This window comes from Eumetopias jubatus, unplaced genomic scaffold, assembly GCF_037043125.1.
Source record: "Eumetopias jubatus isolate StellerSeaLion01/CBP00866 unplaced genomic scaffold, mEumJub1_p1.0 scaffold_7, whole genome shotgun sequence".
NCBI classification, from domain to species: domain Eukaryota; kingdom Metazoa; phylum Chordata; class Mammalia; order Carnivora; family Otariidae; genus Eumetopias; species Eumetopias jubatus.
In genome coordinates, this window is record NW_028274813.1 from 74,041,972 (window position 1) to 74,104,955 (window position 62,984).

At 47.2% G+C, this 62,984-nt stretch overlaps 5 protein-coding genes and 1 non-coding gene across 13 annotated transcripts in view; 3 read left to right on the forward strand and 3 right to left on the reverse strand.

Annotated features, from left to right (window-relative positions):
• Positions 1–6,734, reverse strand: part of PNP (purine nucleoside phosphorylase) — a 9,388-nt gene extending 2,654 nt beyond the window's left edge. Inside the window, exons 1-2 of the mRNA XM_028119471.2 lie at positions 6,598–6,734; positions 3,314–3,483 (exon numbers count right to left, since the gene is read on the reverse strand). Of these exons, the coding sequence (XP_027975272.1) occupies positions 3,314–3,483; positions 6,598–6,608 (181 nt within the window). The 5' untranslated portion in view covers positions 6,609–6,734. The remainder of the gene's footprint in view (positions 1–3,313; positions 3,484–6,597) is intronic.
• On the reverse strand, positions 2,348–2,497 carry LOC114221488 (U12 minor spliceosomal RNA). The gene has a single exon (XR_003611746.1). It is a non-coding gene; the product is annotated as a U12 minor spliceosomal RNA (small nuclear RNA).
• A 20,068-nt stretch (positions 6,735–26,802) lies between the features above and the next one.
• Positions 26,803–30,613, forward strand: PIP4P1 (phosphatidylinositol-4,5-bisphosphate 4-phosphatase 1). Of its 2 annotated transcripts, none has more exons than XM_028119485.2 (7): positions 26,803–27,306; positions 27,628–27,818; positions 28,189–28,295; positions 28,735–28,840; positions 29,044–29,096; positions 29,198–29,288; positions 29,767–30,613. In XM_028119485.2, the coding sequence occupies exons 1-7, from the start codon at positions 27,144–27,146 to the stop codon at positions 29,908–29,910; spliced, it is 855 nt and encodes a 284-aa protein (XP_027975286.1). In that variant the 5' UTR covers positions 26,803–27,143; the 3' UTR covers positions 29,911–30,613. The 2 variants fall into 2 exon arrangements, with proteins under 2 accessions (XP_027975286.1, XP_027975287.1); XM_028119486.2 differs by having other exon boundaries at positions 26,803–27,285.
• An 88-nt stretch (positions 30,614–30,701) lies between these two features.
• Positions 30,702–33,850, reverse strand: APEX1 (apurinic/apyrimidinic endodeoxyribonuclease 1). Of its 3 annotated transcripts, none has more exons than XM_028119483.2 (5): positions 33,784–33,850; positions 33,325–33,450; positions 32,936–33,120; positions 31,760–31,952; positions 30,702–31,467 (listed from the first exon to the last, which is right to left on the reverse strand). In XM_028119483.2, the coding sequence occupies exons 2-5, from the start codon at positions 33,380–33,382 to the stop codon at positions 30,950–30,952; spliced, it is 954 nt and encodes a 317-aa protein (XP_027975284.1). In that variant the 5' UTR covers positions 33,383–33,450; positions 33,784–33,850; the 3' UTR covers positions 30,702–30,949. The 3 variants fall into 3 exon arrangements, with proteins under 3 accessions (XP_027975284.1, XP_027975283.1, XP_027975285.1); XM_028119482.2 differs by having other exon boundaries at positions 33,753–33,811; XM_028119484.2 differs by lacking the exon at positions 33,784–33,850 and adding an exon at positions 33,595–33,742.
• Positions 33,851–33,968: 118 nt separating this feature from the next.
• OSGEP (O-sialoglycoprotein endopeptidase) lies at positions 33,969–39,547 on the forward strand. Of its 4 annotated transcripts, none has more exons than XM_028119592.2 (12): positions 33,969–34,163; positions 34,368–34,490; positions 36,356–36,475; positions 36,659–36,834; positions 37,345–37,440; positions 37,576–37,625; positions 37,772–37,850; positions 38,416–38,481; positions 38,595–38,685; positions 38,924–38,999; positions 39,099–39,197; positions 39,319–39,547. In XM_028119592.2, exons 2-12 carry the CDS (start codon positions 34,376–34,378, stop codon positions 39,377–39,379), a joined length of 1,029 nt encoding a protein of 342 aa, XP_027975393.1. In that variant the 5' UTR covers positions 33,969–34,163; positions 34,368–34,375; the 3' UTR covers positions 39,380–39,547. The 4 variants fall into 4 exon arrangements, with proteins under 4 accessions (XP_027975393.1, XP_027975389.1, XP_027975391.1 ...); XM_028119588.2 differs by having other exon boundaries at positions 33,969–34,150; XM_028119590.2 differs by having other exon boundaries at positions 33,971–34,150; positions 39,340–39,547.
• A 12,853-nt stretch (positions 39,548–52,400) lies between these two features.
• On the forward strand, positions 52,401–59,110 carry KLHL33 (kelch like family member 33). Of its 2 annotated transcripts, none has more exons than XM_028119396.2 (4): positions 52,401–53,201; positions 57,243–58,167; positions 58,275–58,442; positions 58,548–59,110. In XM_028119396.2, the coding sequence occupies exons 1-4, from the start codon at positions 52,454–52,456 to the stop codon at positions 59,098–59,100; spliced, it is 2,394 nt and encodes a 797-aa protein (XP_027975197.2). In that variant the 5' UTR covers positions 52,401–52,453; the 3' UTR covers positions 59,101–59,110. The 2 variants fall into 2 exon arrangements, with proteins under 2 accessions (XP_027975197.2, XP_027975198.1); XM_028119397.2 differs by lacking the exon at positions 52,401–53,201 and adding an exon at positions 53,764–54,001.
• The last annotated feature ends 3,874 nt before the right edge of the window (positions 59,111–62,984 follow it).

Genomic DNA, 62,984 nt, shown 5'->3' on the forward strand with positions numbered 1-62,984 from the left:
CTCAAAATGTATAATCTTATTTCTTACTCTTAACTAAACCATGTGCCTCCTCACTCTTGAAAGGGAGCTCATGGTATATTCTGGCTTCCTAAAGAGACTACTGAACGGCGGGCAAAGGGGCTGAGTTTGGACCCATCTAAGTCTCCTCCATTATGACCCACAGAAGAGTCCTGTAGGAATACATGCCACTGATGGCGCCTGCATGTAGGAGGGCAAAATAACTCTCCACACAGGACATAAGAACCACTATTACCAGTTCCCTTCTCTAGCATTTCTCCTCTAATGGACCGGACCACCTATCCCGGAGGGAATGTGTGGTGTGAGAGAGGGACCCAAATCAAGAGGAAGAGTTGAGGGATGGTCGGAGACAAAAGAGCTTATTAAAAAAAACTGCCAGTGGGCGCCTGGGTGGCTCAGTTGGTTGAGCGACTGCCTTCGGCTCGGGTCATGATCCTGGAGTCCCGGGATCGAGTCCCACGTCGGGCTCCCTGCTCAGCAGGGAGTCCGCTTCTCCCTCTGACCCTCTTCCCTCTCGTGCTCTCTATCTCTCATTCTCTCTCTCTCAAATAAATAAATAAAATCTTAAAAAAAAAAACTGCCAGTAATAGAGCAGAGATAACAGAGTTAGGAAAATGAAAAGTATAAAAAAATAGGTCGATAAAGTTTAAAAATTAATCCACTAATCACTTAGTGCAGCACCCTTCTTAGGATGGGAGAGGACAGGCGGAGCCAATGTCATTGCTATCTCCCTTAGAAAACTTTTTTTTTTAAAGATTTTATTTATTTATTTGAGAGAGAGAGAATGAGAGATAGAGAGCATGAGAGTGAAGAGGTTCAGAGGGAGAAGCAGACTCCCTGCTCAGCAGGAGGGAGCCCGATGTGGGACTCGATCCCGGGACTCCAGGATCATGACCTGAGCCAAAGGCAGTCGCTTAACCAACTGAGCCACCCAGGCGCCCCTCCCTTAGAAAACTTTGCCCTCACTCTCTGTCTCTCTTTTTTTTTAAAGATTTATTTATTTGAAAGAGAGAGAGAGAGTGTGCGCACAGGGGGAGAGTCAGAGGGAGAGAGTCTTAAGCAGACTCCCTACTGAACACCAACAGGATTCTTGGGCTCCATCTTACAACTCTGAGATCAGACCTGAGCTGAAACCAAGAGTCAAGGGCTCTGAGCCACCCAGATGCCCCACCCTCCCCCTCTTTTTAATACTTCTTTCCCCAACCCCGACTCCCACCTCCCTGCTCTGGTCTCCCAATCTTGCTCCATAGGGTTTGAAAAATATCTGTGCAGGGGCGCCTGGGTGGCTCAGTCGTTAAGCGTCTGCCTTCAGCTCAGGTCATGATCCCAGGGCCCTGGGATTGAGCCCCACATCGGGCTCCCTGCTCCGCGGGAAGCCTGCTTCTCCCTCTCCCACTCCCCCTGCTTGTGTTCCCTCTCTCTGTCAAATAAATAAATAAAATCTTTAAAAAAAAATCTGTGCAAAGTATTAACTCTCTGGAGAAAAGGGGAAGGTAGAAATTTATTTATTTATTTATTTTTAAAAATTTTATTTATTTGACAGAGACACAGCGAGAGAAGGAACACAAGCAGCAGAGGTGGGAGAGGGAGACGCAGACTTCCCGCCAAGCAGGGAGCCCGATGCAGGGCTTGATCCCAATCAGGACCTGAGCCGAAGGCAGACGCTTAACGACTGAGCCACCCAGGCGCCCTGGTAGAAATTTATGACATTAATAAATAAACCAATGGATGTTAGTTATCTGAAAATTAATAAGTAAACCAAATAAACTACCCTTGCCCTTATTTTACCTGGCCTCTCCGCCCTCCCCTCCCTTTTTCCCCAGAGGACTGGCTAAGGCCATTAACCTAAGGTTCATGAACCATAGGTAAAAATACAGTTTCATAGGTGGTAAATAGAAAAATGTCAGTAGGGGCGCCTGGGCGACTCAGATGGTTAAGCGTCTGCCTTCAGCTCAGGTCGTGATCCCAGCTTCCTGGGATTAAGCCCCACATCAGGCTCCTGGCTCAGCGGGGAGTCTGATTCTCCCTCTCCCTCTGCCTCTCCCCCGCCCTGGCTCATGCTCTCTCTCTCTCTGTATCTCTGTGTCTCAAAGGAATAAATAAAATCTTAAAAAAAAAAAAAAAAAAGAAAAATGTCGGTAAATTAAGAGATTCAGCCAACATGGGAGAGTAGTGAAGGGAAGTGCGGGCTGCTCTGGGGGTTGCCCACAGGGGGCCCATAAACCCCGGAGTTAATCCAGTTTATTACTTATAGGAAATAGGCACTTCCCAACCTCTGGGAGTCGCGATCTGCTCCTGCTCACCCCGCTATCACACCGGGGGACGAGCAGGGGCAGATCGTGACTCCCAGGCTTCTCGCAAAGTAGGCAGGTCACCTTAGAGGCAATCCTTACCCGCTCAAAAATTCATCTCACATTAGCAGTGAGGATTCGGGCGTCACCTCAAATCGTTATTTTCCTTATTCATAAATTGAAGGTATGGCTCTCCCCCCCTTTTTAAGTAAACTCTACCCCCAACATGGAATTTGAAGTCCCAACCCTGAGACCAAGAGTTGCATACTCTACCCAGTGAGCCCACCAGGTACTCCCTACCTGCCTCTTTTCTAAGGGGTAGACTTAGAGTCTTCTAGCTGCTATTAGGATACTGGATATGCTATCCTCAGATCCCACAGAGCTCCATGTGCATAGAGGCCATCTGCTACTTTCCCCCTCCAAAGGGTCAGTGTGAATCAGGTCTTGCGCAGCCATGCATTATCTGTGTATTCTGTCTACAAGAACATGGCAGTCTGTGTGTTCATTTATTGCTGTGCACTCGTGTGTGCCTTATCCTGGGACGTGAGCTAGAGCTGGGGAGATTGGGAATGGCTGGAAGACATAGAACAGGGCTCGCCTGACTGTCCCGGGAGGTTACGGGCACTTCTTTTTCCATTTAATCTGCAGACTGAAGAAATGAGAGGGGCTGTGTAGATGTGGTGACTACATGGTGTGTGGCGGGGAACAGCACGGGAGTGAGGTGCTGCAAAGCTTTATGGAGTTCAGAATCATTACAGCACTGGAAATACATCATCATGTGTTACTACTACCGCACACATACCCGTCTATTATGAAATTTCTACTGGGGGGATTTCTAAAGTCATTCTGATTCGTGGTGGTCTTTTTTCCCCCTCTCATAAACAAGCTGTCTTGAGTCAAATGCTGTACAGGCCAAGTGGGTGCAGGCACGAGAGAAGCATGCCTTCTCATCGGCATCCCATCAGTATCCTTTGGTCCAATCCCTCACTGCCCCCCGCCAGTACCTGTACTTCGGGGAAAGTTTGGAATCTCGCTGTAGTCAAAGCTCTGGCTGTCAGTTAATTTATTAACCAGATTTCCTAACCCAGAGCCACAGATGACTGCCACTTGAGGTCGGTGCTTGGTGTGGCACAGAAGCCATTCACTCGTGTTCTGATAATCATCATACGTAAATCTAGGAGAAAAGTAAAATCAAGGTAAGTTTCTCTCCCAACCCAAGGGCATCACAGACTGATGACCTTCAGTGCAGAAAGGCTGGGAGGTGTGCCGGGGTGGTAGGGCACACAGAAGCTAGCCAAAAAGCTGCCCCAGAGAGGAGGATCCTTGCTCTCAGGAGGCACCACACTAAGCTCATCCACCCACCCACTCTTCTTTCTGAATCAGACCCACCGAGAAAAGACTGCTGGGAAACTCCCTCCTCATTCCAGAGCCTGGCAAAAGTTAATGATACCTATGTTTCCACCTCCCAGCCCCAACTTCAGTTTTGCTATCACTGGCAGGTTTATTATCTCTCTTAATGGCAAAGATTTATTTATTTATTTTTTAAGATTTTATTTATTTATTCATGAGAGACAGAAAGAGAGAGAGAGAGAAGCAGAGGGAGAAGCAGGCTCCCCACTGAGCAGGGAGCCTGATGCAGGAGTCGATCCCAGGACCCTGGGATCATAACCTGAGCCGAAGGCAGACGCTTAACCATCTGAGCCACCCAGGCGCCCTTAATGGCAAAGATTTAGAGAGGAAGGGCCTATAGGGTCTACAGAGAAGTACAGTGAAATAATCAAATCAAGGAGGCTAAAAGGGTCGGGTTTCAGGATTAAGACCTTCTTTAGGGCAATGACAAGCCCAATGCAATTCTCCACTCAAAATATAATTAAGACTACCCTGAGAGCAGGAATAAACCCAATTTCCTTTTGGACCCTTACCCTCCACATCCTCCCTCAAATACTTTTTTTGGTTAACCCCCCCCCCAAAAAAAGGCAATGGGAACACTCCTAGTAGAAATCTATGTGCCAGTTAGTACCCCCACATCCATATTTCTGATACACCCAGACCTAATACAGACCCTGTCATATATAACTGCAAAGGGTAATTCAAGACCAGCGACCAGGTAAGCACAAAAAAGCAGAACTGGTTGTCAATGGCTGAAACAGAACTGACTGCCTCAAGTTTCTCGGCAGCAGCTGGTTAAAAATACAAATTCTAGAGCCCACCCCTAGAGATCCAGAATTCTGGGGAGAGTCCCGAGGACCTGTATTTTTTACAGAAGTGTTAGGTAATTCTGATTCAAAAACCAGGTTTAGTTATTTTTGGTCTAGAGGAAAGTTGTCTTTTTAAGCAAATAACCTGTGTTTCAAAGTCTTTCCTCAAGTATAAAGCAAAGGAACGTCATCAGCCCCACCTACCTTATAGGTGCAGTTTGAAAATGAATTAGAAACTTACCTGTAAGTTCCAAAGACCTTAAGCTCCACAAATCAGTGTTCAGGTCCACAGTACTTGAACCTTTTTCCCACCTTCGCCCCTGCCAGTGTTCTCCAACCCTGCTCTCTCCTATCTCCCTTCTCCTTCAAGGTTCTTTGCTCTTTAGAGACCTAACCACCGATGCTTACCCAGAACCCATACGTCCCCAAGAACCAACTCAGAATTTTTCTCACAATTCCAATCCAATTCTCAAACACCCATCTGGAAAAACCAAAGACTGGGGGAGAGAGAGCGGGACTGAGATGTGACAAGAGCTGAAGACAGCTAACCAAACCTCCAAAGGAAATCCTTTCCTTCAAAAGCAGAGGCTTTGAAACCAGATGACTCTACAGTACAACAGGCTACCCTCAGGGAAGTAGTTGGGTAAAGGGACGGGGGTGGCGACAATGGAGCTGGGGCCACAGGATGATGCAGAGAAGCAACGAAATGGTAAAAAGTTAATCAAATAGCATCCCCAAGAGATGCAAAGGAAATGAAAGAAGTGAGAAGCCCTGGATACCTAGCATATCTAGCAACAGCTTATTCAACTTCTTCATGGGCCATCAGTCTCCCAAGAACACCCTGGATCCTGGTGCATCCAAGAGCTACCTACCATGATCCCTAAAGCCAGTGACTTGGAATGGGATTTCTGGAACCAAAGCAGACAGAAGAGTTTTCAAAGGTGTGAAGTGAGAGGAATGCGCAATCTTTTGCTCAGTTCAATAAATAAGGATTTCCTTCTCTCCTTGGAGACTCCATCCCCAACTTATTTAAAAAAAAACAAAACAAAACTGGGGCGCCTGGGTGGCTCAGTCGTTAAGCGGCTGCCTTCGGCTCAGGTCATGGGGATCGAGTCCCACATCAGGCTCCCTGCTCGGTGGGAAGCCTCCTTCTCCCTCTCCCACTCCTCCTGCTTGTGTTCCTGCTCTCGCTGTCTCTGTCAAATAAATAAATAAAATCTTAAAAAAAAAAAGAATATGGAATGCCAATTCACAAACATGTTAAAAAAAAAAACTGGGGGGGGGGGGTGGGCGCCTGGGTGGGTCAGTCGGTTAAGCGGCTCTCTTCGGATCATGAGGCTCAGGTCATGATCTCCGGGTCCTCTAATCGAGTCCCTCCTTGAGCTCCTTACTCAGCAGGAAGTCAACTTCTCCCTGTCCCTCTCCCCTCCGCCCTGCTCCTGCGCGCATTCTCTCTCAAATAAATAAATAAAATCGTTAAAAAAAAATTTTTTTTTTAATTTTAAGTAGGCTCCACGCCCAAGGTGGGGCTTGAACGCACGACTCTGAGGTCAAGAGTCACATACTCTACGGACTGAGCCAGCCAGACGCCCCGACTCCAACTTATTTTAATTGAATCTCCAATTCGGAAGGAAGGGAAGGTGTTGTGTGAGACTTCAGCTATCTCTCCTCTGAATGAAATCTGAAATCTCGCCGCTTTACCTAGACTCTACATCCGGAATCTGTGACAAGCACACGGGGTGGGAAGACCTCTTCCCTGTATGCGTGTCGGGGTGGCTGGGGGATATAGGGAGTAAGCCTACCCCCCGACACCTGAACCTCAGTGCGCGCGCACACACACAAATACACCAGCTCCTACACCATACTACACGGGTCCCCTTCCTGCTCCCATGACGCCAGCCCTGCTCGATTCCTGCCGCCCCACTACTCTGCCGCCCTGCCCCGACACCTGGCTCCCCGCCAGGCCTCTCTGCCTCTCCCGGACACTCGTTCCCCCTCTTGGCCCCTTGGGGGCCCGGTACCGGCCTTCCAGGTCTCGGTGACAACCATCCCCCCGCCCCCAGGTTCCCCGAGCCGGGTGCCCGCCTCACCGGTTTTCCATGGTGCCGCCGCCGCCGCCCTCTCGAGGAGCCCGCCCTTGGCCTCTAGGATCCGGTCCGCTCAGCCGCGCTGCACAGAGCCGTACTGGAGGCCGGGAGCGCTGTGCACAGTGTATGCACAGTTACTCGCGGCTGGCTTCTAGCCCAGCCCCGAGTCCCCAGCCAATGGCAAACGAACACGCAAGCCGGCCCCCATCTCCATGGTGACACACCCAGATTCAACTGCCCGAGGCTGGGCTAACAACTTAATCTGAGTTCTTTCTGACGCTGGAACCCGACTCGGACCCCACCCCACCCCCTGGAGGCTTCTAGCACTGCATCCCTGCCCTCACTTCCGTTTGCAAGGCCGGGGTTTCCCTGAAGGAAGCCTCTGCGAGAAGAGGGCTAGAAGCCGGAGGAGAGCCCCGAAACCTTTTCTCTGTAACCCCATTCCCGGTTGTGTCTAGAGCAAACCGCGAGATTTGAAAATACAAAAATTTAAACCTTATATCTTGCAACTGCAGAATAAAATTAAGTGAGCCCGTGTCTGAGTTGTGTCAAACAAAATTTGCAATGAGGCTGCAAGGCAAACACAAATTTATTTGGGGTCTTAGGAACTGCAATTTGGAAGACTTGGATTCCGGAGGAAAACCAAATTGTTTTCCCCTCCGCTGAGGCGAAAAGGGTAAAAAAAAGGCGGGCGGGGGGGCGGGAGATTCCAAGAAGACTTACATAAGTTGTTTTGCAAAATTATGATTGGCCAAAAGAGTGTAATTTCCGTTGAATTTCCAGTTTGCCTTCCGGGACTACAAGAAGCCAAGATGTTGCAGTTTGGTAATGAACTATAAAGTTTAGGCTCTGTGCAGAGCCCCATTTCCCTAATAGCTTCCTGGCTCCGTTTTTCCTGATAGGAGTGATTCCGTTTCAGATTTTTCGCTTCATATTTTTCCCTTTTGATCAAGATCTTTCCTTGGAAAGCATTGATGATCAACCATAGGATCATCTGTTGTCCACCTAGCTCAGAAGGTTCATTCCTAAAAGGTCATGTCCCACAGAGGAGGGAAAGTGAAATGTTATGGATGATGAATGTCAGGGAGAGCATATAGTCACAGCAACAAAGAGGTTTTCAGGAAGCAAGTCTTAGACATTGTCCTCATCTTAAAAGCCCATGGAGTTGACTTGTCTTCAGGGATTGCCAATGGATAGCTGTGGTTGATCATTTTAAGCCTTTGTGTGACCATAATTTCGACATCTTGGATGGCCAAACAACAGCGAGAAATACAAAGCATCAGTAATTTAATTATAATTAAAAAGGAGCACACAAGTATAATAATAAATATGATTATTTGTAATCCAGATCTTAGAAGGGCTTCAAGTCCTATGGGAAGTCCACTGAAAAGGTCTGAAAACTTAAAATTAAACTGACTTAGAGGGCTGAAAGAAACTCCTTTTAACGATGGCAAATTTAAGTATTTTGGTGGTTTTCAACTGAGCCTGTTTGTGAGGTGCAGCAGGAAGTCTTAGGGATGGCACAGACTCCTTGAGCAGCCCCAAGTAATCCAAAGCTCTTCTGTTGTCTAGTACAAATCAAGCAAGGGAATCTAGAGACCTTTGCACTTTAATGGCCCTAGCAATGGATCTGGCTATTCTATTAACAGTCCAGGACAGATTCCATATCATGACCTCATTTGCAGCAGATCCTGCCAGAAAAAAGGATCCCAAAATTCCAAGGAGATCCATTCCTTCATTAGGACTGTATCCTGTGGGAGGTCACAGTCCTGAGATTGTCTACAGCGATTGTCTTCCTATTTGGAGGAGTCATCGTCTGGGTGGTCATTTATAATGGATAGAGCTCTCTTGTTTCTTTCTTTTTTAAAGATTTTATTTATTTATTTGACAGAGAGAGAGAGAGAAAGAGATCACAAGTAGGCAGACAGGCAGGCAGGCAGGCAGAGGGAGAGGGAGAAGCAGGCTCCCTGCTGAGCACAGAGCCTGATGCGGGTCTGGATCCCGGGAGCTGGGAATCATGACCTGAGCTGAAGGCAGACACTTAACAGACTGAACCACCCAGGTGCCCTGAGCTCTCTTGTTTCTTTGGTGAGTGTCTTTAGGGCAGGAGAGATCCCTGTGACCAACTGAAATACAGTGAAGGGAGAAACTGCATATTCTAGGAGACACTGTCCTGTCATTCTCTGACTATCTATGATGAGGGAGCAGAAGGCAAGCTGAGGACAAAGCACATGCTGACACCCCACAATGCAACCGCCCTTCCCCCAGGTGGGATCTGTGTGACGTTCCTCAGGCACTCCTGGCTGCCCTAAAACTAGGGGGAAAGGGAAAAACAAATGGCTAACTAATAGAGAATACAGTCCTGCAAGACATGAGTCTCCATCAGTTTACCAATGTCTTAGTGATTTACAAGATAAAAGCATTCTTATCAATAGCCTAACTCCCAGGGACCCATAACTCAATTTCCTGGAGCCCTAACATCACCCTCCCTTCCTTGAGTGATGTGGGAAACCGAGGCAGGAGGGAAAGTAAACTAAATTTCTTCATGACCTGAAGCCCATTGACAAGGACCTGAGAAGGGCAGAGTATGACATTCCTCCAGGAAGATCCCGTCTTAAGGTTGATGCCTTACTAGAAGGAAAAACAACCCTAGCTTGACAGTAGCAAGGCCTGTAGCATCCTGAGAGTCTTCTTTAGCATATCAAAGTCCTTTTGGACACCTCCCTTTTTCCTTACCTCCCCCAACTGCCAAATATATAATCAACCATTCCTCACAACCCCGGGGCAGTAGATCTTTCTGCCATGGATCCTGTTCCATTGCTTTCATAAAATCACCTTTTTTTGCACCATAGACATCTCAAGAATTCTTTCCTGGCCATTGGCTCCAGACCTCACCAACATTCAAAGACTACATCATCTAGGCAGTCAGATGTCCAAGGTTGCCCCTTGTAGGCATGGACAAAAAATATATCCTGTGGGAGCGCAAAATATTTCTTTTCAAGTCTGATTATAGACTCATCTGTAGGTATGGAAGGTAAGACAGGAGAAAACCAGGGGTCTATTTTGTTCAAGCAGCCAGATAACTGCTTCTTTTTTTTTTTTAAGATTTTATTTATTTTTTTTTAAAGATTTTATTTATTTATTTATTTGACAGAGAGAGACACAGCCAGAGAGGGAACACAAGCAAGGGGAGTGGGAGAGGGAGAAGCAGACTTCCTGCTGAACAGGGAGCCCGATGCGGGGCTTGATTCCAGGACCCTGAGATCATGACCTGAGCCAAAGGCAGACACTTAACGACTGAGCCACCCAGGCGCCCCTTAAGATTTTATTTATTTATTTATTTGAGAGAGCGAGAGAGAGCACATGAGAGGGGGGAGGGTCAGAGGGAGAAGCAGACTCCCCGCTGAGCAGGGAGCCCGAAGCCGGACTCGATTCCGGGACTCCAGGATCATGACCAGAGCCAAAGGCAGTCGCTCAACCAACTGAGCCACCCAGGTGCCCCGATAATTGCTTCTTTTGATATCAAAGCTTAGTTGACTCTTTTGCAAAGGAGGGTCTTACAGCCGGAAATGTCTATTGGAAAACCAGTTGGGCTCCCATGTGTTTTTATGAGCCAAGTATAAGTGGCAGGTAATTCTTGAAGAAATTTAGAACAGGGATGGAGGGTGACTTTATCAGTGAGTTAGGCCAGTAAAATGAGATCCCCAGTCACTATGAAGTTCAGAGGGGACTCCCCAGGCAGGAATAGTCTTTTCTAACAATATCTTGCTTACTGCTCTAGTGGTGGCTCTCCAACATGGAAATGACTCAGCCTACTGAGAAAACATACAAATCATTACTTATATCCTTGGGAGGGAGGCAACTGGCCTAAGTCGATTTGCTATACCTTGAAAGGTCCAGAAGGCAAAGGAAAATATCCCACATAAGTATGAATAGGCTTTCCAGGTTATGCTTTGGGCAAATCTGACAACTCAGGTATACCTGTGAGGTAATTTTTTTAAAGATTTTATTTAAGGGCGCCTGGGTGGCTCAGTTGGTTAAGCGACTGCCTTCGGCTCAGGTCATGATCCTGGAGTCCCAGGATCGAGTCCCAGGATAGAGTCCCGCATCGGGCTCCCTGGTCAACCGGGGGGGGGGGGTCGGCTTCTCCCTCTGACCCTCTTCCGTCTCGTGCTCTCTATCTCTCATTCTCTCTCTCTCAAATAAATAAATAAATCTTTAAAATAAAGATTTTATTTATTTATTTATTTGACAGAGAAAGAGCGAGAATGGCAGGCAGAGAGAGAGGGAGAAGCAGGCTCCCCGCTGAGCACAGAGCCAGACGTGGCTCAATCCCAGGACCCTGGGATCATGACCTGAGTCGAAGGGATGCTTAACCGACTGAGCCACACAGGCACCCCTGATAATTTTTGGTGATGACTTCTAGTAGTATTGTTTACCCCATGAGACCACCTAATCAGTTTTCTAATGTGTCAAATCATACACATGATTTGACATATACAGGACCTATCTCTATAGGCAATCAGTGAGAATGAGCTGATTGTTAGGACCTATCCATAGATTTCATCTGGGTCAAATTTACAACATTGTTCTGCCTATTTCTTTCTAGTTTGCCAGTTAACTGTGGGGCTTCTTTTTTTAATTTTTTTTTAAAGATTTTATTTATTTATTTGAGAGAGCGAGAATGAGAGAGAGAGAGCACATGAGAGGGGGGAGGGTCAGAGGGAGAAGCAGACTCCCTGCTGAGCAGGGAGCCTGATGCAGGACCCGATCCCGGGACTCCAGGATCATGACCCGAGCCGAAGGCAGTCGCTTAACCACCTGAGCCACCCAGGCGCCCACTGTGGGGCTTCTGTTATTTTATCTTTTTGATAGCAAATTCAGGAGACATGGAAGTTGCAGGTGATAAGTAATAAGGTAGGGACTGACTTAAAGCAGCTGGGTTAGTAGCTGCATCAGCCAAATGATTTCCTTTGCTTTTCTCCATGTTTGCCATAGAGTGTCCTGGAATTTTAATGACCGCCAAAGATTTGGGCAGTTGGATAGCATTTAAAAGATCTAATACATAAGAACAATTTTTTATTTTCTGTTCAGAAGCCAAGAACCCTCCTTTATTTCCAGAGCATACCAAAACCATGAGCAACACCAGAGGCCTATCTACTACTGGTATAGATGTTAGCAGCCTTATCTTTACCTAGAAAATAGGCTGTAGTTAGTGCCAGAAAGTTCTGCCTGCTGAGCAGAAGTGGCCTCTGGTATGGGTTTAGTCTCGATGGTTTCAGTTAAGGATATTATAACATCGGGGCGCCTGGGTGGCTCAGTCGTTAAGCGTCTGCCTTCGGCTCAGGTCATGATCCCAGGGTCCTGGGATCCAGCCCCACATCGGGCTCCCTGCTCGGCAGGAAGCCTGCTTCTCCCTCTCCCACTCCCCCTGCTTGTGTTCCCTCTCTCGCTGTGTCTCTGTCAAATAAATAAATAAAATCTTTAAAAAAAAAAAGGATATTATAATATCATTGGCTCAGTAGTGACTGGTTTCATCCTTTAAGTAGGATCTGTCAGTAAACCAGATTAATTCAGCATTCTTTTTTTTTTCTTTTTAAGGATTTTTTTTATTTATTTATTTGAGAGGGAGGGAGAGAAAATGAGGGAGGGAGGAGCAGAGGGAGAGGAACAAGCAGACTCCAGCGCTGAGTGTGGAGCCCACTCCGGGCTCAGTCTCACGACCCTGAGATCACGCCCTGAGCTGAAATCAAGAGTCAGACACTTCACCGACTGAGCCACCCAGGCGCCCCTAATTCAGCACTCTTGAGAGGCATTTCCTGTTTATCAATTCAAGGGGTTAAAAGTTGGTCAGTCAGCGTTAAATGGTTTTCATCAATTGGCAAAGGAAGAGTGGCAGGGTGTAAAGTGCTACAGGAAGCAATGGTCATACTGGGTGGCAGGGGAGAGAAAGAATTGTTTAGGTTAGCCTGCCAGTAGATAAGAGCTGAGTGTGTGGAAAGTAAAGCAAAGCTTCCAGTGAGCTGGGCACACAGATGGTAAGTGGAGAGCCTATCACTGTTTCTGTTATGCGTTGTAGCAAGTTGGCTAGGCAGGAGTGGCAGTTGCCCTTACTCAAAGAGGGAAGCTCCTAGCTACTGGATCTAATTGTTGGCTCTAATATCCTATGGACCTGTGTTGATCCCCATGGCATTAAGTGCACCATTTCCCTTTATTTTGTGGACAAAAAGGAAAAAAGGCAACTTGTAGTTTAGGTGACCCAATGCAAGTAAGTCATGAAGGCTGTCTTTGATAAGGCTTCTTGGGTCTCTTTTGACCAGATGAGAGATTTGGTCTGATTAGCTATTAGAAGAAAGTATAACCACTGGGCTATGGGAAAAAAAAATTTAGAATCCAGTCCCCGAAATCATCTGAGCTGTCTTTTTGTATTGGGGCAAGGAAAGGTTAAAAATGCCCTCACTGCCGTCTGGATCTAGAAGGAGGCCATGATCAGTAATTAGATGCCCAAGTATTTAACTTCAGGTTTGCAAATTGGAGCTTTTCTTTTAATACTTTATGTCTCTCTTTTGCTAATTCTCAGAGGAGGTGGAGACTATCCTCCAAGGATGCTTCCTTTGAGGGGGAACAGAGGAGGAAATCATCCACATATTGCCAAAGGGAGAATTCTGAAGAAAAAAAAAAAAAAGGACATCAGCACTATCAGCCTTCAGAATCTGAGAAAAATAGGTGGGGCTTTTGGTATAGCCCTGAGGCATAACAGTCCAGCTAAATTGTTGATTTTTTTTTTATAATAGAGCTTTACTTAGATTTTATTTATTTATTTGACACAGAGAGAGAGAGAGAGAGTGAGAGTGCGTGCACAAGCAGGGGGAGCGGCAGGCAGAGGGAGAGGGAGAAGCAGGCTCCCTGCAGAGCAGGGACCACAATGAAATGCGATGTGGGGCTCCATCCCAAATGAAGGGCTCAATCCCAGCATTGACTGAGCCACCCAGGCACCCCCAAATTGTTGATTTTCCCATGTAAAGGCAAACAGGTATTGGCTTTCAGGGTCACTACAAAGGTCCATTACAGTGAAGGTTGTACTTTCTGGAGATATGGCTGAAAGTAGGGTATGAGGATTTGGCACAACTGGGTGCTAGGGAATAACTATATATTTGATAACTCTTAAGTCCTGAACAAACCTCCAACCTCCTCCATGGGGTTTTTGTACAGGAAGGATGGGGGTATTACAAGGGCTTGTACATAGAACAATTAGGCCTTGTTTCTTTGTTTGTTTGTTTTGGCATTGTTTAATATATTCCTCAGTTATGGGCTTGATTCTTTGAATAGCCTCTGTATTTAATGGATATTGGTAAATATTTGGCAGAGGCTTTCTTTTATCCACTAGAATTTTTGTAGGTGGTGCTGAGTGGATGTGGCCTTGGTCGGTGGCATTTTTTTGCCCAAAGTTCCTGAGGGATAGAATCTGGGAGCCTGTTAGGTATATGAGCTATGTTATTAAAGAACACATGGACAGGGGGCGCCTAGCTGGCTCAGTCGGTGGAGGTGGAGCATGTGACTCTTGATCTCAGGTTTTTTTTTTTTAAGATTTTTTTTTTAAATTTATTCATGAGAGACAGAGAGAGAGAGAGAGAGAGAGAGAGGCAGAGGGAGAAGCGGGCTCCCAAGGAGCAGGGAGCCCGATGCGGAACTCGATCCCAGGACTCCAGGATCATGACCTGAGCCGAAGGCAGACGCTCAACTATCTGACCCACCCAGGCGCCCTTGATCTCAGGGTTTTAAGTTCAAGCCCCACTCTGGGTGTAGAGATTACTTAAACGTAAAAAGAATCTTAAAAAAAAAAAAAAAGGGTAAAGAACACAGGGACAGTAACCAAGATATCTTCTTGAGGTTTTTTCATCAGGTTCAAATGTAAAAATATTTCCCTCTTTTGGGAAAAAATATATGTGCCTCATGGGCCTCAAGGAAATCTCATCTTAAAGGATGAATAGCTGCTGAGGGACTAAAAGGAATTGGCGAGTCCCTTGGATGAGTCCCATCTGAAAAGGGACTGGTAATGATTTTAAAACAGTTATAGGTATATTAGAAACTCCCACCATTTGAGTAGTTCCAGTACTCTGGGGAAGAGGGTAGGGGAGGCGGGTGGGGTTAAGGACAGACAGTGTTGCCCAGTGTCTACAAGCTCTGGTCTCCTCATCTCCCACAGTGAAATCTATCTCCTCCAAAGGACTGATCTGGAGAGTGGAAGAATAAACAAACCAAAACCCTGTGGGGCTCCAGAGCAGCCCTAATATTGAAATTTGGCTTGTTTTCCTGGGAAAGTTGCAGTGAAATTTGAGGACTAATCATCTTGTCATAGCCTCTCAAGTTTGAGACAGGCTTTTTGCAGTAGTGGCAATCCCTTAGGGGTGATTTGCCTGGAGGGTTTTGGTAAGAAGGTTTAGTCAATTGCTGTTAATTGCAGGCTCATAACCTGGGTTGCTTATATTTGAGTATTTAGGGCTTGGGTGGGTTTCCTTTTTGTAACGTTTTGAATAGCCTGCCAGAGCTTGCCAGTGGTAATTAACTGGATCATGGGGTTGGTTGCCTAACAGCCCAGTTAAGTTGCAGTTTTTTTGATTTGAGTTGCAAGTTCCTCTTACAAACCTTCAGTAAAAGCAGAATTTAACAGAGTGGAAGTATGATGGTCAACTTTTTAAATGCCAGATGGCTGTTCAAAAATTTTCTCAAATCTTTCAAAATAATAAAGAGCCCATTCATTAGATCTTTGGACACATTTTTGAATTTTTTTTTCAGTCAGTAGTATGGGGGAAACCATTAGGAATCTTTTTGTGGAGTCTTTTGGCTAATTTTGAGGCTTCTTTCATGCCTAAGGCCTTTGTGTGGGGAAGTCCAATAAAGACTCCTTCAATCCCCTTTTTGCATCCATTCTCTGGCAAGTTTTTCGCCTACTAATATGTGAAAGAGCTGATAAGAGAAAAAGAATCCTGGCTTGTAAATTTGGACTACAATCAAGAATTCTCTAGCAAACCCAACAGGGTTTTCTTTAGGGTTGGGGAACTGCTTGGTAATAGCTCAGCGTTCAGCTTTAGTCCAAGGAGAATGAGACCTGGGGCCCTAAAATGTCATCTCCTGGCTTAATTTTAAAAGGGGTACATCGTGGGACACCTCTGTGGCTCAGTTGGTTAAGCGTCTGCCTTTGGCTCAGGTCCTCAGGTCATGATCCTGGGATCGAGTCCTGCCTTGGGCGCCCAGCTCAGCAGGGAGCCTGCTGCTCCTTCTGCTTATGCTCTCTCTCTCTCTCTGACAGATAAGTAAAATCTTTTTTTTTTTTTAAGATTTTATTTATTTGACAGAGAGAGACACAGCAAGAGAGGGAACACAAGCAGGGGGAGTGGGAGAGGGAGAAGCAGGCTCCCTGCGGAGTAGGGAGACTGATGCGGGGCTCGATCCCAGGACCCTGGGATCATGACCTGAGCCCAAGGCAAACGCCCAACGACTGAGCCACCCAGGGGCCCAAATAAGTAAAATCTTAAAAAAAAAAAAAAAAGTGTACCTCCTGAGGAGCCTCCAGATAATCATTATAGAAAGGAAGTTCAGCAAGCAAGGGAGATGGATGGTGGGTAGATAAGCAGGGGTGGAGCTGATGGAGGGAGGGATGGAGCCGCAGAGGATTCTTCTAGTTTAGTAGGTCTCTGAGACATTCAGAATTTGCCTTAGTTTGGAATTAGTATCATGGAAAGAAGCAATTTTTGAGTCATTAACACATTTTGAGGCCTTGAAATACTAATTAAAATAAGCTTCCTATTCGGGTTGTTGTTGCCTTATATCCTTTCTCTAATTGATTGCACAGATAAACTAACTTAGGAATCTTGAAAGAGCCCCAAGTTGGCCAATTAAATTTTAAATCATTCCGGGTAATCATTGTCCAGACAGACAGGAATTTGCAGGATGAGGGCCCATAATTCTCATACATAAAACCAGCAGGATTTCCAGAAGGCTGCCCAGCAGCCTATGCCTCAGAAAGCCAACTTCCCATTTTCAGGAGAAACTGAGTACTCACTCGGGCCGCAGAAATGAGGTCCTGAAAACAACGGCTGGCCACAGAGGACACTCCAATAAAGCAGAACCTCAAACTGGGAAGTTCAGATTACAACACAACTCAGCAGATTCTGACTGGGACCACTGGGGAGATGACGGGGCACAATGGACCATATAAGTACCTTATTCGAATCCATGGTAGAGCCAGAGGAGGGAGTGAGATACTGCAGGCCCACTTCTGACACCATGTAATATCAAACAAAATTTGCAATGAAGCTGCAAGGTAAACAAAAAATTTCTTTGGTAACATCCCAGTATGATGCGAAAAGGATATTCAATCATTCTCTTGCTTTGTTTCCAAGTTTGGGATAATTTTTCTTAAGAGCTCTCTTTCATTCTCCCAACATGTCCCAGTTCTGACAGTAAATTACATGGCTACCAAACGTATAGCACATCACAACATATTCTTCACCTTCCTGGCTTCCCTTCTCTTGACATATTCTTATCCAGGTTTATCCTTTACGATGTGGCACCCAGAACCAAAAACTAAAAGTCTCCACATATGCCTTGAACCATGCAGGCTACAGAGTAATTCGGACATCCCATCATTTCAATACTATCTCAGCATCACACATGGAATGAACAAAGATCACCTTAGTAGCCACATGGTATCATTGGCTTATGTTGAGCAACTGAAATCTTCAAAGTCTTCTTTATCTAGAATGCTCCTTTTGTAAATATATTTTCCAAAATGCTGAATTTACTCTTCCTGACACATAAAATTGTTCCTCTCTTTTGCATTTTCTTCCACCTATGCGTCTCCTTCTATTAGAACTCAATTAATATTGGAACTCACCAGACTTCTAATATGCATTACTTCTGTTTGGCAAATATTGCTTATATGTTTTATAAAACAAATTGATGGGGGATGCCTGTGTGGCTCAGTTGGTTAAGTGTCTGCCTTCGGCTCAGGTCATGATCCCAGGGTCCAGGGATTGAGTCCCGCATCAGGAAGGAGGCTGCTTCTCTCTGCCTGCCGCTCCCCCTGCTTGTGTGCTCTCTCCCTCTGACAAATAAATAAGATCTTAAAAAAAAATAAATCAAACTGATGAACCCATCCCTCTGTAACATAGAGTATGGATCCTAAATTTGTAAACTCTTTGAACCATGGCAATTATCACAACCTACCTACCCCACAACCCAGGCAAACTGTACCACAGCCACCTAAAGAGTAGCCTCATCGGGTGCTCAGCACCTGGGCCATGAGTCTCCAGTTGCCCCATAGCCCTCTGTTTCGGGCACACTTTTGTTGGTTTTGCCTCCTAATGGCCACCCTAGCTCTGATGCTCAGTTATTTGCTCCTTGTTCCTGGCTTCTGATCCACTTCTCCTCTCCTGAATAATATTCCAGCCCTCTTACAGATCCATGGATAATGAGCCCTTCTTCCATCGGACCCCAGGTACTTCTGACTCCTGCCCTTTCAGGCCTGCAGACAAGCTTGGTGTGTCCCCTGCTGTGCTCTCCTCTTGATAATCCAGGAATAGTTGAGGCAGGCAGAGGATTGCCAGAACCTGTATCAGTTGAAATTCAAGGTCATGAAAACTACTCCCACCTTCTGCCGATTTCCTTTGTGAGAACTTCGCCATCACATTCTGAAACAACTTCATCCCACCCCTATCTCCCAACCTCTGTATCCTTTAGTTCATCCTCCAGGCCAGAGCCACTGCCTGATTTTGTTAATAAAGTTTTGTTGAGGGTTGCCTGGGTGGCTCACTCAGTTAAGCATCTGCCTTTGGCTCAGGTCATGATCTCAAGGTCCTGGGATCAAGCCAAACCCCACATCAGGCTCCTTGTTCAGTGGGAAGTCTGTGTCTCCCTTTCCCTCTGCCCCTCCCCCCTCCTTGTACACACACACACACACACACACACACACACACACACTCTCTCTCTCTCTCTCTCTCTCTCTCTCTCTCTCTCTCTCTCTCTCCCCCTCTCTCTCTGTCTGTCTTAAATAAATAAAATCTTTTTAAAAAAGTTTGATTGGACTATGCCAACACCCCCCAAAAATTTATTTGGGGTCTTAGGAATTGCAATTTGGGAGACACAGATTGGGAGAAAATCCAAACAGTGCTCTGCTGATGGGTGAAAGCAGAGGGTATCTAAAGGCAAAAAAAGGAATTCCAAGAAGGCTTACATAGTGGTTTTGAAAAATTATGATTGGTTAGAGTCTGATTTCTGTTGAATTTGCCGCTTGCCATCTGGGGCTATAAGAAGCAGAACACTGCAGTTTGGCAGTGAACTATATTTAAAAGTTCATGTTCTGTGCAGGGGTAGACCTGCATAAGCCCCAATTTCCTGGTGGCCTCATGACTCCAGAGGTGCTTTCTTGACAGGATTGATTTCATTTCAGGTTTTTCCCTTCCGAGTTGCTTCCTGGACAAAGAAACGGTCAACCCTAGAAACAGTGCTGACCTGGAGGTTACAAAATTTGGGAGAACATCAGATCTAAACCCAGGCCCATATGGGGAGAAGAAAGAGTCTCAGGGAGAGAATTCCTGGATCCTTAAAACAAACAGAGAAAGGATGGGGATGAGGTGGAGATGCGGTAGGGATGGGAGGGGGAAACGCAGACAATCTGTTCATTGACAGCATGATTTTTTTTTTAAAGATTTTATTTATTTATTTGAGAGAGAGAGAATGAGAGATAGAGAGCACGGGAGGGAAGAGGGTCAGAGGGAGAAGCAGACTCCCTGCTGAGCAGGGAGCCCGATGTGGGACTCGATCCCGAGACTCCAGGATCATGACCTGAGCTGAAGGCAGTCGCTTAACCAACTGAGCCACCCAGGCGCCCTGACAGCATGATTTTAAATGATGGATAAGATTAGTCCTAAGTAAAAATCAGCCCAAGGAAATATTTATCTATATTTGATTACTGAAAGTGTTTTTAAACCATTCCAATTTACAGAAAAGACAAGATTATAACATGATCATATTTAAGAAAGTACAAACTGAGTCGATCAATTTTAGGGACTCTGTCTAAAGTAAGTGTATGTAAACCAAAAGAAGATGGTCTGCAATAAATCTACAAAAAGGCAATCGGGGACAAGGCTCAATCTTCTGTAGCATTTCTTCAGTGTCATGTGGGGAAGAGTCTGCAGTATACATATATAAATAAACATCTTGGGCACCAAAGAAATGTACTGTTATATGACAGGCAAGGAGAGTTTACCAGACTGCTCCTTGGCCAGGGTGACATAACCTTTAGAACTTCACAAAATACTTTATTCTGAATTCAAGTTCAGCAACCAACCCCCAGTATAATCACTTAGACCTCCAATCTCATTGGATTCACCAGTGGCCCAGAGAGGAGTTTACCCTATGAGATTCAGCACTCCTCCTCAGACCAATCTTTATCTTGTGGTCTATCCAACAAGAGGGCCCAGGCTCCGGGTTTGCATCAAACCCTACCTTGAATCCCAACCTGCTCCTAACCTTGGTTGGTTTACATCCCTTACTGCTTTCCTCACAGGTTTTTGACCTTTAAAGGGTATAGACTAGACTCAGGCATTTTGAGTGTGTATATCTGCTGCACTGTGAATATTGTTGTACAGTAGATACTTAACGGTTGAATATATGAAATGTCTGGTGTTTCTCTTTAAGCCGTCTCAAGCCAACTCCCCACACTCTTCCTTTATACCATTTTGATCTGCTTTCAACATCCCAGGCCAGACATTCCCAGTTTCTCTGTTTATAGTGCACTTAGTATCTCAGCAATTTTTTACAGTACCTGTAGGTCAAAATAAATACCTAACACATCTACTTTTTAAGTATCTCATTCCTAACAACTTAGCAACCATTTGGAAAAAATAATACACACCAGTTGAAAGAAAAAAATATATAAACAAGTACTTGTTTATATATTTTTTCTTTAATAACCACAAATAATGATTAAGGGGATGTGTGTGCCTGTTGGGCACTGCACAACTTCTCAAACCTTGGAATCCAACACTGCTACCCTCATTACCTCTTCGGGGCTGATTTTCACACAGTACTTACTTTTTCATCAGAGGGACCTCCTAAAACCCAGCTTCACAAAGATATTTTGTCATCAAAAGGACTGTTGCAACAATCTAATGTTCATATTATGAATTAGTTTGAGCCAGTAGTTTGCATAGTATATAAGAGATACTGAATGCGGCTGTGTTTTCCTTAAAAATTTAAGACATCCCAGGGCGCCTGGGTGTCTCAGTCAGTTGAACATCCCACTCTTGGTTTTGGCTCTGGTCAGGATCCTGGGGTTGGGATCCTGGGGACCTGGGATCGAGCCCCATGTCTGGGCTCAGCGCAGAGTCTGCTTCTCCCTCCCCCTTTCCTCCTCCACGTGCTCTCTCTCTCCCCCTCAAATTATAAAATCTTAAAAAAAAATTTTTTTTTAAATATCCCATGGTATCCCTGAGAATTTGCACCTTGGCACAGTTTGGGAACTATGGCCCCAGTCACTCCATGCCCACCTCTATTCCTGAGTCTATGTAGTGTAGATGAGTAGACTGTGTAATCAAAAAAAAAAAAAAAAAAAGGTGTAGTAGGAATGAAGTTGTGCTAGTGCTGGAGCCTAGGCCTAAAGATGTCTTACAACTTCTCCTTTCACCCTCTTGGACCATTGCCCTAAGTAACACCATGCTATAAAGAAGCCCCATCATTGGTACACCTGGGTGGCTCAATCAGTTAAGCATCTGCTTTTGGCTCAGGCCATGATTCCAGGGTCCTGGGATCGAGCCCCGTGTTGGGCTTAGCAGGGAGCCTGCTTCTCCCTCTACCCCCTGCTCATGCCCTCTCTCACTATCTCTCTCTCAAACAAATAAATTAAATCTTAAAAAAAAAAGAAGCCCCATCAAGCCAGCACATACTGTTGCTAGACATGTGAGTAAGGCCATCTTGGACCATTCAGTTATTTCCAGTCACCCACTGCGTATTCATGAATGAACCCAGGTGAGACCAGTGAAAGAACCATCAAGCCAACATGCAAAAACGCAGGAAAAAACACATATCACTTTGTTTGGGGGTTATTCATTATGTAGTAATAGACAACTGAAGAGCAGAAGACATATTCCTCTCCTCCATGCTGGTAGGGTTTTTTCCTACCTCTTTTATGGCCCTTCTCACAAATTACTACCTTGATTTCTGGGTATGTATTTTCTGACCACTACCAGACTGTAATATCACTGAGGGTGAAACAATTTATTGGCCTTAGAGTTCTCCTAAAGTACTATACTCAGAACTGTAGGTAGTAGATGATGAGTCCATTTGCAGAATAAGTAATGGCTCCTTGGAATTCAAGTCCCAAAGGAATTTATTATAAGGCAGTTTTCATTGTGAGAGCACTTAGAGAGCCACTGTCCTTCCTTAGTTCTGTCCCACATGTATATGGGTGGAGGTGAGTCTAGCATTGAAAGGGATCTCTAACAGGACATATTCAGGGATTATTCCATCATACCTTTCGTCAGTGCCTCACATTCCTGTCCAACAGAACATGCTTCTCATTGGTTAATATTTATGTCTCCTTTTGCTTCTCCAGGCACACATCCCTATATATAACCTAAAATGAAAACATCACCAAGAAAGCCCAAACTACTAAAAACATGAGCCATTCTACTCATCCATCCCTTTAGGATCCTTAGTACTCCATCCCCCTCTCCTTCTCTCACACATTTTTATAAAGATAAAACTAGATTTATTTTTTATTTTTATTTTTTTATTTCTTAAAGATTTTATTTATTTATTTGTCAGAGAGAGAGAGACAGAAAGAGCACAAGCAGGGGGAGCAGCAGGCAGAGGGAGAAGTAGGCTCCCCGCTGAGCAAGGAGCCCGATGTGGGACTCGATCCCAGGACCCTGGGATCATGACCCGAGCCTAAAGCAGATGCCTAACCGACTGAGCCACCCAGACGTCCCAAGATAAAACTAGATTTAAATAACACCAAAGGAGGTCCATATGCACCCCAATGTTCACAGCAGCAACGTCCGCAATAGCCAAACTGTGGAAAGAGCCGAGATGCCCTTCAACAGAAGATTGGATAAAGAAGATGCGGTCCATATATACAATGGAATATTGCTCAGGCATCAGAAAGGATGAATACCCACCATTTGCATCAACATAAATGGAACTGGAGGGGATTATGCTAAGTGAATTAAGTCAATCAGAGAACGACAATTATCATATGGTTTCACTCTTATGTGGAACATAAGGAATAGCACAGAGGAGCACAGGGGAAGGGAGGGGAAACTGAATGGGAAGAAATCAGAGAGGGAGACAAACCATGAGAGACTCTGGACTCCAGGAAACAAACTGAGGGTTACAGAAGGGAGGGGGGTGGGTGGATGGGGTAACTGGGTGATGGGCACGTGTTGTGATGAGCACTGGGTGTCATACGCAACTAATGAATCATTGAACATTCCATCAAAAACTAATGATGTATTATATGTTGGCTAATTGAACATGATAGAAAAATAAAATAGACACCAAATATGGCTTTGGTGAAGGTGGAGAGAGTCATAAAAGGACAGGTTTTGGAATGTAAGTGTAACCAAGGTACAAATAATGAGTGCTGCTCCACTCTAGAGTGAACATTTGCATTTGTGTGCCAGGAATACTAGAAAGAGCTGCAGAGTGGCCTGTCCCCCTGTAGAGCTACAAACCCTTCCCCATTTTGTATCCAGAGGTTCCTTAGTTCATTAGGTGTCTGTGGGACCTAGCTGGTGGAGGGATACCAGCATCTAAGTAGAAGCTGCCCTGGGAAAGTTGTCTAACAATCAGAACCCAGGGGAAGTCTCCAGCCCCTGTAGCAGCCACAAGTGCTAGACAGCAGCAATTCCTTTATCATTATATATTTGGGGTGGGTTGTACTTCCTTCAATATTAGGCTCAGTGGAGAGGCTTCTGGCTAAACTGGCCATGGTCCTTGGAGTTGTCTTTTCAGTTCCTTGTTGCCTCCCAGATGGAAGGCAGTTACAGTTTGAGCTATGACCTGGGGAAACCCCAGGTGTGGTTTAGACTCCCATAGAGACCACATGAGATTGGAAAAGGAGGCTGGTGGGGACACTGTCTGCAAAGGTTGGGTTCGGAGGTTACTAGTAGACATCAGAGTTCTCCTTTGGTTTCTGGGAAGGGGGTAAGGTAGAACCCTCATCTGAAGGGTTCTTCAGAAAAAGGCAGCCATTCCAGCATTATTTCCAGTCAAGGAGCCTCTACATTTAATAGACCTGAGCTAAAATGGCCTGTCTGGGGGCGCCTGGGTGGCTCAGTCGTTAAGCGTCAGCCTTCAGCTCGGGTCATGATCCCAAGGTCCTGGGATTGAGCCCCGCATCGGGATCCCTACTCGTCAGGAAGCCTGCTTCTCCCTCTCCCACTCCCCCTGCTTGTGTTCCCTCTATCGCTCTGTCTCTCTCTGTCAAATACATAAATAAAATCTTAAAAAAAAAAAAAATAAAATAAAATGGCCCATCTGTCTCAATCAGATTTTTACAACGACCATGAGCTGGAACCATCTCCTTGTACCTCCCAGTAGTTCTTTTTCCTATGACAGTGGGGTCCTTCCCAACTGTACTTGCTTAATTAGAGGAAATTACTTCAGTAACATCTAAAACAAAGACAATCTCTTTAAGGTGACTCACTTTTATTCTATCATCCATCATTAATCCCAGAATAATAGTCTACTCATCCTACACACACATAATTAAGGAAATCCTCCTAATTATTCTTTACATAACAAGGGGTCATTCACCTTGACTACTGACCCTGCCCAACTTGAAACACCTAACAAAGTTGAAAGAACAAAGTTCCCTAAGTGTGTGGGGGGGGATCCTACACATTTTATCTCTGTCTAGGTACCCATTTAGTCGAGTACTTTGGTAGACTTGAAAATTGCAGGTATCCCCTACTTTTTGCAAGTTCAAGATATGCCACTTTGGTTTTATGAAAGACCTACATTAGTACAGGTATACGTCAAAAATATTGTGGGTTCAGCTCCAGACCACTGAAACAATGACAGTATCACAATAAAGTGATGCAAGTGAATTTTTTGGTTTCCCAATGCGTATAAAAGTTATGTTTACACAATACTGTAGTCTTTTAAGTGTGCAATAGCATTATATCTGAAAAAAGTACTTACCTTAAATACTGCTAAAAAATGCTAACCATTAATAAAAAATTAAAAAAACCCCAAAGATACATACCTTGTCATCACTGTCTACAAAAGAAGATACAGATGGACATAAAAATTTAAATGTAATATATTTTTGGAACAACATGGCCTAGTTGGAGATAGAAAGATATAATCCAAAGGAGGTGAAGCCAACTCAAACGTGCATTCAAGGAGCATAAAGAAGTAATTTAATATTCCTAGGATCTGTTTCCACCTAACAAGCAGCTGAGAAGGGAAAAGCCCTTGGTATACTGACCCAAAATATTTCTGTAATGAGGCTTACTCATTTGTTAACAAGTAACTCATGTTTTTGAAAATTTCAAAATGTCATAATTTATTAGTGTTGCTTTTGGAAGGATTTCATGAGGCATCCAATTATGAAATAAAATTTCCCACCTGGTTGAGAAAAAGGCTAACCCATCATCTGCGCTTTCAGCAAGTTGTAATCACTGATCACAGATCCCCACAACCAACATAATAATAATGGAAAATTTTGAAATATTGAAGAATTACCAAAAGGTGACTCAGACACGAAGTGAACAAATGCTGTTGGAAAAATGGCGCTGATAAAGTTGCTTGACACAGGATTGCCACACCTCCAATTTGTAAAAACCGCAATACCTGCAAGGAGCAATAAGGCCAAGCGCACTAAAACAAGATATGCCTGTAAATGTTTCCCTAAGAAATCTGAAGAGGATTTTCACTTTAAAAAAAAAAAAAGCAAAATAGCTTTCACTGTTTTGCCCCGAGCTCCGGTGGAGGCAGTACGCCTTGGAGAAGGGAAAGTGGCACCACCCAGCTCCTTCCCTGGGAACTACACTCAGCATGAAGCCGCCATAGATTTGAATTGTGTCTTTGAACGTCTGTGCTTTCTTTCTCCATGTATTTTGTTCATCTCTTAACAAAATGTGTCCTAAGGTATCAGAAAAGCCTAAGAGAGATTATTTTTCGGGTTTGGGACCACTCAAAAAATTTTCCATAATAACGGTAATTGTTTCTTCCCTTTATTCACTTCAGCTGAGGAAAGACTTCATGGGACTCTCTCCTTTTCGGATATGGGTGTATGCGGGGAACTTGTAGTCTTATCAGCTATGCAAGTTGAGTATGGAGGAATAGGGATGAACAGGAGGGTGAGTAGGATTGGCTCTATGTTTAAACGCCCGAGCTGCTCGTGAGCTTTTCCAGTACTTGTCAGAATAATCTCCATTAGCAGTATCCTGGTTGGGGCGAAGTTGTGACTAGTCTAAAAATTGTCTCATCTTGTCAAAGTAATTAAAAATATTCTTATACTTAATTGGTTAACTCATTCAAAAAGCACTTATGCATACGTATTTAGGATTGGGAGGAGCCAAGAAATTAAGTTAAACATGAGATATCCTTGTAGTGGTAGATCCAGACTCATTAAAAAGGTAATTTCATAACCAGGGATGGGAGTGGGAAGGTGGAGTCTGCAGGGCAGGTTCCTGGAGAAGCCAGGCTTGGGTTCTGTTCCAGAAGTGACTCCAGCGAGAAAGGTTGGGTGATAACCTTAACGTTTCAATCCATTTCCTACTGGTACACCTTTACTCCAACTTTTTACAGGTTCTTTTTTTTTTACAGGTATTTTTACAGGTTGGTTACACGCCGTCAACCTATCTCCTTTCGCTACTCCGCCCAAGCTCCGGCACTTTCACTGCCCGCTCTTTCAGCCACGCCCCCTGCTTCTGGACCTAAGTTCGGACCAATACAGTTGCACCCCACGGGTCACGGGACCAGAGAGGCCAGCCAATTGGAGACCAACTATAACCGCAAAGAGGAGATGTCTTTTAGTGGTACCTTTGGACCAATAAGGAGCAATGATTATGCACCCGCCCCGGGCGCGTAACGTAGGACGCGCGGCTTCCTGAAACACGTGACCAGTGAGCTGAAGCAGCCTAGCCCCACCTCCTGGTCTGGAGGTAACGCGATGGGCCACGCTTCCAATGGCTCGCAGAACCTCTCGTCACGTGCAGTGTTTGCAGGCCCAGCGGCCTCCGGGAGGCCATGTGACAGTTGACGTTACCGCGGCGCTCCCCAATGGAAAAAAAGAGCTGCCTTGGCAGGACCAAGAATTGATTTGTCGCCACTAATAACAGCACGGCCGGGGCGGGGATAGCCTATCACGTGCTTGCGGGACGGAATCGGGCGGGGTAGGCCACTGGTTGCGGGGCAAGCTGGGCGCGAGGCGCGCAGGCGCCCTGGGCACCCGGTAGCGGCCGCGGTGGCTGCGGAGACGGCAGCGGCGAAGAGAGCCGGATCCTTGGCCGAAGCAGGAGGCGGTGGTGGCGGCCATGGCGGCAGACGGAGAGCGATCCCCGCTGCTCTCCGAGCCCATCGACGGTGGTGCCGGCGGCAACGGATTAGTGGGGCCAGGCGGGAGTGGGGCTGGGCCCGGGGGAGGCCTGACCCCCTCCGCACCACCGTACGGAGCCGGTAAACATGCCCCGCCCCAGGGTAAGCCGGGGTGGGTCCGAGGTGTTCCCGGGGGTACTCTTGAGACGCGGGAGGGGGCGGGGCCCAGGGCGGAGGCGGGGCTTAAGCGCCAGGTGCGGAGCAGTTGCACCTGTGACTGGGTGAAGCTTTCTTCCTTTCGCAATTGCTACGGAGCTTGGGAAAGGAAGGGGCTTCTGAGGAAGCTGATCGAAGCACAGATTATAAGAAGCCCGCCGAGCTAGGTCAGAAGGGTTGAGGACCAAAAAGAGTTCCCTGACCCTTTGGAGCATCAGTGGGGGTGTCTGCAAGTGATGCCACCCTCCTTTATACTTTCCTCTCCAGCATTTCCCCCGTTCCCTGAGGGACACCCAGCCGTGTTGCCTGGGGAGGACCCGCCCCCCTACTCACCCCTGACCAGCCCGGACAGTGGGAGTGCCCCCATGATCACCTGCCGAGTCTGCCAGTCTCTCATCAACGTGGAAGGCAAGATGCATCAGCATGTAGTCAAATGTGGCGTCTGCAATGAAGCCACTGTGAGTTACACAAATCTATGAAATGGGCCCTTTTTCCTAGATCCTCTTTCTGATCCCTCAATTCTAGACCCTTGACCTTCAGATGTTAGCCCAGTGGTAGTCATGAAACCCCGGTTTCAGTTTCAGGAGTCTCACACCGCCATTTCCCCAGAAGCCATGCACCAAAGCTAATGTTTACCGTCCTGCACCTTCACACCTGGATACTTAAGTCTAGTCTTTATTTGCAAATCTCATGCTGTATGCTTTTGTTTCATCTCTCTGTCCTGGCTAAGACCTTATCTCTCTGATCTCTCCTCAGAAGATGTTTTTGGAGGAATTGGAAGGGATTGGAATTAGAGGTTTGCTTACAAATGTCCTCATTATTCTCTAGCCAATCAAGAATGCACCTCCAGGGAAGAAATATGTTCGGTGCCCCTGTAACTGTCTTCTTATCTGCAAAGTGACTTCCCAACGGATTGCCTGTCCTCGGCCCTACTGGTAAGAGGCATAAGGTGGGGAAGGGCGTCAGTGGGAAAAATTGGAAAGCCCTAAAAAAGTTGAATATTTGCAGAGATGTAAAGGTGAGAGAGCTGGGTGTTTATTTAGAAGGAGAAAAGACTGCAGACCATTGTACCTTTAGAATGCTATAGCCATCTTTCTCATCTCACAATAAAAAGATTGGGATGAAATGGTGTCTTATAGGAAATAGAGAGTCTAAGGGGCTGGGTGAATTATCGTGAGATAAAAGGGAAATTAGATACCTGAAGTTTAAGCAGTGTTATTCCTCAATTCCCTGGAGGTAGTGTTGGGGTGGGGCGGGCTACATTACATGGACAGAGAAGTAGAGGAATTTAGGAGTGGGGGGTGTGAAGGAGGGATAGTGTGGGAACCTTTAGGATTAAAAATTATTTAAACATAGTCATTTTCTCCTTTACAGCAAAAGAATCATCAACCTGGGGCCCGTGCATCCAGGACCTCTGAGTCCAGAACCACAACCTATGGGTGTCAGGGTCATCTGTGGACATTGCAAGAATACTTTCCTGGTGAGGAGTATTGGGAAGCCTTGGGAAGGAGGGGGAGAAACAGAAGTAATCATAAATGTATTTCTGAGTTATGATAATGAATCCTAAGAAGGCTTGTTCTAATTTCCCTTATGTTCCGTTTCCTACCCTCCCCTGCCCCAGGGCCTTCACTGGACATGACCCTGCTTCTATTAATTGGTTTCTCCCTTTTTTGTTCTCCATAGTGGACGGAGTTCACAGACCGAACTTTGGCCCGTTGCCCTCACTGCAGAAAAGTGTAAGTGATTGGAGAGTGGCATTGTTGAGCTAGTAATTGTTAACATGTTCAGCAAAACCTATAGGGCCATTGCAAACATCCGTTCATTTGCCGCCCCACAGGTCATCTATTGGGCGCAGATACCCACGAAAGAGATGTATCTGCTGCTTCTTGCTTGGCTTACTTTTGGCCGTCACTGCCACTGGCCTTGCTGTGAGTAACCTTGATCCAACCCCTCTCATTCTTCAGCCTCATCTCCACAGCCTAAGATTTGGGAAATGGCTACCCTAAAAACAGTGAAAGAAACTGAGGGGTTTTTGTTTGTTTTGTCTTGTTTTAATGTCTAGGTGAGCCGAAGTCAAAGGTAATGGATAATTTTCATTGTTACTATGGGAGTAAACAGCCGTCTTCTTCATGCAGAAGATAGGGCAATGGAGAAGTGGGTTAAATTAAGAGTTGCTGTTAGGAAATCTGGCTCACCTGTCAGACACTAAGAAAAACTGACAGATGTGTGGGATTGTATGACTTATGTACTTGCCTAGGGGAAGGGAGCAGAACTGGGCCTTTAAGAAGGTCCCTGAAAATGGATACGCATGGATAGGGGACCAGGGATTGAAGCTTCCATTCTGTACTGGGGTTTCTGGAAAGTGGTCAGAAATCAACAGTAACCCCATCTTTCTTCCCTCGTCAGTTTGGCACCTGGAAGCATGCACGGCGATATGGAGGCATCTATGCAGCCTGGGCACTTGTCATCCTATTGGCTGTGCTGTGTTTGGGCCGGGCCCTCTATTGGGCCTGTATGAAGGTCAGCCACCCTGTCCAGAACTTCTCCTGAGCTCCACAACGACCCACAGACTGTGCCTGGCCCCTCCCTGGTGGGGACAGTGACACTACAAAGGGAACTGTGGTAAAAGGCTCCCTCGGCTTCTGTAAGGAGAGCCAAGCAGCTGCCTTCCTTTTCCCTGGGGAGAGGTAGGAAGGAACCAGGCCCTCACGTAGGTTTGGAGGGGTAGAGAAGACCACTGCTGGCCATCTGCTTTCCTCCAAGGGCTGCTGTGTTTAGGGTGAAATAGGCACAATGTTGCCCCTAAACCTGGGTCCTAAAAGAGGGTTCTAGCCTTGTCCTTCCTAATATGCTCCCTGAGAGCCATTCCTGTCCCTTAAACATTCCAGGGCAGGGTGGCTGTGGGTAGCCCTGGGGGTTCCCTCCCTCTTGTGCACCATTAGGACCTTGCTGCTGCTATTGCACTTCACCAGGGGCAGGCTCTGGCCTCAGTACCCTCAGTCTCCTCTCCCCCCATTCCGTGTCCTGGGGGGGTGGGGTCAGCCGCTGCTCTGTACAGAACCACAGGAACTTATGTGTATATAACTATTTAATGTGGGGTATGTTCCCTTAGTCCTGTATTTCCCTTAATTCCTCCTTCCAACCTTACCCCCTAGTTGCAGTGTTTAACTGGGCTGGGTAGGGTTGCTCTGTCTTGGGGGAGGGAGGCTAGGGATTCATCCTGTGCTTGTAAATAAATAAGGTCATGACTATCCTTTTCCAGTTGTTTATCTTTGTATGTGAAAAAACAAGGAGGGGAATTTGTAGCCCCACAAAGGGGTAGAATACAAAGACAGCAAGGCTGGAACTATGGCTCTTTATTTTCATGTGGACAATTCAAAGTCATCAGTAGCTTTTGTTTAATGTAAAAAAAAAAAATTGGGGTTTAAAGAAAAGCATCAGTAGGAGCCTGGTTGAAGGATTTTTAGAAGGGAAATACAGTGCAGACATCTCTAGAGAGCATTTTTAAAGAAGTTTAGGGAGGTTAAGTTTTAAAGCTAGCTCGGGGCCAAGGCTTATTTCCCAGGTTTAAAGTAATTTGGGGGCGGTGTCACAGTGCTAAGTATAGGGTGATAGGACAGTGGTCACTGCCCAGGGCCTTGGAACGGATCTTGCTGTCACACAATGCAGGTAACAGCGAGTGAGACAACAAAAAGTAATCAAGGCGCCAACCAACATTTTTGGATCGAGCATTCATCATGTAGGTCCAAAAGGTATAGGCATAAGCTGTGTTGGGGTAGAGGTGCCGGAAACTGTCAGCCAGTGGCACGGCCTGTAGTAATTCCCCAAAGCCTTGACGCTCTTGTGGAGTGAAGCCAGCATTCTTTTTGTTTCCCTTGGGGTTGCGAAGGTCAATTTCTTCATGAGCCACATTGAGGTCCCCACATAGCACAAGGGGCTTGCGGGAAGCCAAACCCTTCAGGAACTTGCGAAAGGCTTCATCCCAGCGCTGCCGGTACTCCAAGCGTACCAGACCTCGGCCTGCATTAGGTACATAGGCTGTTACTAGCACAAACGTGTCAAATTCAGCCACGATCACTCGGCCTTCCTGATCATGTTCCTCCTCACCTACAGAAACGATGAAACAAAATCAGCATAAAAAAGTGTAAGGGGTGCCTGGATGGCTCAGTTGTTAAGTGTCTGCCTTCAGCTCAGGTCATGATCCCGGGGGGGGGGGGGGGGGGGGGAGGGGAGGTCCTGGGATGGAGCAACACGGGAGGCCTGCTTCTCACTATCTCTCTCTCAAATAAAATCTTTTAAAGTACAAGAAAATGGACAGTAAAGAAACATTAGGGGCTGGAGTTGGGTATTAGCAATTGGTTTGGAAGAGTTCAGGGATTAGGAATCAATAGCGTCTCACCAATGCCATAGGAGACTTTGAGGGGGCACTGGCGGGAGAGCAGGCCCACACCACTGTACCCTTCCTTGTCTGAAGGAGCTGACCAGTACTGATGGGATAGTCCAGGTAACTCTTGAAGTTCAGCTGGTAGTTTGTTCTCCGAACATTTGGTCTCTTGGAGGCAGAGGATATCTGGGGCTTCTTCCTTTACCCACTGTGAGTGAAATGAGAAGTAGAAAAAGTACTGTCAATTCAGACATTTACTGAAGACTCTGTGCCAAGTACTAGAGCTACACTGCTTAGACAAAGTCACTGCTTAAGTTTAAGAGTCTAGTAAGCATGGGGTGCCTGGGTGGCTCAGTCGGTTAAACGTCTGCCTTCAGCTCAGGTCATGATTTCAGGGTCCTGGGATGAGCCCTGGGTTGGGCTCCTTGCTCAGTGGGGAGTCTGCTTCTCCTCTGTTTGCCCCTACCCCGCCTTGTGCACTCACTCTCTCATAAAGTATTAAGAAAAAAATCTGGTAAGCACAACATCTAAACAACTGGAAAAAGATAAAATGTTACATTCAATACTGAAGAGATTGTATTTTTTCATAGGCAATAGATGACACGTTAAGATTTTTAAGCAGTATTTTTACAATTTTAAGTAAACTTCGGGCCACATGTGGGGCTCCAACTCACGATGCCCCAACTGAACCAGCCAGGTACCCCTAAACAGTAGTTATTTAAATGAGAAATATACTGGAGATGAAATGAAACAAGTCCAATAATAAGGTTTTTGTAATATGCTGGGGAAGAGATGAAGCCATTAATTAAAACAATGGAAATGGAGTTGAAAAAATGGACCCTTCAGAAATACAGTAGTTCTGGGGCGCCTGGGCGGCTCCGTCGTTAAGCGTCTGCCTTCGGCCCAGGGTCCTGGGATCGGGCTCCCTGCTCTGCAGGAAGCCTGCTTCTCCCTCTCCCACTCCCCCTGCTTGTGTTCCCTCTCTCTCTGTGTCGCTATCAAATAAAATCTTAAAGAAAGAAATACAGTAGTTATAACTTGGTGAAGCCCCCTCCTTTTAACTCTTACACAAAAAAACTACAAAGGAAAAATAAAACCTACATGGGACTAAAATGGGAAAAAAAGGTGGTTAAATCACAAGATCATGCAATACTAAAGAATGTCCCTTCCCACTCCCTGTATTCCACTTACATCTAAACCTTTCTTCTTAATCCAGGCCCGAAGCCCATCCACATTCCAGGAGCAGATCTTGAGGGTGGCCGATTTACCATTGGGCGAGGTTTTCTGATCTGGGGGGTCCTCATATAGGACTGGCCCCTCTCCTGCCTCTTTTTCGTTTTTCTTTGTTCCCACCTTACTCTTCTTGGCTTCTGGCTCTATAAGATAATATACATTGATAAAAAGTTGACAAAAAGCAACTTTGATCCCATTTACTATAGACCCACTGAGAGCCTAAAGTTGCTGCGACTTTACAAACTGCAAGAACACAAAGTAGGTTCCCACTTCCCGTTCACCGAAGGAATCGGAAACACCCCCCTCCCGGCAGTCTCTAGGGAGAGGGGCTCATTTCGTTCTCTTACCAATCTTGGGTTCTTCCCTGTCTTCTGCCACAGCTCCCTTTTTCCCACGCTTCGGCATCACTGTAACGAATGCCCTCCTGAACCTGTACCACGTCGCCCACCGAAGCAGTATTTTTACCGCGTTACCTGCAGACGAGAGGCCGTGAAACCAACTAAGGCTGGAGAAAGACTCCTCCCTCGGGCGCCCCGAACTAGGTACCACCTTTCAAACCATATTATCTCTGAATCCTTTCCCCGCCTCCAGGCACCACAGGCCCTCCAGCCCCTCACCCACAAGACTAGATCATTTCAGGGTGCCTTGAGCCGTCCTCGCGAGATCTGCCCTCCGGCCAATCGAGGGCCTTAATTTAGGGTTCTGATTTAGGCTTGCGAATCAGACGTCCAAGAAGCCCCTCTGCTGGGCAAACAAGAGCAACCCTGTATCTGACCTGCTCGGGACTCAACCTGGCTCCTCCTTACCCGAGCACAAAGAGTCGTGCACGCTGTGCCCCACGTGGGTAACTGGAGTGGTCACGTGACACGAGGCGCTCCGCCTCAGGTGGAGGAATGCGTGTGATTGGCCTGTCTGTGACCACGTGACTGAGAGGCTTGGCCTTCCCTGCTCCCCTCCTCCAAGTCTCCAAGGGACTGAAGGCCCCAGCCTTTCATTCTTGGGCTGTTTATCGGTGTGCCAGATGAACGACTCATTCTGCCACCCCGACCGAAGATTCCCAGTGCTGGGCAAGAGGGAAAAAAATCAGTGGAGATGTCTGGGCTGAACCACTGGAGAGAAGTAAAGGAATGGATAGGAATATAAGGAGCAGATGCTGGCTCAGCGTCCCTGGCGGTTAGGAGGACAGGTTCTTGAAGGGGCCTTGACGGGGGCGGGGCTGGCGCGGGCGCGCGACCCGCGGGAGTTCTCTGGGGGTTAGTCTGGGGCGCGCTGGTGCCCGGCACCTGGGGCTTGTAGTCTTCCTGTGCGTTCCGGAATCTGCGGCCCGGCGCGGCCTGGTGAGGGCTCCCCGGCTCCGGTGGTACCTAGCGCTGCGGTTGTTTTCTCCCAGGCTGGGCCATGCCGGTGGTGCTGGGGTTTGAAGGCAGCGCTAACAAGATTGGTGTGGGAGTGGTCCGGGATGGCACGGTGCTGGCGAACCCGCGGCGGACTTACGTCACGCCTCCGGGCACAGGTGCGTGTGTGGGCAGCTTAGAGTTCACCGCGCGCTTCTCCGCACGGCAGCACCTTCCATCTGCCTAAACGCTAGCAAAGTAGGGCGTGGAGCGCATTGTCCCCTCGTAGAATTTTTGATCCGAGTCTCTAAGATTTATGTGACAGTATTAACATCACAAGGCTGATGATTAGAAGAGTCGCAGGCACTTGGACCTGTATCTTCTGGGTTTGTTTTGCTTTTATTGAGCGCCTTTTATATGCTAATCGGCTGCTGGATACAAAAGTAGATGTTACGAACTGCTATAGAGTCGGACATACAAGCAAAACTTTACAGTAGGAACAGTTTAACGTAGATGCAATCAGAATTATTTAGAATGAGAAGTGTAAAGACTTCCACCTTGGGGGTTAGGAACAGCAATATTTGTATTCAGTATTTGGTTTTGGATTTACGTTCCTTACTCTTTAAATGTAAATAATAATACCTGCATTATTGGGTCTTGAGAGATAAATGAAATTACCAAACATATTACGGCTTTTAACAAATGTTATTTCTAAGTTATTAGGTTGTATTTTGTCTACCCTCCCTTAAAATCCCTGCATATGAAGGAGAAGACAACTGACTAGCTTATACCTGAAAAGCCTCCCTGAACAGGTGGTGTTGTGACAGGTTACTCGTTAGAAAAAATATGTATCTTATGTTTAGCACTCACTCTTCTAGGCATTTTGGCACCAGGAATACAAAGATAAATAAAATAGCCAGTGTTTTATGATGCTCATGGTAACTGGGAAGCTACAAATAATTTTCTAATTGTTATATATCTAATACAATGTTTAAAGTATAATCATGTGAACATGCATGGGGTTTGTAGGGTCACAGAGATCACTAAAGGGTATTAGGCAGGTATCACTCGAATTGAGTCCTGAAGGCTGAGTAGGAGTTGGGTATGAAGAAGGGCATTTCTTTCTTTCTTTCTTTTTTTTTTTTAAAGATTTTATTTATTTATTTGACAGAGAGAGACAAAGCGAGAGAAGGAATACAAGCAGGGGGGAGTGGGAGAGGGAGAAGCAGGCTTCCCGTTGAGCAGGGAGCCCAATGCGGGGCTCAATCCCAGGACTCTGGGATCATGACCTGAGCCGAAGGCAGAGCCACCCGGGCACCCCAAGAAGGGCATTTCTGAGAGCCGATAAGCCTAGCCGAACAGGCTAGAAAGAGTGTGTCTGAAAACTTGAAAGACAAGATGCTTGAGGAGGGTGAGAGGGACTCTTCTACACTGTGTAAATGTTAAAAACAAAATAGCCAGTTGTTTTACCAGGAAAATGGGTTTATTCAGGAATAGTAGAGAATTGCAGTTTGGATCAGGGAATCTATGGCAAAACCATGGACGAGTCTGGAGAACGAGCAAAAGGGGTAGTTGGGAGGGGCTCTAATTTTAAAAAAGTCCATTGATGGGGTGCCAGGCTGGCTTAGTCAGAAGAACATGTGACTCTTGATCTTGGGGGTTGTGAGTTTAAGCCCTATGTTGGATGTGGAAATGACTTAAATAAGACTTTAAAAAAAAAGAAAATCTTAAAAAGTCCATTAAAGTAAACTCAGAATTCCAAGTGTAGTGGCTTTTTATTGGCTGGAAAATCTCTTCCTCTTGCTGGGGTGGTAAGTTATAGGCTTCTTCCTGTTGGGAATGCAAGGTGTGTTTTCTTCCCATTGGGGTCTGCAATTGAGAAGGAGTGGTAGGGTGTGAAAGCTTCCCCTTCTGGCCTCCTGACTCCATTTTAGATGAGATTTCTTTTACTCTGTTTCACAACTACTTAAACAGCTGCTTTTGACTTCTACCTACCTTTGCTATAGAAAAACCCTATGATCTCTGACCTGTGTCCATCTCCTAGGATTCCTTCCAGGTGATACTGCTAGGCATCACCGAGGTGTTATCCTGGACCTGCTACAGGAGGCACTGACAGAGGCTGGATTAACCTCCCAGGATATTGATTGCATTGCCTACACCAAAGGTATAACTGGGAGAGTGGTTGACAATGGAAGACTATACCTGGAGCTTGGCTAGGTTAGAATAGCCCGCTGCTCTCCTCTCCTACCACCAGTACCCCTACTTCACCTCTCACATCCCTTACTTTCCCCAGCTCTGGTTTTCCCATTGTCCATAGGATTCTGACTCCCATTTCTGTCCCCCCTAGGCCCCGGCATGGGTGCCCCACTGGTTTCTGTGGCTGTTGTGGCCCGCACTGTGGCCCAGCTGTGGAATAAACCATTGCTGGGCGTGAACCACTGTATAGGCCACATTGAGATGGGCCGCCTTATCACTGGAGCCACCAGCCCAACTGTGCTGTATGTCAGCGGAGGAAATACACAGGTATTTGGAGTACTCCATCATTCCCTCTTAATTTCTAAGGCACTGTACCAGCAACTTTCATGTGGTACCTCAGTGGTGGTAACTGCAAGAACAAAACTGGGCTCATCTGAACCTAAAATGTTATACGCTAGAAAACTCACAAGAAGTTTGTAGTATTGTACAACTCACAAGTTGTAGTATTGTAGATTTGGGCAGGATGATCACAATGTTGGATGGCATTCGTTCATTCATTTATTTATTTATAAGATGGTATTTATTTATTTGAGAGAGAGCATGAGCGGGGGAGAGAGGCAGAGGGAGGGGAATCTGCTCTGGGAATCCTCAAGGTACATATAGGCTTCTGAGATAAGAGCTATGAGAAAGTACCTATTCGGGGTTTGGGTGAGTTCTTTTGTTCCATTTTTTATTGGAAGCTGCAGCGGCATATTGATCCTCTGCTGTGTTCTTCCCCAAAGCCAAATACTCCTCTTTACAGACTTGAGGTTTCATGGACATCCTCATTACCCTTAGGTGATTGCATATTCAGAACATCGTTACCGCATCTTTGGGGAAACCATCGATATTGCTGTGGGTAATTGTCTGGATCGTTTTGCTCGAGTGCTGAAGGTAAGCCACGGGGGCTAGAGAAAACATAAGGTGTGGTTAAATTCTGGGGAGCCATGGAAATGGAAGTAGAAAGTAGTAAATTAGCTTCTTTTGCTTCCTGGATATCTGACTCCTTCCCCTTTTTCCTTCTGCTAGATTTCCAATGACCCAAGTCCAGGCTACAATATTGAACAGATGGCAAAGCGGTAAGGGGTTATAAAGTGGAAGGAGACCGACTGGTGGGGCTTCCGGGGTTTCCCTGTATATACAGTAAGGAGGTTTGGGAGGACTTTGGAAGGTGAGCAGCCAGCTGACTAGAGGCTTAGTGCCTTATACACTCACTCCCACATAGAGGCAAGAAGCTAGTTGAGCTGCCATATACAGTAAAAGGGATGGACGTCTCATTCTCGGGGATCCTGTCTTTCATTGAGGTGAGTGTGGGACAGGTGAAGAGAGAGCACTGTCATGCTTTTCAATGAGGCATATCTGTTTTGTTCACCATTGTATTTCCTGCCTATAGTTTAGTTCTGGTCTAGGTTGGATGCTGAATAAATTCATTTAGCAAATATTTATTAAACATTTTCTGTGTGCCAGGCACTGTCCTAGGCAATAGCAGTACAGGATAGAGCAAAATAAAAATCCCTGTGTACTTGGAGCTTACGTTCTAATGAGGGAGGGGGGTGACAAATAAAGAAACAAGCCGGGGGAAATAATAGAAAGGGTCAGCTAGTGATAAGCGTTATGGAGAAAGTTAAGCCGAGTAAGGGGTTGGGGGATTGTGGGTGCCAGGGCAGGCATTTGTAATTATTGAATCCCGAATGAATGTTGCCCGTTCTATAGCTCAGTGCCAGTGAAGAGCAAAGTGTGATGTAGACACACCGGTAAGTTGAATTGTGGTGAGACACGGTGATCCTCCAGGTGCACTAATTTTTGCTCTCATGTCATCCCCAAACCACAGCTCACTGTTTTATTTATTTTTTTCATCTTTAATTATAGGATGTAGCCCAGCGGATGCTGGCCACAGACGAATGTACTCCTGAGGATTTATGTTTCTCTCTGCAGGTAATGGGATAAAAAGCTGGGAGAGAAAGTTGGGACTGGAGGAGCTTTTATATAGTAGAGCAGAACTAAGCTGGCCTCTCCTCTGGTGTTCTCATTTTATCTGTCGCCCACAGGAAACTGTGTTTGCAATGCTGGTAGAGATCACAGAGCGAGCCATGGCACATTGTGGCTCCCAGGAGGCCCTCATCGTGGGAGGTGTGGGGTGTACGTATCATTGAACTGTGTCCCTCTTTTCCTGTTCTTGGACATTAGCGTCTCCCTCCTGCTAGTCTAAATCTCTTAAGGGTTTGGGGAAATTAGAAGTTTCTGCTTCCCAACCCTTGCTCCCTAAACCCCTACTTCATCTTTGTAAGTAGACACACATGAGGTGTGTTTGAGGTGTACAGCTGAATCATGCAGAAAGGGTTAAACCAAGCCAACCCAATCCCCTCCCTCTTCATAGGTAATTTGAGGCTACAGGAAATGATGGAGACAATGTGCCAGGAACGTGGAGCCCGGCTTTTTGCCACAGATGAGAGGTAAAGGTCCTTTCCCTTTCTTGATTTCTTCTTTTTTTTCTCCACTGACTATGATTCTCCACCCGCGAATTCCAAATTTCTTATCTTTTTTCTTCCCAGATTCTGCATTGACAATGGAGCCATGATAGCTCAGGCTGGCTGGGAGATGTTTCGGGCAGGGCACAGGACCCCACTCAGTGATTCTGGGATCACACAGAGGTGTGTACCCTTCTGGAGGGGGTAGATAGGATTATATGGGAGGTAGGCAAAAATCAGCAGGGAAGAGGGTCCAGAATCATGAGGGTAGAGAGGAAGAAACTAAGGGGTAACTGTCCACCAGGTTTTCTGTGTTTTTTCACAGGTATCGGACAGATGAAGTAGAAGTGACCTGGAGGGACTAATGAGGTTAACAGGATCAGAGTAGATAGTGCCCTAAGTGGAGCCTCCAGGAACTTGGGCCTTAATCTCTATCCTGAGCTGGGTGTCCTGGCAAGGCTGTGGACTCCTGTCTCCCATCCTTTGAACCTCAAGTTGACTCAGCAATAAAATAAAATATTTTTGGTTTTTTATGTTGGTAATTGGCTTGTGTTACTCAAGAATGATACAGAGTTGGCCCTGGATAAATTCCTGTTGATGGGGTGAGTGGATGAGGAGGCAGGGGTCAGAGCAGGGCCTTGGCTGACCAGGGCTGCTGCTCTGAGCTAAGACGGACAGGACATCTTAGATGCTCACCTAACATCCCCATAATAATGGTGTTAGCATTACTAGTACTATTTTAGTGTCCTGCTTTGTGCCAACTGCGTTGTGTTTGTCATCTCATTTACTTTCTCTGAAGTAGGTTCTCAGGACTTGCCTCAAAATAGCCTGGAGCCAGGTCTCATTCTGTACTAATTTATAACTGAAGAGCAAAACTATTCCTCCTCCATGCACTTACTCCTGCATACTCCTCCATACACTTCCAGGGGCAGGCTCGTGAGGGTGCCCTGAATCCTCCTGCCCTGTCACAGCTGCCGGAACTAATGTCATCATGGCCTTTATCTTGTTTGTCAGTCACCACCAGAAGTCCCAAACTACCACGTCACCTCCCAGCTTTGCACTCTAATAACCATTACTCTCCACCCCTTTTCTGTTCCTCCTGAAATTCTTCTGTGCTCTCTGGAACTAATAGCTGCTTATTAGTAAAATTACCTGTATCCTCAACCTCTCTTCTGAATGTTCTCTTTACGTTCCTGCTCAGAGCCCCGGTGTCTCCTGAGGACTCTGCTTCTCCTACCGCCTCTAGTGGTGCTGTTTTCTCTCCCCCACATTCTCTGTACCCCTGGCCCTGGAGGTGGTGGTGTGGGTGTCCTCATTTTTAGTCATACTATATTCAGTCCATTCCCTCTCATCCCTGTCACATCTTAGCTTTGAAACGTATCACTCTTTTTTTTTTAAGATTTTATTTATTTATTTGACAGAGCACAAGCAGGGGGAGTGGCAGGCAGAGGCAGAGGGAGAAGCAGGCTCCCTACAGAGCAGGGGGAGCCCGATGTGGGACTTGACCCCAGGACCCCAGGATCATGACCTGAGCTGAAGGCAGTAGCTTAACCAACTGAGCCACTCAGGTGCCCTGAAACACGTATCATTCTTAAGACTATACCATGCCACAACTGCTCCTGTCAGATCTCAATTTTAGGGGCGTCTGGGTGGCTCAGTTGGTTAAGCATCTGCCTTCGGCTCAGGTCATGATCCCAGGGTCTTGGGATTGAGTCCCTTGTTAGGCTCCTTGCTCAGTGGGGAGTCTGTTTCTCCCTCTCCCTCTGTCCCTCCCCCTCGCTTGTGTTCTCCCTCTCTCTTAAATAAATAAATAAAATCTTTTTTTTTTTTTTTTAAGATTTTATTTATTTATTTGAGAGAGAGAGAATGAGAGACAGAGAGCACAAGAGGGAAGAGGGTCAGAGGGAGAAGCAGACTCCCTGCCGAGCAGGGAGCCCGATGCGGGACTCGATCCCGGGACTCCAGGATCATGACCTGAGCCGAAGGCAGTCGCTTAACCAACTGAGCCACCCAGGCACCCATAAATAAAATCTTAAAAAAAAAAAACCCAAATCTCAATTTTAGTACCTGTATGGATCATCCTTCTAATACTCTGGTCTCAGCTGTGTGCTCCTCCGGTGATCTTGTCCTCCGCCCCCACTGCAGCTACTCATTCCGTTGGTCCTAGTCTCGACCTGCAGCTCCTCCATATCTCGATCTCAGACATCCCTCCTATCCTTTCAGCTCATTCCCTTTAGTGCACTGAATCTAACAATTCTCTTTATCAGGCCCTGCCATCTGTTGATCTTCCTTTCCACTGACCTCATCCCCTACGTGTCTTCATTTCCCTCCAGCTAAACTCCAGTCATGAGCACTTCACTACAAACGCCTCACCTCCTTTGTCTTTCTTTTTTTTTTTTTTAAGATTTTATTTATTTAGGGCACCTGGGTGGCTCAAGACGGTTAAGCGTCTGCCTTCAGCTCAGGTCATGATCCTGCGGTCCTGGGATCGAACCCCACATCGCTTCTCCTTCTCCCTCTGCTGCTCCCCCTGCTTGTACCTGTCTCTGTCTAATAAAAAAATTAAAAAAAAAAAGATTTTATTTATTTATTTGACAGAGACACAGCGAGAAAGGGAACACAAGTAGGGGGAGCGGGAGAGGGAGAAGCAGGCTCCCCGCGGAGCAGGGAGCCTGATGTGGGACTTGATCCCAGGACCCTGGGATCATGACCTGAGCCGAAGGCAGTCGCTTAACCGACTGAGCCAGCCTTTCTTGTTTTTGTCATGCTTCAGCTCTTCACATACTTGATTCCTAGAGCCACGCAGCTGAAAGGGCTAGCGAAAAACAGGCTGACTCGTCTTAGTTAAATCCGTCATCCTAAAACTTAGGCCACCTTGCAATATTCCCTAGTCCTTTCAGTTGCTCTCTTTCCAATAACCGTTTTATACTCTCTGTCCCCTCAAATCTATATCTTTCCTGATTCTCACTCTTTGGCTCCTATTTTAGTGAGAAAGAAGCAATCAGAGAACATTCACGAGCTCCCACCAGTATATCTAGCTTTTTATATTCCTGCTCAGAGAATGTACTTATTTATTCCAGTATTTATTCCAACGTACTCTGCTTTCCCTTCTGTTCCTGTATTAACAGTATGCTGTTAATACCTGTTACTGTATACTCAGTTGGGATTGATTTTGCTCCCCTGAGGACATTTGGTTGTCACAACTGGGAGACAGGGCTGCTGGGTAGAGGCCAGTGATGCTGCAAAATACCCTGCAGTGTACGGAACAGCTCCCCACACAAAGAATTCCTTAGGCTAAAATGTCATTGGTGTCAAGGTTGAGAAACCATGCCATAAACAAACTGTCCATGCTCCTGTCCGACTACTTTTTTTTTTAAGATTTTATTTATTTATTTGAGAGAGAATGAGAGCCAGAGAGCACGAGAGGGAAGAGGGTCAGAGGGAGAAGCAGACTCCCTGCTGAGCAGAGAGCCCGATGTGGGACTTGATCCCGGGACTCCAGGATCATGACCTGAGCCGAAGGCAGTTGCTTAACCAACTGAACCACCCAGGCGCCCCTGTCCAACTACTTCTAAGGTCCATCGCATCCTCTAGCCTTTCAGGACATCTCTCAACAGTTCTCTCTCCTCTTCTGTAGAGTCCATATTTCCCTTTCTTTCCTACATCTTCTCAGCACACAGTTACGCTTTCATTTTCCTCATCTTAAAACACACGATTACCTCTTGAGCCCATTTTCCCCTTTCAGTTGCTTCCCATTTTTCTGCTCCATTTTATAGCAAAACATCTTAAGTTGTTCCCAGTTCCTCTCAGCCAACTCCCTATGAAGTCCACTCCACCAAGGCTGTTCTTTTTTTTTTTTTTTAAAGATTGTATTTATTTATTTGAGAGGGAGGGAGAAAGAGCACACGTGTACATGAGCAGGGGGAGGGGCAGAGGGAGAGGGAGAAGCAAACTCCCCGCTGAGCAGGGGCTAGATCCCAGGACCCGGATATCATGACCTGAGCCACCCACCAAGGCTGTTCTTGTCACGGTCACCAATGACTTCACATAGCTAACTCTAATGGCATATTCAGCTTCATCCCGTGTAGGCGATCAGCAGCGTTTGACACTCCCTCTTTGAAACATTTTCTTTACTTGGCTTTAGGACACATTCTCTGGTTTGCCTCCTTGCTTACTGACTGCTCTTTGTCTCCTTTGCTGCTTTCTCCTCATTTCCACAAGCTAGTAACTCTAGGGTTCAATCCTTGGACCACTTCCTTATTTACACACACCTTCAGTGATTTCGTCCAGTCTTATACATTAAAAACCATTTCTTTTTTTTTTTTTTTTTTTTAAGATTTTATTTATTTGACAGAGACACAGCGAGAGAGGGAACACAAGCAGGGGGCGTGGGAGAGGGAGAAGCAGGCTTCCCGCAGAGCAGGGAGCCTGATGCAGGGCTCGATTCTAGGACCCTGGGATCATGACCTGAGCCGAAGGCAGGCGCTTAACCAACTGAGCCACCCAGGTGCCCCACATTAAAATCATTTCGATGTGGATGACTCCTAATATTTTAGCCCCAACCTGGACTTCTGTTCTGAATATTTAGCTGCCGATTGGCATCTCGACTTGGATGCCTGATAGGCATCTCAAATTTGGCATACACAAAACTGAGCTTTTTTTCTCCCCATCTTCATGCTGCAGACTTCCCTATTTCAGTGAATGACAACCCCATTTTTCTAGTTGTTCATGTCATTGTTCATGTCAAAGCATGCTGGTGTTATCTGGCACCTCTTTTTCATCTCATCCAATTCATCAGATCACACCGACTTTACCTTCAGAATATATCCAGAATCCTGTTTCTTAACTTCCACTTCTGCCACCTTGGACCAAGCCAGAATTCTCTGTCTCTGAGATATTGCAGTAGCTGGTGTATCTGCTTCTCCCACTGTCCACTTAAGGTCTGTTTTCAACACGGCAGCCAGAGTGAATAGTGTTACTGTAGAAGCCAGATTATGTCACACTGCTGCTCAAAACCCTCTGTGTCTTTCTATATTGGAGTAAAAACTAGAGTCCTTCAAAGGCCTGTGAGACCCTCCATGATCTGCCCTGCCTCTCTCCACTTACTGTTTTGATCTCATTTCCTGCCACTCACCTTGTTCACTCTGCTCCAGCAACAGTGGCCTTTTTGTTTTTCCTTAAACACTGAAGATGTGCCAACCCCTCACGGTCTTCGTACTTGTTGCTTCCTCTGCCTTGAAAGCTCTTCAGCTAGAGCTTGTTCCATCAGTCTCATAATCTTTGTCTTTGCTCAGTGTTTTTTCTGTTTCTAGTGAGGCCTTCCTGACAACCCTACTTCAAATTACACTCCTCCAGCACTTTCGAGCCCCCTTCCCTGTTTTATTTCACTTCATAGCACTTACCACCTTTTTTTTTTTTTTTAAGATTTTATTATTTGACAGAGAGAGATCACAAGTAGGCAGACAGGCAGGCAGAGGGAGAAGCAGGCTTCCCACCGAGCAGGGAGCCCGATGCGGGACTTGATCCCAGGACCCTGGCTTCATGACCTGAGCTGAAGGCAGACGCTCAGCCGACTGAGCCACCCAGGCACCCCTACGCTTACCACCTTCTAATCTAATAGTTTTTTTTTAATCTTAAGTTTTATTTGTGTTTGTTGTTTGACTCCTCCCATTAGAATACAAACTCCATGAGACAAGGGATTTTTTTTTGTTTTATTCATTGCTGTGTAATTTCCCAGTACTTAGAATAGGGTGGATATTCAGTTACCATTCGCTGAACGAACAGATAAATTGATGTGGAGGTAAACCAGAGATAAAGACTGTTAAGTAAGAGTTGGGCCAAAAGATAAAAAGAATTGGGGTTATATGCACTTGGGAAAAGAGTAAGTTTCTGGTTACTTACTCTTTTTGGTTAAGTAGAAAATGCTGATAAACACTTTCTTCAAAAACAAAACAAACCCACACTTTTTTCATTGACAAAGGATAGACCCATAAATGGGTTGAAAATACACTAAGACATGGACGTTTACAATCAAATTTTGGGGTGGAAGATAGAGTGTTTGGGATACAGGTAAAAAGATAAATTCTTCTTGAATATATTTGAGAACAAGAATGATCTCTGCCTCTCTAGGCTTGGGGAGTTAATTTTGTAAATGGGAATCAAGCATGTTATTATGTAAAAGCCTTGGGCATTTATTTGTAAGTTTTTTTTAATATTATGGGATGGAATGGATCTTGGAGGGAGGACCTTCTTTAGCACCGTAGACCCAGCTGGTACTGCTTAGTAGGAGACTTCTTTCTTTAGGGAGCTTTGGGCTCTTGGCTGAGGCTTCTCAAGATAGTCTCACAGTTTTATAAAACCAAGAGACTAAAAGCATGGCTCCTTGAGTCCTAAATGGTGGACTTCTCCCCCTAGCTCAGTCTCTCCCGAGTCTCTTATTGGCAGTACAGGGTCAGTGTGTCCTGCTGATTTCCACGAGTGAAGGCACTGGGGGATTGTCAGGCCCCTGGACAGCATCCAACTGAATCATATATAGGGCCCCAGGGCAGGCTGATTAAAGGATCTGAGAGGCTCCTGTTACAGAAGGCAGTGTGAGGAAGGGAGCCTGTTCTTCAGTTTGCCTAGCCATTGGACTAGCTGTACCCCTGGGATCTTTGCTCTGTGGTTTGGAATTTCCTCCAACTCATGACTATGAGGGCAGCATCTTGGGATTATTGCCGTAGGACTTCATGAAGATACATGCCACTCAGACTACACGATTAGGAAGAATGAGCAGAGGAGAGGTGAGTATCATGGTCAGTTCCTACTCTGGGATATTTTCCCCACTTGCTGGCCTTGTTCCTGAATACCTGCTTTTGATTTGCCTGTAAGTCCTGCTCAGGGATGTAGCCTGAAGGAACAAGAATGTTGAAAGAAGTACATTTAGGGTTTCCCCTTTGGTGGTTCTTCTGCTCCTCTGGTATAAGGCCACCGTATCTTCAAAAGCCTTTCGGCTGCAGAAAAAAACCCCAGATTCAACAAGGAACAGAGATCAGCTCCTCCCCACCCATTGGGGGATTTTAGAGAGGATTTTAGGGAGAAACCAAGAATACTAGGCTTTTCCATCTCACAGCACAACGAGGGAGGCTGGGAACCTTGATTCCTGTGGCATCTGCTCTGCCATGGAGCATCCTTCCCCAGGGAGGCCTACTTTGTCTACCCTGCCCCTCCTGGATTTGGGGGAGCTAGTTTCCTTTTATGGCTAGAGCAGGGATTGAAAACTCAAAAGCCTGTAAGAACCAGACATATAATATCAAAGACTGAAGTGGACCAGGTGGGAACCCTGTGGCAAACGGAAGAATACGTGCCCTGTCCCATGGGACAGCAACTTACTTGGCTCCAGCTGAGTGTGTCCTTTGGGATGGAGGCCCCAAACTACCAGATGCATGTTAAATATTGGTAATCAATGTTAAAAATTGTAAATTCTGTACAATCTGAACTAGTGCAGGTAAGATCCAGTCCAGAGGCCACCAGTATTCAATCTCTGGTCTAGAGACTGCCTCACCAGAAGTTCTTGACATGGTTCTGCACATTGATCAAGCTTACTGAATAGGATAGTGCCATGTGATAGATGCCCACCTGGACCGAAGAGCTCCAGTTCACATCTGCTGAGGAAGAGGGTGCAGGATGACTAGAGGTGGGGCCTCATTTCTCAGGCAGGAGAGGAAATGAGTTACTGTTGGTAGTGCTGGGTTTCTTGTGGGCGTCGGCCTTGTGCTGTATCTCACGTCCTCATTCCCTCACCTGCCTGCCCACTTACCAGGTTTCTTGTAGAATGTGTAGAGCAGTGACAGAAGGATAACAACATAGCAATGAGTGCTGCCCACCAAGTGAGAAGGAACATGGTGAGCAGGCAGAGCGGAGAGCCCAGGAGGGAGAGCCAGGGGCTGTACCAGTGGAAGAAAGGGCACCAGAGTGCAGGGGATGGTGAATGCAGCCTATCTCTTGTCCAAGCCTCTTGCACCATCCACTCTTGCACCCCAAGGGTGCTCCTCCAACTCTCCCACGTCCTCCCAAACCAGGGCCTGACCCCATGCTAACACATGCCCACACTAACCAGGCAACCATGTAAGGGAGGCATGGAAACAACCAAAGTTGACAAGGGCATAGGAGCAGAGGAAAAAGTTGGAGATGATGGGGCTGGTGTTCACATCAGCTTTGGGAGAGATGAAAGGTCAGGGGGTCGGTCTTCAAATGAGTCATGGGTTTGAGGTCTAGAGAGATAAGGACAGCAGATTCTGGCTTCCTTCCCCCATACTCTAAAGCCCTAAAAGTCAGAGGTAGGGCAGTGAGGGGCACGAGGGGAAAGGTGATTCATGAAGGCCCGTGTAGGGGTGGAGGAGGAGCACTCACTGATAAGGATGAAGGGGCAATTAAGGAATGTGAGCAGAGGGCCTCACAGGTTCATGTTTCCTGCCTTAGCCTTTCCCAAAAAAGCCCATAACTGGGTACAGTTTGTTCTGGCGCAGCAACTTTTTTTTTTTTTTAATTTTTATTTATTTATTTGAGAGAGAGAGAATGAGAGATAGAAAGCACGAGAGGGAAGAGGGTCAGAGGGAGAAGCAGACTCCCTGCTGAGCAGGAAGCCCGATGTGGGACTCAATCCCGGGACTCCAGGATCGTGACCTGAGCTGAAAGCAGTCGCTTAACCAACTGAGCCACCCAGGCGCCCATCTTTTTTTTTTTTTTTAAAGATTTTTTTATTTTATTTATTGACAGAAAGAAAGAGAGTACAAGCAGGGGGAGCTGCAGGCAGAGGGAGAGGGAGAAGCAGGCTTCCCACTGAGCAGGGAGCTCGATGTGGGGCTTGATCCCACGACCCTGGGATCACGACCTGAGCCGAAGGCAGACGCTTAACGACTGAGCCACCCAGGCCCCCTGGCGCAGCAACTCTTAAGAGGGCATGGCAATTACTGGGGAACAGTCCCTGGAAGAGGGAGAATGATTGCCTCCTCCTCCTCTCGAGAGGCAGGAGGGAGTGAGGAGCACAGAGGAAAGAGCTGAGGGAGCTTAGGGGTCTTAACGGGCAGAACAGATGACAGTAGAGTGCAGTGGGGCGCCTGGTAATATGGGATGGGAAAACGGGAGGCAGGTGGAAGAGAGATCCCCTCCCCAAGCTTTGCTTGATGTACAGGCGGACTTTGAATTTTGCTATGTGAGCTTGGACTGTCTCTTACATCGGCCAGCCAGTCATCTCCACCTCCCTACATCATCATCTACCTCCTGGTTGCGGAGAACGGAGCCCTCTTGTACTCCTCCTCCTCCAAAAATTATACTCTTAGGATGGCCCTAGACTCTACCTACATTTTCTCCTTTTCCCCCCAAGCCTCTTGGTAAGATACCAACTAACTTGGAAGACTTTGGGTGTTGAAACAAAGCAGGAAAGGGCAGAGGACAGAATGGCACTGAAGATTCTGGGCAGACATCAGGGGGCTAGAGGCAGACACCGTGCTCAGTGCATTCCACTCATGTTTTTACCTAGCTTTCCCACAAGTTGTTAGACATTAAATTTTATCCTGTCTTTGCAGGTTTTACCCCGCCCACATGAATCCCCTTAGGTCATTTTTGTTTTTTGAGCATCTACTCTGTGCCAGGCAATGGGCTAGGTAGGATTTACCTCTCTCATCTTCCCCTTTGGTTCACTCACCTGGTGGTGATCAGAGAGGGCATATAGGCAGGGCCCTTGTTTTGGACAACTGTGGAAATCCTAGCCGTACTGATACTCTGGCCCCAGGCAGCTCCCATTCTGCACGCCCATGTTAGTCCTATTTCCTGGATCTTCTCCAATCATACAGGAGCCATGGGAATGAGATTGGGAACACATATTCCTTCGTGGGGAGAGAACCACATCGCAGAGCAGTAGGACTATCTAGGTACCATCAGTGCTGAAGGGCAGAATGGAAGTTTGTATGTAAGATGGGAGGGGGGGAATGCCAATTTTTTTTCCTTTTTTAAAAAAGATTTTTATGTATTTGAGAGGGAGAGAGCCTACGAGGAGGGGGGAGGGGCAGAGGGAGAAGCAGGCTGCTGAGCAGGGAGCCCCACGCAGGGCTTGATCCCAGAAGCCTGGGACCATGACCCAAGCTGAACGCAGATGCTCAACCCACTGAGCCACCCAGATGCCCTGGGAATACCAAATTTGATAATCAAAGAACACCACACAATTTTTTAATGAAATGAGGTATGGGGAGAAATGGTGAAAGGAGGTGAGGGGCTACCTGCATGTAAACTACTTCTAATGTGATTGATGAAGTCTCTTGCTCATTTCATCACCTATATCCTCAGGCCTCAGAGAGGCAGAAAGCAGGGTTCCAGGTCATTCTGCACAGAAGGCTGGAGTGGAGGGCCTTACCGCTTGTGGCAGAGATCCTCAGGTAGGAAAGTGTGTCCACGTGATGGCAAGGATATAGCTGTAGCAGGGTCCTGGAAACAAAAGTGGAATCATTAGTAGTAAGAGAAGGGGGCAGATGACGAGTATACTCCATATACCAAGGGGAGGTGACATTCTGAGGCATGCATCCCTTTAATACATTTCTCAGCCAGCTTCCCTGGTCTCACCTGGGTACTCAAAGAAGCAAGGGGCTTGTCAGCTGGGGTTTGTGAGGAGGAATATTCTAGCAGATAGTTGATAAAAGAGAGGATTGGGGGTTGCCTAGGTGGCTCAGTCAGTTAAGCATCTGCCTTACATTCAGGTCATGATCCCAGAGTCCTGGGACCCAGCAGGAGAATCTGCTTCTCCCCCTGCTCCACCCCCGCCCCTGCTTGTGCTTGCACGCTCTTTCAATCTCAAATAAATAAATAAAATCTTAAAAAAAAAAAAGGAGGGGATCAGGAAGATCATTTGGAGAAATACCATGAGTGACAAAAAAAAAAAAAGTGGAAGAGGAGAAAGAACTCCTCCTCCTCACTCTCCTCTCCATCCTCTTAAGTTCCCTTTCCCATCAGCCTCTTCCCAGAAAGGAGTCTGGCTAAATGGGTCTTTTTCCTTCTTGCCTCAAATTGTAAAATTTCCCTTCCCTTGCCAGAGGGGTGGATCTCAAGATTGTAAATATCTGAGATTTCCATTTTCTGGAAATGCCATTTCCTGGAAATGGCATTTCTCATCTGATAGCCTTGTCTAGTGCTCATCCCAGCAGATCCCTAGAATGAGTCCTTATTTTTCCCTTAAAGAGTTGACATATGGGGTCTGTTCCGGCAAATCTGTCCATTTTCAGGTTGGATCTCTGAGAACCTGCTCTGCCAGCTACACGTGCGCGCGCGCGCGCGCGCACACACACACACACACACACACACACACACACACACGCACTTCCACATCTCCCCACATTTGGCCCTTTCCAGATCTGTCCAGCTCTCAACGGCCATCCCCTCAGTTACTCTTACCCCCCACCTTGACTCCCTGGCCACTGCCTTAGACATCCACTCCACACTGCCCATTGCCAAGCACAGAAGAACGGTCATGGTCACCATGCCCACCAACCCTAACTTATTTTCCAGATCTATGTTAGGTAGGTGCACCCATGCTCCCGGAAGGGCAGCACACAGAGGTAGTGGGTTACAGAGACTTTAGTGACTGATTTGATGCCTCCACCTGATTCTTAAAATGACTTGTCCAGGCCGGAGTCACAAAAAGTACAGGCTGGTGGTCATCGGACTTGGGAAAAGAGCGTATCAAAGGAGGGAATGAATATTACTGGGAGCAGGTTTGAAAAACACCTCTGTGTGGGGCGCCTGGGTGGCTCAGTCGCTGGGCGTCTGCCTTGGGCTCAGGTCGTGATCCCAGCATCCTGGGATCGAGCCCGCATCGGCCTCCTGCTCAGTGGGAAGCCTGCTTCTCCCTCCCCACTCCCCCTGCCTGTGTTCCCTCTCTCACTGTCTCTCTCTCTCTGCCAAATAAATAAAACTTTAAAAAAACAAACAAACAAAACATCTCTGTGAAGCCTGCCTTGTGCCTAGCCAGGGCTCATTAGCCAAAGCGAAGATGATCCAGGTGGAACTGCCAAGTGCTGGACCCAGGCTTCTTGAAACAGGAAATAGTGCCACTGAGAGGAGAGGAAAAAGGAACCCATCTGGTCTCACCCCTCCCCCACGTGAACACCACCCTCTCACCCAAGTGTAAGGAACAATCGTGCTTAGATCCCCGGTTAAGTCAGCCTGTCGGGTCAATCTATCCAGCCTGGACCAATCTTTTTATTGGCCAGGGAATCCACCCCAGCAGCCCCCAGCCTGTCCTGCTTTCCAGGGAGACGGGAGAAAAGAGGCATTGCTGTCTCAGTCCCTAAATTCCTTCCTCGTGAAGGTACCTAGAACTGCAGCAAAACCCCCAGATTTAGGGAGTCTCAGAGTAAGAAAGAGGTGTTATCCTGGGTAGAGGGAGCAACTGTTGGTGTCCTGCCTCAGTGAAAATGTTCATGGCCCCCTAGGACTTTGGTCCCCCCAGCAGTGGAGATCACCCCACCTTCTACAGTCCTCATCCCACAGACCTGGGTGAGGGTTAGACTCACCCCGACTCTCTGAACACACAGGGTTTGGCTTCTCTTTCTCACCACTGACCCCACCTCGGGAGGGAGGAAATACTGAGCTGCGGGGTGGATCACCTGTGGTGCATAGTCCTGACCCCTGCCCCTTCACCTGTGCCCTGGGTGGATCCAGCCTGGTTATGTGTGCATATCATGTCAGTACTGTTCCCTCAAGGGTCTCAGCTTTATCGTGCACAGGAAAACCAATAATCAAAGCCTAGATCTGACCCCAAATACACCCTTCCCTCTTCTGGCCCCATGCTCCCTCCGGTCTGCGCAGACCAGACTGCCTTCCCCCTCCCCCGCCAGACCCGCTCACTCCCCCAGTCACATCCTCCTTGGCTTCTGAATTTGCCTCGCTCAGCACAAGGACGTGACCTACAGGTGGAAGGGAGGAGGTCATCTCGGGACGAGGCCCAGGGATTGAGTGTCAGAGTTTGGGCACCCGGAGCCCAGTCCTCAAGCCCGCCAGCACCGGCTATAATTAGTCAGGTGGGGCCACTGATGCGGTTAAGGAGCAAGTTCCCTCTGCCACACGGTCCGGGTCCGAAGCTGAGAAGGTTCAAGTGAGAGGAGGAACGCTGGTGTTTCCGGAGGGTGACTATCGGAATGGGATGGGGGCAAGCCGGGTGGGATACTCTCGGGGTACTGAGTCCGTACACAGGCTTCTTGTATGCTTCACCGCGCTTCGTGAATCCCAGAGTTGGGCAGTATAGCCTAGCGGCTCGAGCCTTGGGATGGGGGTGGGGAGTGGGGTTTGAAGTAGGGAGAGGGGCTGTCATGTCACTGGGCTGGAGGCAGGGGTTCCTCCGGCCTCTCTGGGTCCAGCACTGAACCCCTCCTCTCTTCCCTCTGTTCACCTGCGGCAAAACAGCCAACTGGATGATGAGCGTCTCGGGCTCTGCACATCGTCCCTCTGACCCGGGGAGCGTCTCTCTTCCTGCCCAGAAGGACCGCCTTGGCCTCCCTTTATCCGACCGGAGAATCCCCTCCTGGCCTCCTTCCCCGGACGAGGATCCCAGTTTGCCCCCTTTTCCTCTGGAAGAGCCTGTCCCCAGGCCTATGGCCCCAGGGAACCTTCCGTCGCCAGCCTTGTCCCTAGAGGAGGAAGAGAATGAAGACGAAGAAGACGCGGCAGAGCCGGAGGGACTGCACAGCGAGGAACATCCGAGCCAGTTTTTCGCTGAAGCACAGCGGCTTCGGGAGCAGAGGTTGTTGCTGGACGAAGAGGTGTCAGTTGGGGGACGAGTATACGGGGTGCATCGGGTAATCTTGGCTGCAATTAGCAGCCTTTTCCGAGACAGGCTGCTGGGCGGCAGAAGTCCACGACAGCCCCTCAGCCTCAATGTGGCCGCCGGGGCCTGGGAGGCCGTGCTGACCTTTGCATATGAGGGGTTGCTGGGCCCTGCCCCGTGGGGAGATGTGCTGGTCGTGGCCGAGGCTCTGGGAGCACCCCGGGTGAAGGCCGCAGCCCAGGGGAGACGCAAGGGGGCTGGAAGCGCCAGGGAAGATGAAAAGCAGCCCAGCCAGGGAGAGGAGCTGAGGGAGAACCTGCGTAGCATCGAGCTCCTATACAAAGAAGGCATCGGGTGTGACCTGGAGCTGGAGGCAGGCGGCTGCCGGCTGCGAGGTGAGGACCTGTGGGGCATTACCTTACTGCAGGTGCAAATATGTGTGTGCAAGCTGCAGGTGGTTTGATCCCTACCACAGCGGTTTTGATCCCTGCCGCAGTCAGAATTTCCGTGGGGGTGGCCTTTGGTGCCTTTCCTGACCCACTGAGAGGCATGCGCAGCTGAGTTGTTTTCCTGGGAGCACTGACAGATTTAAGATGACCCCGTGGCTTTCCCTGGGGCCAGGAACAAGAAATTTCCAGCCAGCTGGCTGATGTTAGGAGTATAGTCTAAGCCAGGAGAACAAGCAGAAAGTGATTGACTCAAACAGGGATTAACCAAAGGCCCTTCTTGGCATTTTCTATTTAGGATACAGGAAAGCCAGAGGAATATGGTGGAAAAACTCACCATGTGTCCTCTCACCTAAGGATGCTTGACACCATGGTAGATACGAGTCCTACAGCTAACGAACAAGGTCTGCTTTTGTTTTGCCACAATCTTTTTTTTTTTTTTTAAGATTTTATTTATTTATTTGACAGAGCCACAGTGAGAGAAGGAACACAGCAGGGAGAGTGGCAGAGGGAGAAGCAGGCTTCCCGCCGAGCAAGGAGCCCGATGTGGGGCTCAATCCCAGGACCCTGGGATCATGACCTGAGCCGAAGGCAGACGCTTAACGACTGAGCCACCCAGGCGCCCCTGTTTTGCCACAATCTTAAGACCACCAGGACATGGCACTTTGAAGTTAACTGTGCTCATCACCAGGAAAGCTAAGGAGGGTTGAATAAGTTGAGTGCTACTCAGATTCTACTAACTTAATGAGGTACTGGGGTCCAGGAATTTTTACACACCTCATCTCTTTTCATTCTCACTGCAAACTAGTGAGGTGGGTACCATTATTCCTAGATGCAGGGTAAGAGCGGTAAACTCAGAGATGTTAACTGGTGAGAACCAGGATATAAGCCATTATTCACTAGCCCAGTCTGCTTTCACTAGGCCATGCATTCCCTCCTAAGCAACCAAACCAAAGACACAAAGGATCTGACAAATGGGAGTTGGAATGCAGGCACATACAAATTTAAAATTAAAAGATACTGATTCAGAGATTGTCTACTTCAGCTTGTATACTGATAAAGAGAACAGACTTCAAGACGTCCAAAGTCACATAACTACTGCTCATTAGAATGACTGAAACCCAAAGTGCTTCTTGGACTCCCAGAGGAAAAAGCATCTTGTCTTAGCTTGGACTGCTTTTTTTTTTTTTTAAAGGATTTTATTTATTCATTTGAGACACAGAGATAGAGAGAGAGAGAAGAGAAAGCATGAGCAGGGAGAGAGGCAGAGGGAGAGGGAGAAGCAGGCTCCCCGCCAAGCCAGGAGCCCGATGCGGGGCTCGATCCCAGGACCCTGGGATCACGACCTGAGCTGAAGGCAGACGCTCAACCATCTGAGCCACCCAGGCGGCCCAGCTTGGACTGCTTTAACAAAACATAGACTGGGTGGTTTCACAACAGAAATTTATTTCTTACAGTTCTGGAGCCTGGAAGTCCAAGATCAGGGTGCCCCTATGGTCAGGTTCTGGTTAGGGCTCTCTTCCTGGTTTGCAGAGGGCCACCTTCTCGCTGTATGCCCACTCGGTGGAGGGAGAGTTATCTTGCTCATGCCTCTTCTTATAAAGGCAGTAATCCCATTCACGAGGGTTCCACTCCCATACCTAATTACCTGCCAAAGACCCCACCTACAAATATCACCACACTGGGGACTATATGGCTTCCACATATGATTTGAGGGGAGGGGAGACATAAACATTCAATCCATAGCAGGTCTCTAAAGTGCTTGTTATCATTTCTGATAGTAGCAGATGGAAGGGGGATTTACAATTTCATAGTTATAAAATTCTCTCTAGGGTTTGGAATTTAAACATACTCATATCCCTGCTTTCATTTCCCTAAGAAACATTCCAACTTAATGGTGGAAACCTGCCGGGTAAAATTCTAAGGGAATACTGATGAGTAGGAGGGAGAATACAAGTGGCTGTGACCCTTTCCCGGTGGCCCTGAGCTGTAGGTTGGTTGATTATATGGCAACTGAAATGACTTACCTGCTTTGATGAATGCAGATTTTCTCAGGCAATATGTACTTGAAAGCTGTCACTGATAATCACTTCTTGGGAAGCACCGAGGCGCTACCGACTGCTTAAAAAGACAATCACCTGGGGGCGCTTGGGTGGCTCAGTCGGTTAAGCGGCCGCCTTCGGCTCGGGTCATGGTCCCGGGGTCCTGGGATCGAGCCCCACATCGGGCTCCCTGCTCGACGGGGAGCCTGCTTCTCCCTCTCCCTCTGCCTGCCTCTCTGCCTACTTGTTCTCTCTCTCTATCTCTCTGCCAAATAAATAAATAAAATCTTAAAAAAAAAAAAAAAAGACAATCACCTGTCCTTTGAGAGAGACCAATGTGCCACAGTTGGTCAGAGCAGCTGGGGGTTCATAAGCTTCCCCAGGAGTTCGGCCCTGTTAGCTGCCTGAGAGGACTTCCAGCAGCATTCCCCCCTTTTTGGTTACGAAGCACTTCAAACACGCAGCAAATTAAGAAAATATTATGAACACTCAAACACCCATCTCCCAGAGTTAACAGTTAACATTTTTATGATATTTGTTTCGTCTCTTTATTTTAGTTATCACTGAAGTTTAAATCTGTGGCATTTTGCTGACAAATACTTGGGTCTGTGTCTCTTTAAAAGAGGACATTACCATAATACCTTCCTCATGTCTAACAAAATGAACAGTAATTCCTTAGTATTACCTAGTCCACGTTGAAATTTTTCCACTTGTCCAAAAAAATGTCTATTTAGCGCTGGTTCATTCAACCCAGGACCCACTCAAGGACTATGCTGTGCTCAGATATATGTCTCTTATGCTTCCTTTACTCTTGTATGGTCCTCTCTCTCCCTTTTTATGATTTGACTTAATTGAAGGAACAAGATTAGTTATCTTAGAATGCTCCATTTTCTAGATGTGTATGTGTTTTCTGTCATGGTTTTAACTTGTTTCTTTAGCCTCTCAATTTCCTATAAATTTGAATTGAGAGCTAAAGGTTCAATTAGATTTAGGTTAAATATTTTGGTCAGAATACTCCATTCTGGATGCCAAATATCTCAAATTGAGTTGCATTGGGAAGCATATTAGTTTAGAGAGTTAGTAGCATTTGTTAACCGGATAGTTTCAGTGTCATGAGGGCCATGCAGACAGGAAGGGCACTGATAACGCAAGTATGCCCCTTGCAGCCTGACATCAGTGCCAGTGGGTGGTGAAGATCAGCTCAGACAGCCATGGAATAGAAAATAAATCACTTCCTTTCTCTAGGACTCAGTTTCCTTCTCTTAAAAGGAGTGATTGAAGAGGATGATTTTGAAGGCTTCCAGTTTAAAATTCACGACTCCATGAATTGTACTGAGATGGGGGCAGGGTGCAGAGAAAAGCTGCACACGGGAAATCTTAAGCAGGAGATTGCGCTTAGAGGAGGTTAGGTCACAGCCATTCCTGAGTGTGGTACCATTTTCCAAGTAAAACTGGACTAACAGAATGGCTGAAGCCAGTGGCTCTTACAATGGCAAAGGAAAGAACTTTATTTTGTGCACGACAGAGACGTATATAAGTTGCACATTGGTCTTTGCAGTTTATTTTTTTGTGCCCCCTTTTAACAAATGCTGTCTAGAGCATCTACTCAACTTGATTGATCAAGGCTCTTTTTCCAGTTGACCTGGATCAAAAAAACTGAAGCAGTGTTTATCACGGTGTCTTCAGGCCACTAACATGAGATTCATGCAGGGTGCTTGAAAATGTTAAGATACAAATTTCTGGGGTCTCCATCCACACCTACTGAGTCAGAATCTCTGGGGGTGGGTCCCTGAATCCTGCATTTTAACAAGCACCCCGTGGTATTCTGTTGCACACCACAGTTTGGCCTGGGGCCTTGGGTGGTGGGCCCAAGTTGGGGGTGTGAAGCTGGGATTGTGCCTGGCAGTTTGCAACACTCTGGATTCCCATCTGCTTCTCCTTCTTGCAGTGCACCGAGCAGCCCTGGCCTGTGGCAGCGAGTTCTTTGGCGCCATGCTCCTGAGTGGGATGAGGGAATCCCAGGGCACAGAGGTGTCTCTGCACACCATCTCTGCCCAGGACCTGAGACTCCTCGTCTCTTTTGCCTACGCGGGTGCTGTGCGGGCAGGGTGGCCAGGACTACTGAGAGCTGCCCAGGCTGCGGTGCAGTACCAGAGCTCTTCTTGCCTTGCTCTGTGCCAGAGAGCCTTGGCGCGGGGCCTCAGCCCCGCACGTTGCCTGGCCCTGTTCCCCATAGCTGAAGCCCCTGGGTTAGAGAGGCTCTGGAGCAAAGCCCGTCACTACCTCCTCACCCACCTGCCTGCCGTGGCTTTGTGCCCCACTTTCCCTTCTTTACCGTCTGCCTGCCTGGCTGAGCTCCTGGAGAGCGATGAACTACACGTACAAGAGGAGTTCGAGGCCTTCATGGCCGCGTGGCGTTGGTTAGCTGCCAACCCTGAGACCCAGGAGTCAGAGGCCAAGGCCCTGCTTCGGTGTGTTCGCTTTGGCCGCATGTCCACCAGGGAGCTGCGGAGGGTACGGGCCGCTGGGCTTCCTCCACCCCTGCCCCCAGACTTGCTGCATCAGCTCCTGGTAGAAGCTGCTGTTCCGGGTCAAGAGAGGCGGAGGGAGCCTGACCAGGCACTGGTAGTGATTGGCGGGGATGGGCTCCGATCAGACATGGCCAGAAGACAGCCCTCCCGAGGAGTGTGGTGGGCCCGGGCCTTCTGCTGCGGCACGGGACTCGTTCGAACCGTGGAGTGGGGACGGCTCCCTGCTCTGCCTGCCCCAGGGCGCTTCCGGCATGGGGCTGCGAGCCCGGCAGGAAGCCAACTCTACGTGTGTGGGGGACAGGATTTCTACGGCCGCTCCAACACCCTGGCTTCGACTCTCAGGTATGGGCCCCACAGAAGAGCAGGTGGGCAGCTGAGGGAAACCGTTGGCCCGGCCACCCACAGAGTCCCAGGGTCACTCTTCTCTTCTTTTGTTCTGCTGTGTCCAGGTGGGACCCCGGTCAAGAGGACTGGGAGGAGATGGCGCCTTTGTGCCAGGCTCGGAGCTTTTTTCCCCTGGTGGCCCTGGATGGACTACTTTATGCCCTGGGTGGCCGAAATGGTGATGTTGCTCTCAACTCTGTGGAGGCCTATAACCCCGAGCTCAATGTCTGGAGGTGAGCAGGGAAGGGGCTGTTTCTAGACATCGGGGAAGGACTAGGGGACTTGGAAGAGAAGTCGAAGAGGATTTTTGCCTGATCACGTGCCCTGTTCTCCCTTAGGCCTGCACCTGCCCTTCCGGCACCACGCTTTGCCCATGCAGCTGCTGTTTTGGAGGGCCGATTGTACGTGAGCGGAGGCTGCAGCGGCACTGGCCAATACCTGGCCTCACTGCTGCACTATGACCCCAAGCTTGAGAAGCCAGGGACACTTCTGAGCCCTATGGGGGTACCTCGGGCTGGCCATGTCATGGCTGCTCTGGGTGGCCGGTTGTATGTAGCAGGTGGGCTAGGCGAGACGGGGGACCTACTGAGCTTTGAGGCCTATGAACCGAGGACTGATAGCTGGACTCATCTGGCACCTTTGCCCTCCCCCCATGTGGGGGCTGCAGGTGCTGCACTGCAGGGGGAGCTACTGGTGCTGGGGGGCTACAGCCACCGTACTTATGCCCTCTCCCACCTCATCCATGCTTACTGTCCTGGCCTGGGCCGATGGCTCTGCCTGGGAACTCTGCCCAGGCCTCGGGCTGAGATGCCTGCCTGCATCCTGACGCTGCCCACTGTGCAGCACATAGCTTTGGTTCCCACACGGCACCAAACCAAACCTGCTGGGTGAGTGGGGAGCAGCAGTGGATGGGGGTGGGGGGGTGGAGGAAGGGATCAGAAACATCATGAGAGAAGGACAGAGATGATGGGGGGAGAAAGAGAAGGCTTTATTCACGATAGCATTTTATTCCAGCACAGTGTTTTATAACTCACAAACTGCTTTTGTATATATGATCTTCATTGAGCAAAAGGTAGCTCCAGAATTCCTGGAAAAGGCTGTTGGAGAGGGGGAAGCAGCTGAATGCCTGGATATGGCGAGGAGGCCCAGGAGCCACTCTACAAGGTTTAGGGACCCTGACACCGTTGTTGGTGGGGCAGGTGCATCTGGCTGGGAAGATAGTTAAGAAGGTCCAGTAGTCAATGTGTAGGGGCCATGAGAGGACAGTCAGAAAAATGATGATTCTGACTCATGGATCAAGATGAAAAATGTGGAAAGGCCACCCTTGAAAGAGTTTGAGAAGTGTGGGGGAAAGGACTGTAATTGTCACGCTCTTCCCTTTTTCAGGACTTGCTCCTTTCTACTCTCTAATCCCTGGGACACCTAAGCCCTCTTGGCAATATTCTTTCTCAGGTAACTTGCAGGCTCGGTCCGGCGTTTCCTCAGCCCACGCGCTGCAGGCTGCCCCTGAGAGCCTCTTGGCAGAAGCCCTTGTCCCCACCCGGCGCTGCACAGGGGCTTGAGTCGCCCCGGTGAAGAGGTGGGAGTGCTGCGTGTGGGGAAGAGGCGGAGGGCCAGGTGAAGGAGTGAGGCGTCTGTAGTGGGAAGGGGGTGGGATGAGGTTTGAGGGGTGGGGTGGAAGAAGCCGGAAGCCTGGCTGCCTTCTTTCCTTCCTTGGGGGTGGGTTCAGGGGTCAGGATTGACAACAGGACAGTTGCTGTGTGAGGTCCGACCTCAGTTGTGAGAGGAGTTGTCAGAGGAGGCCGCAGAGAGAAAAAGTGAGAGGCAGAGAGGACTCAGAAAAGGGTTTTCCCTCTTTTCTTTCCCTTTCCTCTAGGGTTTTTAAGATCCATTTCCCTTTTCTTGGCCAGGCAAAGTTAAATCAGATGCTTCCTCTCCCCCTTCCTCCACCCTGTTCTTCCTTCCTTTTTCCCCCTTTTTTCTTTTCACTTCTCCCTTCTCCCACACAGTGACCTCTCACCTACTATGTTCCAGGCACTAAATGAGGCCCTGAGGACACAGAGATCAGAGAGCTCCTGACCAGCAGGTGGACTTGTCAGTGGACTTAGGAGTATGGCCACTTATCTCATCCTTCTTACCCCTCGCTCTTAGAGGTATGACAGCGCAGACAAGGGAGGAGTGAACTCGGCCCAGGGAGGGCTGCTGCTAAGGAAGTCATCATCAAATGGGTGTAGTTTGAGTTGGATTTTGAAAACCCCTTGGAAACTCACCAGTCAGAGAAGGAGGAAGGCATTCCAGTCAGAGAAAAGAGGCAAGTGGGACATGTAGTGCCCTGTGTCTCTCTAGCAAAGGAGAAGTCAGTATTCCAGAGGGTCCTTCGGAGGCTTCTGCTGCTGTTGCCAGCCCACCCTCTTCTCTGGAGCTTTTCTGAAGACAGTAGCTTTCACTTAATTGTATATTCCCTCCATTCACAATTCCCCTAAGTCTTTCCTGTCTGGTATTTCCATTTCTGAGCAGCTCAGGGCAAAGAAGGGCCAGTTCTTTGTATAGGTCAGTTTTCTATTACCATTGTTTATTAAGATTCTCGTGCTCCTAAGGGTGAGATAAAGGAGCCTCTCTTGTACCTTTCTTCGTCCTGGCCGGGAGGCGCGTGACATACTTTTGTTTATATTTTTGAGATTTCGTTATTAGGTTCTTTTTCCCCCCGTATCTCTCTGTTTTGGAGCGTAGATGAACATGAGGAGGGAGAAGTGGGATATATATGAGCAAAGGGAAGAAAGATTGAAGAAACCAGAGAAGAAGGAATTCGAAGGTCCTGAGGAACTGTGAGGGTTGAGTCTCTAGGATGAACTTCTGTGAACATGTTCTTTGCGATTTGTAGGCAAAGACGGGCTTAAATAAAGGTTTCATCATTATCGAATGATTCTTGTATGAGTTTCTTTATTATAAAAGGCATGTAAAAGTCTCCTGTAATTTGGCTCCTATCTCCATCACACTATTGAAACCACCCTCCCTCATTGTCACCATGACCTGCTTGCTTCTCACCGAATAATCTGAGGCCATCCTCATTCTTCTTCATCTTTCTGCAGGATTGACTGGCTTAAAATTGGCTCTTACCCTAAATATTTCTCCTCCCCTGGCTCCAGAGAATGCATTCTCCTGGGCCTTCTCTTATTTCTCCAATCCAAAGAGGTGGCAGAGGGGGTGCCTGGCTGGCTCAGTCAGAGGAACATGTGACTCTTGATCTCGGGGTTGTAAGTTCAAGCCCCATGTTGGGTATAGAGATTACTTAAATGAATAAATACATAAATAAACTTAATTTTTTTTTTAAACCCAAAGGGGTGGCAGAAAGCTATATTGTCCAAAAGGGCATGGCTCCATCCCAGGTGGAGCTGACAGCCAAAGGTCCAAAAATATGCAGATAAGAGTAGTTAGTTACAGAAGTCTCTAGCTTTCATTATTTAGGGTTTTTGTTTGTTTGTTTGTTTGTTTTTAAATGTAGGCGTCACACCCAGAGTAGAGCCCAATGCAGGGTTTGAACTCATGACCCTCAGATCAGGAAGGAGTATGTGGCACAGTCTGGATAATGAAGAGGAAAACTTTTTATGAGAGCAGTTTCCAGGTGACATATCTTTACATGAGGACCAAGAGGCTGGCTTGGACAAGCATCACAGTTTAGGCCTATAGGCAGGAAAGTCTTAACTACTCTTTCAGGGCCATAGACTATATTCCAAATCCTGGCTACCCTCTGGGATCAAGGGGCTTTATGTGGAAGAGTATGAATTTATCACAGTTCGTGGTAATACAGGACAAAATTACATACACACACACACATATATATGCAGGGATATATGTGTATGTCACTAGCAGTGAGATTATAGTCTTTTTTTCTCTAAGAAATAGGATGTTCATGATATTATTGTTATAGCTGATAATTTAAGATGTAATCACCTGTATTTCTGATTAGAATAATTAAAAGAAAAGTGCAGCTTGAAAGTGTACTGAATTAGAATCAGTCACTTGGGTTCAAGCCCCAGATCAATTGCTCCTTTGGTAATTGTAAGTCCCTTAATCACTTTGAATGGCAGTATCTTAGTTCATAAACTAGGGATCATACCTGTACCATAAACATCATAGTGCTAGTAGAGTCGTGAGCTCCAGAGCTTGAGATAGTCTTAAGGACCTCTAGGCAAATCTGGAACAGTATGCCCTGGTAGCCTGTAAACCAAGTTCCAAGGCCACATCCTTTTTGATCAGTGAACTAGATGATGTCAAACAAGATAGTCAATGTGCTGTACAGTCCCCTGAGACCATGAGTGCCACACAGAGGGTTACGAGGTATATCCCCAGCTACTCTGGCCTAAAATTGCTCCTAAGATAGGGGTGTGGGTTCATCTGGACTCTAGCTAGGGCCAAGGCATTTAGAGGGTTAGGGTCTCCTAGCTATATACCAGCTTGAGTAATCATCGGATAAGAAATGTGAACCCCAATGCATACTTTTCAAGCAAACTGTCACTGATGAAAGCCAACTCTCTCGTAACAAAGTAAAAACTACTTGTTTTATAGTGCTTGCTATGTACCAGGCAGTGTGTTAAATGCTTTACATACATTATCTCATTTAAATGTCAATACAACCCATAAAAAGTGGATGCTATTATTATCCCCTTTTTACAGATTAAAAAAACTGAAGCTTAGAGGAGTGAATTTATTTACCTAAGTTTACATAGTTTGTAAATGTTGAGTGTATATTCAAACTCAAGTAGAAGGATTTCAAG

Bases quoted from the DNA above. Each gene is read 5' to 3' on its own strand.
- APEX1 (XM_028119483.2), bottom strand. From the start codon at position 33,382: ATGCCGAAGCGTGGGAAAAAGGGAGCTGTGGCAGAAGACAGGGAAGAA. The intron at 33,121-33,324 runs GTAAGAGAACGA...ATTATCTTATAG, and splicing joins CAGGGAAGAACCCAAGATTG to AGCCAGAAGCCAAGAAGAGT. The intron at 31,468-31,759 runs GTGAGACGCTAT...TCGTTTCTGTAG, and splicing joins CAAAGTCTCCTATGGCATTG to GTGAGGAGGAACATGATCAG.
- OSGEP (XM_028119588.2), top strand. From the start codon at position 34,105: ATGGATAGGAATATAAGGAGCAGATGCTGGCTCAGCGTCCCTGGCG. The intron at 36,835-37,344 runs GTATTTGGAGTA...CATTACCCTTAG, and splicing joins TCAGCGGAGGAAATACACAG to GTGATTGCATATTCAGAACA. The intron at 39,198-39,318 runs GTGTGTACCCTT...ACTGTCCACCAG, and splicing joins GATTCTGGGATCACACAGAG to GTTTTCTGTGTTTTTTCACA.
- KLHL33 (XM_028119396.2), top strand. From the start codon at position 52,454: ATGATGAGCGTCTCGGGCTCTGCACATCGTCCCTCTGACCCGGGGAGC. The intron at 58,168-58,274 runs GTATGGGCCCCA...TGCTGTGTCCAG, and splicing joins ACCCTGGCTTCGACTCTCAG to GTGGGACCCCGGTCAAGAGG. The intron at 58,443-58,547 runs GTGAGCAGGGAA...GTTCTCCCTTAG, and splicing joins CCCGAGCTCAATGTCTGGAG to GCCTGCACCTGCCCTTCCGG.
- PIP4P1 (XM_028119485.2), top strand. From the start codon at position 27,144: ATGGCGGCAGACGGAGAGCGATCCCCGCTGCTCTCCGAGCCCATCGAC. The intron at 27,307-27,627 runs GTAAGCCGGGGT...TTTCCTCTCCAG, and splicing joins TAAACATGCCCCGCCCCAGG to CATTTCCCCCGTTCCCTGAG. The intron at 29,289-29,766 runs GTGAGTAACCTT...TTCCCTCGTCAG, and splicing joins TCACTGCCACTGGCCTTGCT to TTTGGCACCTGGAAGCATGC.